The sequence below is a fragment of the Trachurus trachurus genome, assembly GCF_905171665.1.
Source record: "Trachurus trachurus genome assembly, chromosome: 3".
Taxonomy (NCBI): domain Eukaryota; kingdom Metazoa; phylum Chordata; class Actinopteri; order Carangiformes; family Carangidae; genus Trachurus; species Trachurus trachurus.
Window position 1 is genome coordinate 27,410,543 of NC_139893.1, and position 53,709 is coordinate 27,464,251.

At 40.7% G+C, this 53,709-nt stretch overlaps 4 protein-coding genes across 4 annotated transcripts; 3 read left to right on the forward strand and 1 right to left on the reverse strand.

Moving 5' to 3' along the window:
• Nucleotides 1-8,986: 8,986 nt before the first annotated feature.
• Nucleotides 8,987-26,518, forward strand: LOC311008050 (globoside alpha-1,3-N-acetylgalactosaminyltransferase 1-like; the record flags this gene model as incomplete). The annotated part of the gene is made up of 9 exons (XM_084001483.1): nucleotides 8,987-9,045; nucleotides 9,717-9,749; nucleotides 19,565-19,699; nucleotides 19,833-19,941; nucleotides 21,300-21,413; nucleotides 24,577-24,732; nucleotides 25,203-25,333; nucleotides 25,465-25,542; nucleotides 26,371-26,518. 9 exons carry the CDS (start codon nucleotides 8,987-8,989, stop codon nucleotides 26,516-26,518), a joined length of 963 nt encoding a protein of 320 aa, XP_083857609.1.
• Nucleotides 26,519-27,514: 996 nt separating this feature from the next.
• Nucleotides 27,515-36,359, forward strand: gpn1 (GPN-loop GTPase 1). Its single transcript, XM_084001767.1, has 13 exons — nucleotides 27,515-27,704; nucleotides 28,764-28,857; nucleotides 29,369-29,475; nucleotides 30,280-30,317; nucleotides 30,426-30,504; nucleotides 30,605-30,699; nucleotides 31,542-31,587; nucleotides 31,673-31,819; nucleotides 32,112-32,194; nucleotides 33,223-33,262; nucleotides 33,351-33,441; nucleotides 33,971-34,078; nucleotides 35,705-36,359. The coding sequence occupies exons 1-13, from the start codon at nucleotides 27,531-27,533 to the stop codon at nucleotides 35,809-35,811; spliced, it is 1,209 nt and encodes a 402-aa protein (XP_083857893.1). The 5' UTR covers nucleotides 27,515-27,530; the 3' UTR covers nucleotides 35,812-36,359.
• A 1,218-nt stretch (nucleotides 36,360-37,577) lies between these two features.
• On the forward strand, nucleotides 37,578-47,709 carry LOC311008051 (stathmin-4-like; the record flags this gene model as incomplete). The annotated part of the gene is made up of 7 exons (XM_084001484.1): nucleotides 37,578-37,603; nucleotides 44,666-44,736; nucleotides 44,823-44,918; nucleotides 45,573-45,781; nucleotides 46,149-46,313; nucleotides 46,428-46,445; nucleotides 47,701-47,709. 7 exons carry the CDS (start codon nucleotides 37,578-37,580, stop codon nucleotides 47,707-47,709), a joined length of 594 nt encoding a protein of 197 aa, XP_083857610.1.
• Nucleotides 47,710-50,167: 2,458 nt separating this feature from the next.
• il17a/f1 (interleukin 17a/f1) lies at nucleotides 50,168-51,611 on the reverse strand (the record flags this gene model as incomplete). Its single annotated transcript, XM_084001485.1, has 3 exons — nucleotides 51,578-51,611; nucleotides 50,522-50,739; nucleotides 50,168-50,414 (listed from the first exon to the last, which is right to left on the reverse strand). Exons 1-3 carry the CDS (start codon nucleotides 51,608-51,610, stop codon nucleotides 50,168-50,170), a joined length of 498 nt encoding a protein of 165 aa, XP_083857611.1. The 5' UTR covers nucleotide 51,611.
• Between the last annotated feature and the right edge of the window lie 2,098 nt (nucleotides 51,612-53,709).

A 53,709-nucleotide genomic window follows, 5' to 3' on the forward strand; every position in this document is an offset into this window, starting at 1 on the left:
TTTCTCAAAAACCATGCATGTCTGGCGATTTGTTTATTTATAAATTGTATTCATTATATTATATAATATTTTTTCGAATTAATTTGGGAACACTCTGATAAGTAGTAATGGTAAAACCAATAAAAAAAAAACTTTCCTTTTACATGTTTGTGTATTAAATTTTATTTATTTCATCTTTATTTTTGTGTTTTTCTCTTACCAACGGAAAAACAATAGTACAATCAACAATTATGCCTGTCTTTGATTACGAGGAAATCTTGTAGCCTATATGCATGCCTCCTCCTCCATTCTGAGGTCTCTTGATGCAGTGTTTCACAGTGCTTTACGTTTTGTTACAGGCGATGGGTTCTCCACCCACCACTGTGTCTTATATGAAAGAGTGGGTTGGTCTTCTCTCACTTCTAGTAGAGAGCAACATTGCCTCTTGTTTATTTATAAAGCATTGATTGGGGCACTCCCAACCTACTTAAAGCAGAAGTAAGCGATCCGGTCGTTTTGGCTAATGCTGCGTTCCAGGCAGGCTTTTGAAAACCGTAAATTACAGCTTCAAGTCACAACTTACTACTACGTAGCGTTCCAGGCAACCCACTCGTGTTTTTCCGACCTGTTTTACCGGTGAAAGTGCACTATAATGGCCACTCGTAACTTCTGACCCGTGAACTCGTACCAGATCGAACTGGTACGACTTCACAGGTCGGAAAAACACGAGTTACGAGTTGCCTTGAACGCACCATAACAGTCCTCGTCCCTACGTCACCACATTCACGGCATCCCTTGGCTGCACACACAGCCCTTCATGTCGTTCTCTTTCCTCATTGGATAAAAATTGTAGGATACGAGAAAAGTTTTCTCCTCGGCTCAGAGCAGAGCAGAGTGACTGACAGACCCGTGTTTCAGACCAAACACTCTATGTAAGTGATTGCTGTCGGAAGATATAACTATTTAAGACTTATATTAACACAAATATATCGCTTACTTCTGCTTTAATGTCCTTGTTGCACTTCAGTATACCAAGACCCACCTGCTCAGCATCATTTATTAGGTTAGACATTCCACGTGTAAATACAGAGGGAGGAAAGAAAGCTTTTAGTTTCTTTGCCCCGGACAAGTGGAATAAACTGCAGGATTTGCTAGAACTGAAACAGTTTATTTCAGTGGAGTCCTTAAGGAGTCTTTTATACTTTGTCTTTCAGTGTAGCCTACTTGCTTTTCCTGAAGCTAAGACCCTCAATTATATGCTGTTTTCCTTGTGTCTGCTCAATGTATTTCTAATTCTGACCCTTGATGATCATACTGTGTACTTTGTTTATAATTGTGTTTGGTTTTGCTTGTTTGCTTGTTTTGGTTGGTCGGTGTTACTGCTGTGTTGTCCTTATCTCTGTAATCAGGGAGTCATTGAAAAAGAGAGCCTGCTCTCAATTGGCTTCCCTGAATAAATAAAGGTTTGAAATGGTTTTGTATCCATGCTGTGAAGCTAATTGTTGTGAAGCCCTTTGTATTGCTATTATATTGCTATTATTTACTATTATTATTCTGTCAACAGACTTTCTAAAATATATTAATTGAACCATTTTAATACTGTGTCTTTATTTAGTCTTTTTATTTTTAATTTTTTTTAACTATGCTTAGAGATTTTCCTGGTCAAATTTGTAAATATACGTATATGTTTCAGCTATCAGAACACTGTAGTTAAAGTGTTGTTCTACCTTTGTGTCTTCACAGAATCCTCTACATTTACTTAAGAAGTCCACTCCCATACCCCAAGTAAGAGACAATGCACCAGCTCAAGTGCTGACAAAAAAACCAAAAAAACAATTCAGGTTTAGTCAACCAACCAAACTAACTGACAGAAATGGCAAACCTTAAACTGAAATGTGTTTTGCAATCCAACAATTCCACGTTTCATACTGAAGCTATTTAATCTTGCCTGTTAGTCATTCCATTGAGTCATGTTATTCATTCTCTTCTCAGCTTTTCCATGTCATGTGATGAAGTTGGCAAGGAAAAAAGCAAATGGACGATTGGAGACCTAAAGATGCAAACTGGGTGAGTCTTTTTACCAACAGCAGCTGATTACGGTGGTCCTGTGAGCCCTCAGGACCACAGTGCAAACACATGCAAAGAAAAAAATGTGCTACATATTAAGAAAACTACAGAAGCCGAAAACAGTCATGTTATTTTATTGCCTTTTTCTTGTGATAACTTATTTCGTTACCTTGATATAACAAAGTCTGTTTTCTCAGCAAACCTACTTATTATTTCATTATCTCAATATAACAAAGTTAATTTTCTCGTGATAACGAATTAATTAATTAAATTATTTTGATATATTCATTAGATTCACATGACGTCACTGTGTTTCTGCGCCGCCATATTTGTGTCCGAATCAGGGCAACCTGGGCACAGATCACAGCATGTCAGGTTACCAGAACAAGTGGAGTAGTAGGAGGAAATCAGCAAGAGACCGAAAATTGACGTTATTTGAAAGATGCCAGGATTATATTGTGCTGTTGACTGTGATAGCAGTCGCCAAAAAAAACCCCGGACTGCAGTTTTATTCCATCCCAAAAGACGTAAAGTTATAGGCGGATTGTTAATCGTTAATTGTTAATTGATGAAATGGTTGATCAGTCTATCAGTGGCAGCATGGGCTGTGACAAGTCCCACAAAAAGAGGGGATTCACTTTTTTTTTAATAACATGGATATATTGAATTCTGCATTTTGATTACTTTCTTATTAATTACTCACTGATTCTGCATTTAGGGTCTTTTATTTCTGTATAACAGACCGTTGCTAAGTAAAACGGGCCGTTGCTAGGGACGCCGCTCTGATCAGCGGAGCAGGGCAGAAGAACTATCAAGGATTTTTACCTTGTGTTTCATTTTTACCAGCTTCAGACTAATTGTGATGTTAGAAAAATGACTTGTAGCTGGTTAGAGGGAGAGTGGAGGCTCTCTGCCTCCCTCACCGCTGCTGGAACCAAATCTGCGATCAGAGCGGACAGAGCGGACGGGCCAGCGCAGTGTCACAGCTGTGACCAGCTGTGTCTGTGCCGTATCGTAATCTCTTATGACAGACAGGACGACATAAATGTGCACATCGTAACATTTACATGATAATTCATCAATCTACTGATTGATTATCAAAAGCTCGTTGAAAACAACTACACACGAGTCGACCGGGAGGAGGGGGAGGAGCAAACAGCGGAGAAGTGACCGGACTTCGGACTTTGATCAACATTACGTCTCAAATTAATTAATTCACTCGTAAACCATGTAATAAGTGGGATAATATAGAGTTTGCCTGTTGTTATAGAGATATAAACCCAGACAGGATGTATGAAACCCTGTCATTTTGTCAAGAAACTGTCATTTCCATCCTGCGGTTTGCATGCTGTAATATGAGGAGACCTGTCAAATCGGACACAAATATGGCGGCGGTCCCTTCGACGTGACATCACTGCAACCCATGAATAAGAAGACTTTGTTGGTTTAAAGACCCACTCCCGTGAAAATCGTGTTTTTCGAGCTTTTCACATGTTCCTGTGGCATTTTTCTGATGCTAGAGGACATAGTAGCAGGGAAAGAAGTGCAAAATTGCATTTCTGAGTTTTTCTGCCTTCAAACTGCTGTGAACCAATGGCAGGCGCAAACTGGCAGTTTCAGGGAGACTGGAGCTGACGTGTCACAGCTCCAGGGGAGGGCACTAGTGCTACAAGCTCCCGCCCTGCTCTGCATCTGGCTCAGAGGTGAAAGGCTTCACAGCTCGGTGTAGCTGTCAAGGTATAACAGGTAACAGGTCACCTGGTAGAGCAGCTTGCACCATGAGCAAGGACTATGTTCCAGTCTGGAATTGAATCCCAGTGTAGAGTTTTACGCTACACGCGCTGAATCTGTAATTGTACAATGTCCAGCTGTCAGCAAGCGGGGGTGGGGTGCGAGGAGGTGGCTGGGCGGGTGCAGAGCAGCGCAGTCTCTGCCCACCCTCCAGAGGTGCATTGCTAATGTGCATTGCTAATGAGCTGGTTTTAACATGACCGAAAAGGGTCGCGGGAGTGGGACTTTAAACACAGGAAGTCACATTTCACGGCTGTACCGATGTAATGTGTACTGTTCGAGCCTGAATGATCATTCATTTATAGACATGTTTTGTGATGATGTTGTACGTGCACGACATAGCGCTGCTGTTTCAAGGATTGGAACATTGATCCACCACTAATAGATGTGTGTTTTCAACAGCCACCATTAGTTGAGTTAACTTGCGACAGACTTGCTTTATAAGCCTCCTGCTACCAACATACAGCGGCTAACTGCTAACATCCTGTAGGCAGTTGGTTAACAGCTGTACCCAGGCCCATAGAAAGAGAGAGTTGCCAGTCTTCGATAGACTTCTGTTGTAATCGCAGAATGCGGAAGTGATGCACGTCATGGAGGACCAAACACTATTCCAGCGTTGAACCCCATTTATGCATTTTCTGATATTTTAATGCATTGTTATAATAAACACAGCTTCACACAGCTAAAACATAAAACAATTCCGTCTCAGGACACTGCCAGAGTCCAGCTCCACTTTGTAGAATCTATGACCCACTGCAGTCACCACCCTTGCTCTCTGCTCAAGTGGCTGAACTCGCACACAGTCCCCAGCGTTAAATGTGTTCATGTCTTTTGCTGTGCAATTGTAATATGTTGCTTGTCTTTGTTGGTTGTGTATGAGTCCTTCTTTGATGTCTATCACTTTTGGCTTCAAAAGGCATTCTTTGATGGGCAGCAGAGTCTTTGTCCGTCTACTCAAGAGCCTCTGTGCTGGTACTTGCATTCAGCCCTTGTGTTGGGGTGTTTCTATCCAGTATGGACAGGTATGGATTCTGTCCAGACATATTTGCCTTCTTCATAAGCCGCTTACCTGTCTTCACAGCTGATTCTGCTTTCCCGTTACTTTGTGGGCAGCCCGGTGAAGAAATAATGTGAGTGAATTCACAATTTTGGCTGAATTTTTTGAACTCTCTGGATGAATACTGGGGCCCATTGTCAGAAATGACAACATCTGGAATCCCCTGTCTGGCAAAGTGTGCTTTTAACTTCCTGATAACTGTGCTTGACATTGTGTCTGGGAGGTAATCAATTTCCCAAAATTTGGAAAAGTAGTCTACTGTTATCAGATAATCTCTGCCTTCAAAACTAAAGAGGTCAGTACTTTAGCCCATGGTCTGTTTGTGATCTTGTGCGGCTGAAGTGTCTCTTTCTGCTGCTTATGATCTATTGACCTGCACACATCACACTTTGTCACAAATGTTCTTATGTGTTCATTCATACCTGCCCAATAAATACATTCTCTTGCCCGCCTCAGACATCCCTTAATCCCTAGATGTGATCAAGGGGGCAGTTGTTGGTCTGAGAAGTGAAGCTCACTTCCGCGTTCAAAAACTGCAATCCCCTTGGCTGTCGCTGGGGGCTGGTACCAAAAGGGAGCAACTCTCCATAGACCCCCATGTCAATAAACATGATCAAAGCCTGGTACCATTACGTTTTTTGGTCTCAACCGATAGTTTCTACGCCCGCACACACACTGAGGGGGGTGAATCTTTAAAAAACTCTACCGTTTTACTATTATTAGGTTTAAAATTCTAGTCAATTAGGGCGCGGAAACATTGAGTGACAGGTCCGGAGCGGTCCGGAGACAGGCTGCTTCGAGGCCAGTGGGCGGGCTCTCAGCCGGCCAATCCAACATGGCGCTGTTCAGGCCGCCATATTTGAGTCACAAAAACGACTCCCCAAAACCAATGGGTGACGTCACGGATGCTACGTCCATTCTTTTTACAGTCTATGGATGTGATGAGTGAATCCGTTTAGTGATGTCACCCTGTAGTGATTCAGGGATGACAACTCTCTCTCCCCTGAAAACAAGTCCATCCTGGGTGCTCAGTTCATCCTGAAAGGAAAAGTAATGCATTATGTCAACAGGTACATATTTCTTGTTTTGTTCCCACCCTTTCTGAATGGTGTTGATCAGGGTTCGCAGCTTTTTGTCTGTCTGTGTCGCAGCACGTATCTCACTCAGCCTCTCTGCTGAGATTGGTACAAAAGCCACCATGTTGACGACCTCAACCTCCAAGTCTCTCTGGCCTCTGTAACTGTCTCTCAGATACGCTCTGCTCAATGTATCAGCCAGTAGCATGTCACGACCTGGAACATAAGTAACAGTTAGGTCATATTTTTGCAGTCTTAACAACATTCTCTGAAGTCGTTTCGGTGCATTCCACAGTGGTTTTTTGATGATATTTTCAAGTGGTTTGTGGTCTGATTGTAGATTAACAGGTCGGCCGTAAGTATACTGATGGAACTTCTCCATCCCAAATACTATGGCGAGGCACTCCTTTTCAATCTGGGCGTAGCCCATTTCTGTCGGTGTTAGTGCCCTGCTTCCATACGCCACAGGCCTGCCATTTTGTGTCAAAGCTGCTCCCACCCCGGTTTCACTGGCGTCGCATTGCAGTGTTATTTTGTCTTTTAGTCTCTTGAATGCACTTTCCTGCACCTCGGACCACTCCCACAGACTCTCCTTGTGTGTTAGCTGTCTCGGTATCTCGCAGTCGTCTGAGAGGTGTTCATAAAACTTTACCAAATAGTTCACCATCCCTACCAGTCTCTGGACACCTTTAATGTCTGTAGGTGGTGGCATGTCTGTGATGGCTCGAACCTTCTCAGGATCGACTTTCAAACCCTCAGCCGTGAGAAGGTGTCCGATGTAAGGCACCTCCTGCTTTCTGAGCTTGAGTTTTTCTGCATTCAACTTGATGTTTCTCTCTCTGCATCTCCGAAGGAACTGTCGGAGTTTGTTGTCATGGTCTAGACTCACGCTCTGCATTGTTTCACCTTCTCCTGTGATGAGAACATCATCCGCGATGATGTGGATGCCAGTGGCAAGCCCTCCAGTGCTAGCATCAGCTTGCGTTGAAAAACCTCAGGTGCTGGGCTGATACCCATTGGCATCCTGAGCCACCTAAATCTCCCAAAAGGTGTGGCAAAAGTGGTAAGGTAGCTTGATTCTGCTGCTAGCTTCACATGCCAGAATCCATGTTTTACATCGCACACAGTGACTTTGACATGCTTTTGACATGTCTGGCAAAATGTCATCTATAGTTGGCAGTGGGAAATTATTTAGTTTCAGAGCCTTGTTTAACAGTCTTGGGTCGATGCAGATTCTGGGCTTTCCATTTGGTTTCTGCACCAACACCATTCCACTTATCCAATCAGTACTGCAGTCAATAATCTCTCTGTCCACAAGACTCTGTATTTCCTCTCGTAGAGGTTTCATCATAGCCACAGGGACTCTTCGCTTTGGGAGTTTCACAGGTTCCACAGTGGAGTCAATCTCAATTTTATATTCATCTTCCAAGCACCTATCCCCTGTGAACACATCCTTGAACTCAGTCTTTATCTCATCCAAAGTCCATGTCGACTCACTGTTGTCAGTTGTGGAAACAATACTATCAGTGGCAAATATGTTCTCATGAGTTTTATGGCTTCACTAGCTTTCCGGCCAAGCAGGGTGTTTATTGTTCTGTAACAGCATGCACTTTCTTCCTCTGTTCTCTGTGACTCACTTTGCTCCTGCAAGTCACTGCGAAGTGGTTTTCTTTTCCACATTTTTTGCATCTTTTCCTAAAAGCAGGACATTTAGTTTTTTGTCTTTCATGCATTCTTCCACAAAATTTGCATGATATTTCTGTACTTTTGTCTGCCTTTGTTCTCCGCTGGAAAGCATGCACTTCCTCAACTACTTGTCCCTCAATAGTCTTGCTGTGCTCACGAGAGATTTCCATAGCTCTACACACCAGTAGACATTTATCCTGTGTCAAATCATCCTCTCTGAGCAGTCTTTCTCTCCAACTCGAGCTGTGTGTGTCACAAACAATCCTATCCATAATAAGGGAGTCTTGTAGCCCACCGAAGTTGCAGGTGCTGGCTAACATCCTCAAGTCTGTGTTCAATACAAATTTAAATTTTGGGTGAACTATCCCTTTAATGTATTTTTTTATAAGTTTTATGTTGGTGAACATGTTTACTTTGGTGAATTTGGGGATTTCCATATCTGCTAGAAGACGGGAACCAGAATGCAGACAAAATTCGCAATTAATAGAAACCAGGCTCTTCTCCTCTCTGAAGAGCCTGGTGACGCGAGGCTAGTTCAGCGTTGGGTTCAAATCAAGGTGAAGCAAGGTATCACGCCCGCGGAGTAACCCAATGTAAGTGACACGGCTTTCCGCAATACTGTCACGTGTCACTGCGCAGCATCGCTAACTGTCTGCCAGCTTTTTCTCATGGCTCATTCACGTAAAAGAAAGCACCTAACATCATAATAAACCACCCAGCATGAAGCTTAGAGCTACATTGCCACCTACTGGACTAAAGTGTGGTACACTGGATCACTGCTGGTTGTCTTTTCCGCGGTCATAACTCGTTGAAGACTCTGATCGTGCACGCGATTAGTTGTGGTAATGCGGTACAAGCAGAGGAGGGAGGGAGGGAGAGAGACGGCAGCTTGATTGACACATCACGATCCAATTGACTTTAATGTCGCGTTCAGAATGATTGGATGCTGTTTTTACACACGCACAGCTGACTGACTTTTTGTGAAAAAACATTTAATTAATTGGTTGCACTTGGAATGTGAAGAAGATTTCAAACAATTTTGTAAAAAATGCTCCAGAATAGTATCTCCAACCCTACCTTTGCAAAAAAAAAACTGATTAATGCTGTCTCTCCGCCACTATATAATATAAATAACTAAGCTTCTGCAAAAGCTTCATCCCCTCTGCCATTAAACCTATAAACAGCATTCGGTAGATGTCATGGTTTTTGTGTATTCTTTCTGGTGCTGTATTATGTGTGTTGGTGTCTTTAGAAAGTCAAAATGAATTTCAATCATGAATCTGAATCAGAATCTAATAGTGATGATAAAGTAGTAGACAGTGTAAGCTACATGAACCATGTGATCGCGTGCGGCGAGATCAAAGAGTGTCGAAACTCTCTCTTCTATGGGTCTGGCTGTACCTCTTTTATATAGGTACAGTACCTTTAAGTTGACCAGTGAACCTTGTTGCTAGGCAACCACCACCCAAATTATTTTGTTAGCCTATCAGAAGGACATGGTTTTTGGATAGATAACGAAAGAAATGAATTAATTGTAATGAGAAAATGGACTTTGTTATATTGAGATAACAAAATAATAAGTAGTTATCACCAGAAAATGGCAATGAAAAAAAAGGCTATATGTGGCTGTTCTCAGCTTCTGTAGAGACAACTTCAACACATGCACTACAAAAAACCACAAAGGATCAGAAGTACTTTTTTTCAAATTGTGCAAGTATAGTTGCAATGCATGTCTTATCAAATTGATGAAGTTGTTTTCTGAATTTGTAGCACGATCATGTTTTTATGTTGTATTTAGTTGCATTGAGTTGAGCTCTCAGGGCTGCCGTACGCTAGACAGAGCAGCTTTGTATGGAGTCACCTGCCATCGCTATTCTGATTTTCAGTGCAGTGACACTCTGAAAACAACATACGGTGTGTGGAATTATCACTTTCATCATTATCATCAGGACTATTGATGCTGCCAACCTGCCAGTGTTTACCTGTCTGTTGCTTTATGCATGTTGGCACAGACCTTAGAGGTTTCAAACAATTAAACAAATTTTTTTTTTTCTCTCCAGACTGAAATATGAGCAGCCGAGCACACAGAAAGGGTAAGATATTGAAAACGCATTTTCTTTTGTCTTGTTTAAGTCTAATAATGTTGCTAGTCCTCCAATGTGGGCAGCTCCAAATTTGGGAGCTTGACTACGCTTCTCTGCACAGTCTTAACTATCTGGGACAAATCTCTCTACTTCGGTAACACTTTACAATAAGGTACACAAAATTAGAGTAGTTAATGAGTAACTAATGAAGAACTAATGAGGAACTAATGAGTAGTTAGTGAGGAACTAAGCTACACAAAATTACAGTAGTTACTGAGGAACTAAGCTACACAAAATTACAGTAGTTACTGAGGAACTACTGATTAATTAACTATTAGTTAATGGTCAGTTCTTCAGGAACCCCTGATCAAATTTCAGAGGAGTAGTTACTGAGGAACTAATGAGTAGTTAGTTAGGGAACTGAGATACACAAAATTAGAGTAGTTACTGAGGAACTAATGATTAACTAACTATTAGTTAATGGTCAGTTCTTCAGGAACCCCTGATCAAATTTCAGAGGAGTAGTTAATGAGGAACTAATGAGGAACTATTAATGATCAGTTCTTCATTAACTCATGATCAAATTTCATAGAAAGTTAATCACAACTTGATGATTAGTGAACTAGTTACTTCATCAGTACAGAATCATTACTCAGTAACATGTCCAGTAGTTAACCTTTATGACCTAAAGTGACACATAATGAGTGGTTTTTCATTTCTTCATCTTCATCTTTACATTAGTAGTTCCTTAAAAAACCACAGACAGCAGGATTCTTTAGAAGATTTTATTCATTAATTTCAGACCACATACACATCAATATGACCATCCATGTTGCCTTTGAAATAAATATGATAGTTTGTCACATGTTTGGTAGGCTAAATGAATGTATCATGGGGCTGTGTAGTACTGTATACTGATCACACCGTGGTTCACAGTAAAGTTGTTTGAGGTGCACAAAATTTAGAGTAGTTATTTACTATGAAACAAATTTGGAATGAATGAGGAACTCACTATTAGTTAATGGTGAGTTATTCAGTAACTCCTAATCAAATTACTGAGGAACTAACTATTAATTAATCATTAGTTACCCTTTTTGTGTACCTTAAGGTAAAGTGAGACATCAAAATGAGTAGGTAATGAGTACTGAATCATTACTTAATCATTAGTTACCCTTTTTGTGTACCTTATAGTAAAGTGAGAAATCAAATTGAGTAGGTAATGAGTACTGAATCATTACTTACCCTTTTTGTGTACCTTATAGTAAAGTGAGACATCAAAATGACTAGGTAATGAGTACTGAATCATTACTGAATCATTAGTTACTCTTTTTGTGTAAGGTACACAAACATTACAGTAGTTACTGATGAACTAATGAGGAACCAAAATAATCATTTGCCTCCATGTGCACCAAAATGACATAGAATGTAAAACAACAACAAAAACCTTTGTAACTTACTTGCTTAAAAAAAAAAAGTCATTTGTCTTGTATTTTGGAAACAAGATCTTCAATTCGGGTGGCTCACCTGTGCAGCTTTACTGTGAGGAGCAGTGAATTCATTTGACGACGATGAGAGAAGTAATGGACAGAGCAAGGAAGAGCAGAAGCTCCCATCTCAACTATATCAGAGACGTTCTATCAAGGATGAGGATGTGACCGTACAGTATAAGTACATTTTAATGGTATCTCTCTCTTTTTTTTTAATACAAATTCGGTAAGATTGCTCCTCAAATTTACTGTAAGATAACTTTGTCCAAAGTGAATTTAGCCCTCTAAAACCGACCGTAGTTTGGTTAACCGAACGTTACATTGATGCTACGCTTGCCAGAGGTGTGGACTTGGACTCGAGACTTGAGACTTGACTTGGACTCGAGTCCCGATTTTGATGACTTAAGACTTGCTTGATCAAATCAAAAAAAGACTTGGACTCGCTTGGGACTTGAGAGCAAAGACTTGAGACTCTACTTGGACTTGAGAGCAAAGACTTGAGACTCTACTTGGACTTGAGAGCAAAGACTTGAATTCAAGTCAAGTCACATGCAGCTAGCACAAATATTAAAATAATTTAAAAAGTGTCACATCAATGTTAAACTGTAGCAGCCAGCCAGAGACGTTCTATATGGAACCCACTCCTGTTATCAGTCTTGGCTGTATAATTAATGCCAACACACTAATGCCTACCACACATAAAGATAATCTGGCTGATTTTGCCCCGATTTTCCCCCTTCTGACCAAAGACAAAAATCGCCCGATTATCTTAGGCTCTTGAGATTATTTTATGAGATTCTCCTGTAGTGTGTGGTGTTTTAAGATTTAATTCTCCTGACAATCGACTCATAAAACGTTTGGCGGCGACAATCGTAAATATTAAACATGTTCAATATTTACGATTGTTGGCCCCAACAATTGTGACCGTTTGGATCAAAAGTCGGCTTGTGTGTGGGGGAACACGACAATCCTGAGTCACCGTCTCCGCAGAATTTGACGTGAAATTGAATGTAACCAATAAAGAAGCAGCTGACTGCAGCACACGTAGCATAACAAACCAGTGTGGCTAACGGCTCCATGGCTCCCAAAGACAGTTTAATAGAGTATCTTTGATGGCTACCATCAACAGACTAGCTACATCAGATCATGTTTGATCAGGCAAGATTTCTGGCGTGTTACTGTACGTCAATTTTAAATAGCTTTATTGGCATGAGAAGGCAGTTTATTGGCATGAGAAGGCACTTATATTGACAAAGCATTTTACAATAGAATATGAATAAAAATAAACAGATGAATAAGTGACAGAACTTTATAATCGATTTGTTTGGGACTCAAAACAAAAATCTTAGGACTTGGTTGGGACTCGAAAAAAAATCTTAGGACTTGGTTGGGACTCGAAACAAAAATCTTAGGACTTGGTTGGGACTCGAAAAAAAATCTTAGGACTTGGTTGGGACTCGAAACAAAAATCTTAGGACTTGGTTGGGACTCGAAAAAAAATCTTAGGACTTGGTTGGGACTCGAAACAAAAATCTTAGGACTTGGACTTGACTTGGGACTTGAGAGCAAAGACTTGAGACTCTACTTGGACTTGCAACATAAGGACTTTCTCCCACCTCTGACGCTTGCACATGTTTTACAAAACATTAAATAACTTATGAACCGTTTATGATAGAGACGAGCTGTGAACAGCATCTGAATCGGGGGGTTATCCGCTTTCCGAGGGTCTTTGAATGGTGCCTCTACGACAACACGTGACACTGGAAGAGAAGCTAAACCGAGCATAGCATTGATGCTGAGGTTGCACATTTTTGTCAAAATATTTAATAACTTATGAACTGTATATGATAGAGACGAGTTGTGAACAGCATCTGAATCACTGGATTTTTTGAATGGTGCCTCTATGACAACAGGGGACGATATGCGTCATGTAACCACATGGTAAGGGAACAGAGCTAAACCGAGCTAGCATCAATGCAACACTTGAGCATAATGCAACACTTGAGCATACTTTCATAGAGGCACCATTCAAGGACCCTCGGAAAGCAAAGAATCCCGCGATTCAGATGCAGTTAACAGGTTATTTAATGTTTTGTACAACGTGTGCAAGTGTAGCATCAATGCTACATTCTGTTAACCGACCATAGCATTGATGCTATGCTAGGTCACTTTGGAGAAAGTTAGCATAGTAAAATTTGAGGAGTCATCTTACACATCTTCCAAAAAAAAAAAAAAAAGACAGATACCATTAAAATATCACTGTACGGTCACACCCTCATCCTCGAGATATCGTCGAAATGGGATTTTCCTTCTTTTGATTTTCCCTGCATGGTCCATTGCTTCTCTTGTGCCAAGTGAATTCACTGCTCCTCACAGTAAAGGTGCACAGGAAATGATGATCTCGTTTCCAAAATAAAAGACAAATGACACTTTGTAAATGACCTTTAATATGATAAGAACATTACTTCATTTGTTGTTTTTATGTTTATTTATTTAGTTTCTGAACATTAGTCAAGGTTAGGGCTTTATTTCTTATATATTAAGCCGATGTTATATTCAGTGCTTTTATTTTGAAAGCGTCTCGCCGAGACCTCATAAACTTCCGGTGCTACGGATTTTACCGGCAGTGTGTCTGCAAGGCCAGAGTGTCTTCAATGCTAAAAGTGTGCCTAACTTACATGAAACGCCCTAGCACCTGGCTAATAAGGGGCACAAGGTTTGTTTTTGTTACCTTTTCATGCTATATTTATCTCCGGCTCGAGTTTGGTCGCCGTTGATAGTCTCATGTATGGAACATGTTGTGGTTAGCGGTAGCTATTAGCATTGGCCAGCTCGGCTTAGTTAGCTTAGCTTAGCTCCATCTCACTTGAATACATTGAAGTGAGATGGAGCTAAGCTAACTCGTTGATTGTTTTATTAATGCAACAGGACTGTTTTGTCTGTTTGATGTGAGGTCTGGTAAGGTTAAAAACTGTTTATTGGATTAAAAACAAACGGTCAAAAATATTTATTTCATGGTAATACAGCACTCCATTTGGATATTGTCTTTTGATTAAATAGATAAGGAGTCAACTTACATGATTGTTTATGTGATAAAAGCAGTTAAAAATAATTTCATTTATGTAAAAGGAAAGGTAACTGTATTTTATTTTCTTCTTCTCATAGCTCTTACGGTGTGTCTGCAACTGAATACGGTCCATGGAATAAAGGAATGTGAACCATCAGTTTCATCATTTGTGACCATCATTTAGCTGGGGACGCTACACACTTGTTATTTTTTATTAGGCTATTATTAAAACAAGAAAGCTACAAAGGTTTTTCTTTTCTTTTCTTTCTCTTTTTATTTTTATTTTTTTTTACATTCTATCATATTTTCTTGTGTGTGGACATAAACAATTTTTTATTTTGGTATACCTGTGCAGGTAAAATCTTATTTTGGTGCCCGTGAAGACAAAAGTTATTTTGGTGCACATAGAGGCAAATTATTATTTTGGTTCTTCATTAGTTCATCAGTAACTATACTGTAATGTTTGTGTACCTTACACAAAAATAGTAACTAATGACTAGGTAATGATTCAGTACTTATTACCTACTCATATTGATGTCTCACTTTACTATAAGGTACACAAAAAGGGTAACTAATGATTCAGTAATGATTCAGTACTCATTACCTAGTCATTTTGATGTTTCGCTTTACTATAAGGTACACAAAAAGGGTAACTAATGATTCAGTACTCATTACCTACTCAATTTGATTTCTCACTTTACTATAAGGTACACAAAAAGGGTAACTAATGATTAAGTAATGATTCAGTACTCATTACCTACTCATTTTGATGTCTCACTTTACCTTAAGGTACACAAAAAGGGTAACTAATGATTAATTAATAGTTAGTTCCTCAGTAATTTGATTAGGAGTTACTGAATAACTCACCATTAACTAATAGTGAGTTCCTCATTCATTCCAAATTTGTTTCATAGTAAATAACTACTCTAAATTTTGTGCACCTCAAACAACTTTACTGTGAACCACGGTGTGATCAGTATACAGTACTACACAGCCCCATGATACATTCATTTAGCCTACCAAACATGTGACAAACTATCATATTTATTTCAAAGGCAACATGGATGGTCATATTGATGTGTATGTGGTCTGAAATTAATGAATAAAATCTTCTAAAGAATCATGCTGTCTGTGATTTTTTTAAGGAACTACTAATGTAAAGATGAAGATGAAGAAATGAAAAACCACTCATTATGTGTCACTTTAGGTCATAAAGGTTAACTACTGGACATGTTACTGAGTAATGATTCTGTACTGATGAAGTAACTAGTTCACTAATCATCAAGTTGTGATTAACTTTCTATGAAATTTGATCATGAGTTAATGAAGAACTGATCATTAATAGTTCCTCATTAGTTCCTCATTAACTACTCCTCTGAAATTTGATCAGGGGTTCCTGAAGAACTGACCATTAACTAATAGTTAGTTAATCATTAGTTCCTCAGTAACTACTCTAATTTTGTGTATCTCAGTTCCCTAACTAACTACTCATTAGTTCCTCAGTAACTACTCCTCTGAAATTTGATCAGGGGTTCCTGAAGAACTGACCATTAACTAATAGTTAATTAATCAGTAGTTCCTCAGTAACTACTGTAATTTTGTGTAGCTTAGTTCCTCAGTAACTACTGTAATTTTGTGTAGCTCAATTCCTCACTAACTACTCATTAGTTCCTCATTAGTTCTTCATTAGTTACTCATTAACTACTCTAATTTTGTGTACCTTATTGTAAAGTGTTACCGCAGAATTAAGCAGAATATTTGTGTTAATATACACTAAGTCTTAAATAGTTATATCTTCCGACAGCAATCATAGAGTGTTTGGTCCGAAACACAGGTCTGTCAGTCACTCTGCTCTGCTGTAAGCCGAGGAGAAAACTTTCCTTGTATCCTACAACCTTTATCCAATGAGGAGAGAGATCGGCATAAAGGGGTGGTCCTCTCTGTGTGTGCAGCCAAGGGATGCGCGTGAATGTGGTGACATAGGGACGAGGGCGGGGAATGCTAACTCCATCGGCTGACAGAAAGTTAGCCAAAACGACCGGATCGCTTACTTCTGCTTTAAAAGTGCTGACGTGCAGTGGTGGCATGTTGTCTTTCAATCTTGTCTCACAGATAGTTGAGGGTGTTGTCACAAGTAACCAACCTTGCAGAGTGATTAACTGACTCAAGTGATGTGAGAGTGGAAGCAGAAACATTTCTGTGTATACCATATAAGACCACCAATAGTTTTTGCTTCTGCATAAGAATCCAATTTTTTAGCTTTAATTTACCTGCAAGTTTATCAATGTGAAGTTTAAATGTCAGTTTTTGATCCAACCAGATGCACAATATTTCTGTTCTGTGACCTTTTCAATACTGTGTCCTGTTAGAGCAGTGATATGTGAACCACCATGTTTACATATCTGAAACATTTAGCTTCAAAGATTAGATTTTGTACCTCAGAAATCATGTCACTGTGAACTGTGTTTGTTCAAGGAGTAAAGTTTGGCCTGAGCAACAGACCATTGTGACCAGGCCTTCCCCACCAGTCATGCTGCCATTGGTGGAACAAAGGCTGGAGGGTGTGTCTGTACACACCAAATAACTGACAAGATATTAGGTTTCAGCAAAATGGGAAGTTGTCAAGAGATGGCCTTTGAATACATCAGATAAACAGAAGCACTGGGATCCATTGTCAGTCTTTGTCTGAGTTTGAGTTTATGAGTGGACAGAGTAGTAAAGGCCTGTGGTCTGATGCTTTTGTGATGGTTTGAATAATCTACTCAGAATACAGTATAAATTAATTTACATGTAGTACGTTTCCATAATGTTGTGTTGGTTGACTAAAACCAGAAAATCCACGTGAACACGTTAGTCTAACTGAGATCGTATCACATGGCACCAACACACCCAGCCGTGGCCATGCTCAATGTTCCTGCCGGCTTTGACATGGAAGTCGTACAAAACTGTGTTACACAAGAAAAAGCCTGTTAAAAAAAAGTAGTGCAGTCTAATTGTTTGTTGATTGCTTGGTCTGCAACATTGAAAACTGGAACAAGTCCAATACCAGCAAACTGAAAGGCAGCAGATCACCAGTTATTGCACCGCTGACTAGACTTCAATCAATCAATCCCTATCATACTTACGGTACGCATAGACTGGGACAGGGCCATAAAAGCCTTGGCGTTCTTTTTGATCATTCTCTCTCATTTGATCTTCATGTTAAGGAAGTGGCACGTGTTGCATTTTTCCATCTGAGAAGGATTGCAAAGATTCGCTCTATCCTGTCATTTAAAGACACTGAGGTCCTCATACATGCTTTTGTAACATCCAGGTTGGACTATTGTAATGTTCTTCTGTCAGGGTTGCCAAAGAAATGTCTTTGAAGCCTGCAGATGGTGCAGAATACAGCAGCACATATTTTGACCGGTTCATCTAGATATGACCATATTACTCCTGTGCTGGCCTCCCTTCACTGGATTTCAGTGCAGGTCAGAGCTGATTGTTGTTACTCACCTACAAAATAGTTAACGGTCTCGCACCAGCTTACTTGACCGATCTGGTTGATCTTTACGAGCCTGCATGCTCCTTACGTTCCCAGGGGACTGGGCTTCTTAGTGTCCCAAAGGTAAAAAAGAAAAGCTTTGGTGAGCGGGCTTTCTCTTTCCGTGCACCAATGTTGTGGAAAAGTCTTCCACAGGACATTTGATTGGCATGCTCAGTTGACATCATTAAATCTAAGCTGAAAACACATCTTTTATCTATTGTCTATAATTCTTAAAATTGTTTGTCTAAATTGTTTTTATACTTTATACTTTTTGTAATTGCTTGTGCTTTTTTGCTGTTTTTAATCCCTGTAAAGCACTTTGACGGAAAGTGCTCTATAAATAAATGTATTATTATGATTATGATTGCAGAGGTGTGGACTTGGACTCGAGACTTGAGACTTGACTTGGACTCGAGTCCCGATTTTGATGACTTAAGACTTGCTTGATCAAATCAAAAAAAGACTTGGACTCGCTTGGGACTTGAGAGCAAAGACTTGAGACTCTACTTGGACTTGAGAGCAAAGACTTGAGACTCTACTTGGACTTGAGAGCAAAGACTTGAATTCAAGTCAAGTCACATGCAGCTAGCACAAATATTAAAATAATTTAAAAAGTGTCACATCAATGTTAAACTGTAGCAGCCAGCCAGAGACGTTCTATATGGAACCCACTCCTGTTATCAGTCTTGGCTGTATAATTAATGCCAACACACTAATGCCTACCACACATAAAGATAATCTGGCTGATTTTGCCCCGATTTTCCCCCTTCTGACCAAAGACAAAAATCGCCCGATTATCTTAGGCTCTTGAGATTATTTTATGAGATTCTCCTGTAGTGTGTGGTGTTTTAAGATTTAATTCTCCTGACAATCGACTCATAAAACGTTTGGCGGCGACAATCGTAAATATTAAACATGTTCAATATTTACGATTGTTGGCCCCAACAATTGTGACCGTTTGGATCAAAAGTCGGCTTGTGTGTGGGGGAACACGACAATCCTGAGTCACCGTCTCCGCAGAATTTGACGTGAAATTGAATGTAACCAATAAAGAAGCAGCTGACTGCAGCACACGTAGCATAACAAACCAGTGTGGCTAACGGCTCCATGGCTCCCAAAGACAGTTTAATAGAGTATCTTTGATGGCTACCATCAACAGACTAGCTACATCAGATCATGTTTGATCAGGCAAGATTTCTGGCGTGTTACTGTACGTCAATTTTAAATAGCTTTATTGGCATGAGAAGGCAGTTTATTGGCATGAGAAGGCACTTATATTGACAAAGCATTTTACAATAGAATATGAATAAAAATAAACAGATGAATAAGTGACAGAACTTTATAATCGATTTGTTTGGGACTCAAAACAAAAATCTTAGGACTTGGTTGGGACTCGAAAAAAAATCTTAGGACTTGGTTGGGACTCGAAACAAAAATCTTAGGACTTGGTTGGGACTCGAAAAAAAATCTTAGGACTTGGTTGGGACTCGAAACAAAAATCTTAGGACTTGGTTGGGACTCGAAAAAAAATCTTAGGACTTGGTTGGGACTCGAAACAAAAATCTTAGGACTTGGACTTGACTTGGGACTTGAGAGCAAAGACTTGAGACTCTACTTGGACTTGCAACATAAGGACTTTCTCCCACCTCTGTATGATTGTGATTATGATTATTGTTATTATTATGATTGACTGCTTTTGTTACTTGAATTGAAATTGAACACATTCATTCTTTATTCTCTCCAGACGCACTGACGTGAACGCTGTGACAAACTGGAACGCTCCTCTGGTTTGGGAGGGAACCTTTGACCCTGTGGTAATTGATGCCATCTATAAGAAAATGGACCCAAGGATCGCTGTGGTGGTGCTCGCTGTGGGCAAGTAGGTGCACAGGCTGATACGACTGACTGAAGGTGAAATGAATCCTGCTCACCATCCGTGATGTAGTGCAACTGTAATTGTCTTGCCTTAGACATTATCGATGTTTCTGGTTTGCTTTACTCCATCTGTGTAGATACACCCGCTTCCTGAAAGGCTTCCTGGAGACGGGTGAAAAGTACTTTTTTGTTGACTTCAAGCTCACTTACTACATCTTCACGGACAATGAAGAAAATGTTCCCAAGGTGAGTTGTTGCCTAATAATATGCAAAGTAAAGAGGAGAGTCCTGTACACTGGTCTTGCTCACCATAACAATTTATTGATTGTTCCTGACGTTTCAGTCTCTGTCAACCATTGTTGCAACTTTGAGGTTATTTTCCTGATATACATGTACATTAATGTTTTGGTCACTGAAACTGAAACTTGACGACGATTAAAAATTAAATTGGGCTAGCATTTGACTACTTGACTGATATTAAATAATTTAATATGGAGATCTTTGTGAAATTAGTGAAAATAATGCATGAAAAATGCAGTGACCATATTTGATCATATGCCCGTTTATGATAAACACTGGAAGTGTCCGTTTTTGGACATAATGCCCTGTTGAGGTAACAAACCATATAAGTGCATTTCCCTCACAAATAAGGCAATAAATCTTAGGAAAGTATGTTTTAATGTGGCCTGAGGTTTTTATATAAATTTACAGTGATTTAGAGAGAATTTGAGACATTTTGAAGCTATAAATACCTAGTGAATATGAGTGATTTTTCTAAGTTTATGACCTTATAAACAGTTGTGTAAATTTTTTAGATTAATTCATGTTGTATAAGGTTTTTATATAACTATTCAGTAATTCAGAGATAATTTTAACTAATTTCACAGGACATTTTGAAGCTATAATGAGTGACTTTATAATAATACAATATAATATGTATATAGTATAAAATACTATATATTATATGCCTATATACATATTATTATTATTACAATAATATTATTTTAATTAGAAAGGGTTAATTATTTTTATCATTATTATTTGTATTATTATTATTCTTATTGTAATATATATTATATATGTAAGTGTTTGAGTACTGCTGTTCTGTAAAAAAATTCTGCTTACAGCTTATAAGCCATACATGTCTAAAACTAAATAATTCTTGCACTTCATGTATTTTTTAAAATATTTTCTATACATACACTTCTTGGAATTTTTCTTTACCACAAAGGGGCAAGGAACCATAAATGGTCACTTCGTTGACCTTCAATTTCTACATGAAAATGAAAAATTTCGAAAAATTGTAATTAAGTCTCATTATGTCCTAGAATAACAATCTAAGGTTGAAATTTTGAATTTCAAAGTATTTCAACGAGCGCCCTATAAAGGGTCAACTGCATTGCATTATGCATAATTCACAGAAGATTTGCTTAATTGAAAAGCTGTAACTAAACCTTTAACTAAAAAACAGGTGTGTATCCCAACATGTAAATAAGAAGGTCAGATAGGAACTGGTAGTATTATTAAAGTTGTAAGTTACACCATTACACAGCAGTAAGTGATAATGATAAAGAGTTAATATTTTGTTGTCCCTCACTGGTCAGATTGAACTGGGTAAAGACCGAAAGATCACAGTTCTGGACGTCCCCAGCGCCACCCGCTGGCAGGATGTAGTTCTTAGCAGAATGAAGTGGGCCACCTACGCCATCGAGAAACAGGTAGAGTAAGAAGAGAAATGTGCTAGACCTATATCCTCCTGAGACTCGGCAATCCATTTTTGTACACTGTAGTGCACATCATATTCAAACCCATGTCTCTCATACTAAACATGTCACCTTATTAAGTCCTGGTGTTCACTACAGAGGACAACTGGCCCTTTCCAATGATATCTTGTGTGTGGGGGGTGTGACCTTCCAAACTTCCTGTGCATCTCTTTTAAAAATGGCCGACATCGCAACAAGCAGATTTTATGGGAAAGAGTACAAGTGAGCATGCTATTTACAATTTTAAGTATTTTGAGTCCTATATGTTGATTGTTTATTATAAATAAACATCTCAGCAACACTGAAGTAAATTTTCAGAACTGAATTGTTTACTTTTCATATGAAAAAAAGCTTAATTTTACTAATGTACACTGTAGTGGACATCGGGACTCTGTACTTGTGTTTCCGTCACATTTCTTTGGGAACAGCTCATTGACAGAGGCTGAGTAAATTCTTATATTCTTAAATAGATGAGGGGGATTCAGAAATTGATTTATCAGAGGATAAGAGTCCATGGTGAGATGATGATCCTGTAGGAGAGTGTAAAAGTTCAGATGAGGAAGAGCCAGATGAGGGAGATCAAGAGACAGAGCTGACGTGGTGCACCATTGGTTTCTATGGGCCGAAACCGAAACATAGGGTTTTGAGGTTTTAAATCAGTGCAGAATGAATGCCCATGGAAATATACTCCAGAAAACAGGTACCTTGATTTTGTTCTTGACTCTAAATAATGATTAATCAATGAAAATTGTTCATGGATGGACAGCAAGCCTTTTGTTGAGGCATTAATCATAATAGCATAAGATGCAGCCTGTTTGTCTTTTGCTCTAAAACGTCTGAATGGTCAATGAAATACCATCTCTAATGATGAAATCACAAAGATAAATAGTGTAGTTGATGAAAAAGAATGAAAACCCTATAATTGACATTAGTTTTTATAATATATTACTGTATTTTACATGATAATTCTAGTCTTTCCATGTACATTATAGCATCAAAATATTACACGTTTGAGAACAATATAGTCCTGTCGTACACTACAGTGCACAGGTTATAAAATTAAAATTAAATAAAAATTTCGGATTTTTTTCTTTGCAATTTGTTCTTTACCATCCCAACACTTAATTTATGTAAAAAAAAATCTAAATCAAAAAACTTTTTAGAGCAAGTGACATTTTAATCAGTTTTATTTTGTATAGTGCTCTGGAATATTGCTTATTGGTTTTGGTGTCGGGTTTAGTAGGGAAGGACCCAAATGCAGATTCGCAGGTTCGGTGACTAGGGATGGGAATTGATAAGAATTTAGCGATTCTGATTCCATTATCGATATTGCTTATCGATTCAATTCCTTATCAATTCTCTTATCGATTCTCATTGGGTGAGGGAATAAAAGAGAAATGGGTTTGTTTGCATTAGTTAACGTAACTTCATTAATCTCTTGTTCAGTCCGGTAATAACAGGCCTTTGTGGGCACTGTGTAGGCTACATCGGCTCCAGGTAAAACACCTGGAGCTGATAAACTAAAGCCAGGAACACACCGGCCCGACCGTCGGGCGTCAGGTCACGGCGGGGAGAGGCTCGCAAAAATAACAATCCAGTAAACAGCGACATCAACTCTTGACGCAGGAGCAGCCACACTACACAGTGTCGGCCGGGTTACACTCACAGGTGTGTGTGTGTGTGCCATAGGTGAGACAGGCGATGCTGTCACATCACTCAACCCCCACACTTTATATTAGCTTCTGCCTCGACGCCGTGTTTGCTTCGTTCTGACCCGAGCACAGCGTGTGTTGTTTGGTTCAGAAACTCGCGCATTTGCAAAGAAAAAAACCCCGGAATCGATAAACGGAATTGTTAAGCAGACATGCACACGATTCCAAGAACACTGACGACAAACTAACAAGGACAAAGGGAGACGCTGAGGTTAAAGCTATAGGCTAGAGCGTAACTTCTACGTGTCTGGATCCGTTTCAACCAAGACACTACAAGAGGAAATTATACAACGCTGATTAAGCCGTTCGGCTCCTCTAACACCTCGTGGTATTTTTCTGTATCTGTTCTTTTTGTATTTGGTGTAGTTGGCGACATTCCCGCGCTGGCGCACAGGAAATAATGGTGCGTTCCAGGTGTAATGGATGTGCACTCACTCCACCCATAAAGGACGTGCTAACCAACTTGCAAAGCGGTTGTCAACCTCTTGGTGAAGCGGTTAGCATCGTCGCCTGCCATGCAGGACACCAGGGTTCAGACCCCACCTAGGGCAGGCCGTGAGAGAAACACAACGCAGAGTGCCAGATATGAACATCGGCTACGCAGGCAACTCGGATGGATGTTCTTCCGACCTGTGAACTCGTACCAGTTCGATCTGGTACGAGTTCACGGGTGGGAAGTTACGAGTTTGACAGCCGTTATAGTGCACTTTCACGGGTAACAGGTCAGAAAAACACGAGTTAGCCTGGAACACTCGTCGTGACTTGAAGTCGTAACTTACGGTTTCAAAAGCCTGCCTGGAACGTAGCTAGCATAACGTTCTACTTGGTTTTACCTGACAACGAGAAGGGAGGGGGGGAGGACAGCACTGCTAGAAGCAACATGGCGGAGAACCCGAAGAAGTGACCGAGAGGTTCAGAAGTGAATCCTACTAAAAAGAAAAAGCCTTCCTGTTCGGCACAAGGTCTGTTGGCCAAGAAAGAGAGTGACAAGCGGTGGGGAGGGGAGGGGCGGGTTACACCAGGCCATACGCCATATTGAGGTGCCGGCCGTATCGTGGTAATAATGCAGAAATCCTTTAGGGGGCGATAGAAGTTACGCACTGCTTTAAATACACAAGGGTAGACACAGGCGGTGCAATCAAGACAGGTGAAACGAACATGGAGCACACAGGAAGACAGGACACGGAACTTCAAAATAAAACAGGAACTTAACTAGGACAAAGACACAGACCACGACACACAGGAAAACAAGACAAGAATTCCAAAGTAAAACAGGAAACTCAACCACGAAGAAAATGACACCAAGACAAGACACAGGGCATGACACATGACATTTGTTATGTCTAATTTCACAATATCACTATAGTGAAATGTCGGGTCCCATGTCTCATCTGTCATGATTTCAGATTCGTGAAGAAGCAGATTATCTTTTTATGATGGACGTGGACAGCCTCTTCCACAACCGCTTTGGAGCAGAGTCCCTCAGCCCGCTATCTGCTGTGCTTCACCGTGGCTACTACAAGGTCTTGATCTTTCTCATACACTGTTCATTTGAAGTGAATGTAAATATTCACTTATTTTGTGTTCTACTCATTTATTTTGACCTATGTGTTTTGGGGTTATTGTTGAATTATACTTCCAGCAGGTGCACAACCATCTTAGATGACAAAATGACTTTTGATGATCTGTAAAAAAAGCCAATCAAATTTTCTGAGGAAAGCTGAGGGGTTATCGGGTCGACAGATCATGTTTTATTCTTCCTTTCTTGAGTCAGTTTTAACTTTTGGAATAATTTCTTGGTTTGGAACCTCACTGTGTCTAATAAAAACGGCCAAAAAAATCATGGTTTTAACTTGAGTAATCTAAACCATGTCTAACAATTTGGAGTCACTCAAAGGCCATTGCAGTGAATTCTTACCACCGTCCTCACGCAGAACTTTCACTCAAGCCGTCAGGAAGGTGGTCCACCACCCCTAATAAAGCCTATCTAATCTAATCTTTTTAAATCAATAAGTTCATATCTTTTCCTCAGACATCCAGAGATAGTTTTCCATATGAGCGTCGGCCCCAGTCCACGGCATACATCCCTGCTGAGGAAGGAGACTACTATTACACTGCTGCTGTGTGGGGTGGATACCTGGAGGAAATGTACAAGCTGGTCAAGTAGGCAAAACCAAATTATGCCTCAAGTTATTTTCATGCTGTTTCAAATCAAAAGCCAATATAACGTCTTAGATACTGAAAGGGTAAAAACATTTGCCTTGTCTCAGAGCTCTGCCTCTTTCATTCACCAGGTACTGTTATGAAGAGTCAGAGAAGGACACCAAAAATAAGATTGAGGCTGTGTGGCAGGAAGAGAGTCACCTCAACAGGTACAGGGTCACAGTTGGTTCATTAGTTCCTGTCTAAAGTTTTCAATACGAGTATCTTCATGTCCCTGTCTTTATGCATGAAACTTGCAGTAGACTGAACTTGCTACTGTAACTAGTCTGTAACCAATTAGTTTTCAGTAACTTGCCCAACACTGCAAGGTAAGGTTAGAGCATGCACACACACACACACACACACACACACACACACACACACACACACACACACACACACACACACACACACACACACACACACACACACACACACACACACACACACATTTATAATTTATAACATTTTTGTGCCATTTTACCTCAGTTGTTCAATTTAGGCAATAAAAACATTTTAGAGATAGTGATTAAAGAAACATCTGGCGTCACTGAGGACTCGGTCTGTTATTAAGCAGCAGAACAAGATCTTTCTCTAACCTTGACCATTGTGGTCTACACAGAACCATGAAACAGTTTCCTGTAAACGAACAACATTACTGAGTTGAATGTGTTGGAACAAAAGACAGTTCAAACAGTTGATGTATTTTTTTGTGTATTGTATTTTCTAAACTTATAATATTGTCTGTGCTTTTGCTATTTTGAATTTTAAATTGTTAATCAATTACAATGAAATTTGACCTGTTATGAAATTTCATTTACTTTTTATCTTCAACCTCTATTAGACATAGACTGATTCATTGGTTTAGCCAACAGGACATTTTAGAAACTATCGTTATTAGTTTTTATTAGTTATTTAGAGTTTTTAATTTAGATCTGTAAGGAACTTTGAATGTCATACAAGTCAAGCTGCTTTGCTTTGCAAAACCTTCCACATAGGTACCTGTTGTACAACAAACCAACCAAGGTGCTGTCTCCAGAATACCTGTGGTCGGACTACGATAAGATGCCAGCGGACATCAAAGTGGTCAGGATCTCCCAGATGGTTAAGAACTATGCAGAAGTGCGGCCCAATGGTGGACACTGAAATTGTGTCAACACTGTATGAAGACCCTGAATGTTCTGAATAATCATAAAAAATAGCCTACTTAAAAAAAAAAAAAGACAAAATTGGAAGAGGTGGTATTGGGGAGGGTACATGATACAGTATGTGGTGCATGACGCAGTGAAGGGTTTTTGGATTCTCGGGGATTTACAGCACATTTAAGCTTTTTATGGTGGCATTTCCTATTATTATTATTGTTCAAGTATTTTGTAATCAATGGGAATGCATATGATGATGATCAAAATCAAGGGCTTTCTTCCTGTTTTACAAACTTGATTTCATTGTTTTTTATTTAGTTTAGTTAGGCTACGTTTATTTTAATTCACTGAAAAAAAATAAATAAAAACTGTTTACAAGAAAATAATGCAACTCCACAGCTTTTTGATTGTTTCAGTCAGTAAATGCTCAACTTAAAACTTAAATGCCAAAACTGAAAAATAGTAGGCCTACTAGAAATCCTGTTTTCCTCCGAACAGTAGGCTAAGTCACATCGACATTGCAGTACGCCTATTGCGTTTTATTCAAGAAACATTGCAAGAATCAGACCCTAACGTAGCCTACCCATTTTCACACACTTAGACTATTGTATTATTTGTATTGCAAAAAATAAAACAAAACAACACACATAGATTGACTCTACGAAAATTCAATTTTGTCTTTACAATGGCTTCTACAATGAGGAGAGATAACCTGTTTTTTAGAGCATGAAATGGTTCCCACTGATCATTTTAGCTGTTGTTATTATTATTATTATTATTATTAGTAGTAGTCGTAGTAAATCCTGACAGGAGAACCCAAGTACTTCTTCTCATCTCTGTGGTCCCCGCTGACATACCTCTTTTGTATCTTTGCCATAATACATCCATGATCTTTGCTCGCTGACGCCTCCTCGTGGCGGAGTTGTCGTGGCGTTCACTGACGTGTGGAGTGTGTCCAGTAATTTACGACGGTCCCGGGCTCTTTACGGCAGCCGGTTGTCATAACACCAAACAACATGGCAGCGTCGGAGCAGCACACCGGTCCAGGTCCCGAGGAGGTTTTGATGGGAAGCCAGGAGGGTCCGGCGGCGGGGACAGACAGCGGGACAGCGGGGGCTGCTGCCCGGGACAAACCCGTGTGTCTCATCGTGCTGGGGATGGCGGGGTCCGGGAAGACCACCTTTGTTCAGGTCAGTCAGCGTGTGTGGCTCCCTGCGGCTAGCTTCGTTAGTTAGCTTCCTAACAGGTGACAGAGAGAGGGAGACAGGGATGGGCGCTTTAGGTGGGGTTAAAACCTGACAGGTCTTCTTCTTGGTCATCAACTGACGACAGAAAACGGCGGTTTTTAAACCCTAACCCGCTCCTGTGGTCGTCAGGGCTAAGCGTTAGCTGTGTGCTAACATTAGCTGTGGTAAACAGGCTGAGGGCATTAGGTTTCTGTGTTAACCGGAGCATTAGGGGCTTCACATGCGAGCTGCACCTTCACACGACCCGAAGAGTTCACCTCATGACCCGCAGAGTTCACCTCATGTCCCGCGGCTATCGATTCACCGGAGCCCAGAGAGAAGTTCAGGATGGGCCAGGCCAGTAAAATAATAGCATCACCTATAACGTTAAGTAATAAGAACTTTTAGGCCTAATTGTTTTCGTTCTTTTAGCGCAAAGAAGTACAAGTAGCCTACAATTATTAAGAAGTTTAAAGTTAATGAACTAGGCTATCCTTTTACAAAACCTTATGAACAACCTGGAACTTCAACAATATTATGCATCTTCTGTACCAATACAACTACAGGTTTAACTCTGGATGCAGAACTCCTCACCCGCTCCTAGCAGGTTAACTTTCGAGGATTAGAAGTACTGATTTATCAAATCACTGGAAACACTGGGGCACCGTTTCTACAGGATCCTGAAAGGGACAAAATACTTAATAATAACACATTGTGAAGTCATCAATAGTAAGAAATTAGCAGATTAGACATTTGTATTGATCAGAGGAGATGTTTTGCCGCACGTGTCCACTTGTTTGAAAGCAGAGCGACATGGAGAGTTTATCACAGTAAATACTAAATAGACATACAGTATGTAATGAAATATATATAAGTCATGAAATATAGATGTTTCCAGGTGCCGAACATGATCATTAAACTATCACACATGGCCTGTGAGGATTGTTTTGTGCCGTTATTCTTTCTGCGGCATTGCTCTGTTTTGTGTTGTTGAGTAGGCCTATGTGTGTGTGTTTTGTGCAGAGGCTGACGGCTCACCTTCACACTCTCAAAGCTCCTCCATATGTCATCAACCTCGACCCTGCCGTCCACGAAGTGCCCTTCCCTGCAAACATTGGTGAGGACAAGGAGAAGCCTTTCTCCTGCACACACAGAATATACTGTACTCACCCTTGCCACTTTATGTACACCTTGTTCATTTGGCCTTTTGGAGCAGCTTTAAGTCTTGGCGTCACAGATACAACGGTTAAATCTCTCCTGGTCTGAGATGTGGGGACTGTGGAGGACGTTTGAGTTTGGTGAACTCATCGTCATGTTCAAGAAACCAGTTTGAGATGATCTGAGCTTTGAGACCTGGAGCGTCATCCTTCTGGAGGTAGCCGTCAGAAGATGGTTCACTGTGGTCATAAAGAGACAGACATGGTGGAGCTTCAGCAGATCATCTTGATCACGTCTCCAAGTTGAAAGGCATGGTGTTGCTGCCATGTGATTGGCCTGTTAGATAATTGTGTTAATGAGTAGTTTAACAGGTGTAACTAATAAAGTGGCCGGTGAGGGTATCCCTAACGTTGCTGTTAAAGAGAAGGTTGTTTTCTTGTCTTCAGTCTGTCCTGTCCTCTTGTCTCCAGACATCAGGGACACTGTAAACTACAAGGAGGTGATGAAGCAGTACGGCCTCGGACCCAACGGTGGCATCGTCACGTCGCTCAACCTGTTTGCCACGCGCTTCGATCAGGTAACTCGAACACCGTTGTCGAATTAAACTCTAAAACATGCAAATCGAAACACTGGAATTTTGCCTGAGTAATCATGACTACACAGCAGAGCAGACCTGCTAATAGCTAATTCTGCATGGGGATGGTCCGACAGCACTGACCCATGCATATAGGTATTTTTGTACAGTTGCCCTGAGGGATCGACTCACTGCAGCTTCAGAAAACACATAAACTTGTTTCAAACACAAAACAACTTTATCGGTTGCAAAAGCTCACACCACAAGAGAAGAGTTCCTGGGGACTCACAAAAACAGTTTGTCTTTGCATAATGTTTTATTATGTTTCAGTGAGTTTAGCTCTTAGGGCCACCGTATATTTGGGAACCAGTTTGGGTCAGAGATCCAGTCTGGATAGGATATGAGACTACCATCTCATCTCTGATAAATGACTATCATTTATTTATTCATTTAAAAGGGACAATACACATTAATGAACATCAGTATGGGTGGATGTAATGTGTCAGAGTTAGCAGCCTGCTAATTTGCATCCGCAGTCCCTTGGCAGGTAATAAACAAACAGACAGAGAAATACACAGAGTTATACAGTGATTCACATCATATAAACATTCATACATATACATAAAGTGCATGTCAGCATGAGTTCTATAAAGTGCCGGGTGTAAAGTGCCAGTTTTTACTGGATGAAGTACAGAGCAAGGCGGACGGACGAGTACGGCACGTGTGTTGCGCTTTGCGAAAGTGGTCGCTCGCACAAACAAGAAAATGAGATTGTAAAACATGCGTGTGTGTTTGTGTGTTCTCCAGGTGATGCAGTTCATAGAGAAGAAGCAGCAAAATCATCGGTCAGTATCAGTATCATCTGTGTGTGTCCTTGTACAACTGAGTGTGTTTGTGGTAGTTAATGTGTAGCTTGATTCTGTATTGTGTCTGATGCGCTCTGACCTCTCCAGGTACGTGTTGATCGACACCCCAGGTCAGATTGAGGTCTTCACCTGGTCGGCGTCTGGAACCATCATCACAGAGGCTCTGGTCGGTCCTAACACCAGAAATCTGTTTGTGTTTAATTACTGATACTGTTACAGTTAGTTTATTTACTCTATGTGTGTGTGTGTGTGTGTGTTTGTTTCAGGCGTCATCCTTCCCCTGTGTGGTGATCTACGTGATGGACACTTCCCGCAGTGTCAACCCCGTCACGTTCATGTCCAACATGCTCTATGCGTGCAGGTACGTGTGGCCCTTCAGTAATAACAACACAGTGCTCATCACGTTTATGTCTGAAATCGATGAACAAAGTGACATCATGAAAAACATCTGTATTTCAGAATCAAGACCCAAATAAATTAGATTCAGTGTGTCAGACACATAGGCTGTTAGAGTGATTTATTTGTCTGTTTGTTTGTTTTTTCCATTATTTATTCATCCGCCCCCGCCTGTAAAGCCGGGTTTCCACTGAATCAACTATTTTTTTTTTTCATACTCGTGGAAGGGAAAGGGATGGAGAATGACCTGTTATTTAATGCCAATTCAGGTGTTTTAACTCTTTTCTCCGGAGCGGAAAAAGATGCAACCTAGCTCACCCCTAGCTGTTATTGTTAGCATTGGTTTTGTTTGTTTTTTTATTATGGATCCCCATTAGTCCTCACCTTGGTACGGACTATTCTTCCTGGGGTCCAGGAAGCACCTGAAAGCAACACACTGTGATAGTTTGTGCGTGAGAGCAACAATATAATATGTATGGCAACATAACAGTATTTCTACAGGTACAAGCTGCACAATACTGTCGCTACGACTAGTTTAATGACACAAAAACAAGTGAAGTGGCTGATAAACTGTGTTAAGTGCAGTTTTTCTTCACTGCACAGTGTAGCATCTTGGATTGAGGGCTCTGGAATTTCCCAGTAGGAATTCCAACTCCAACTGTTGTTTCTGACGACATAGCGGTGCGGGAACTTGGAAAATCCAGTTTCGAATGAAACGCACCATAAGTTTATTTGAAGGAAAAACAGCCCTGACAAAGACAAGTTCCCTCTGATGTGTAGTAACTGTAGGTCCTTTCTCTCCTGCAGTATTCTCTATAAGACCAAGCTGCCCTTCATCGTCGTCATGAACAAGGTAAGGTCAATTCCTGTCTGACTTCTGTTCTGATGTTCAGTCACGATGTCCCGTTGTTTATATTATTGTTGTTGTTGTCTTTTAGACTGACATCATTGACCACAGCTTTGCAGTGGAGTGGATGCAGGACTTTGAGGTTTTCCAGGATGCTCTGAACCAGGAAACGTCGTATGTGAGCAACCTGACCCGCTCCATGAGTCTGGTCCTGGACGAGTTCTACACCAGCCTGAGGGTAAGAGGAGCAGCCCAAAAATAACTTTATTTATGTAGCACTGACTCAAGAGATACAAAGTAGATGACGCACACAGTGACACAAAGTAAAGTGTAAATAGACGAGGAGCTGCTGTGTGATGTGTTGAAGTGGACACGTTGCCTTGCTGGTATAACACAGTCGGCTCATAATCGGGGCAGATTGTAACCATGGTAACCTGGCCTGCTGACCTGCTCTGGGATCAGGATGCCATCATGGGCTCAAGAGAAATGTATTAAGAGGAATCCTGACTCAGTTGTCTGTGTGTGTGCAGGTGGTGGGCGTGTCTGCAGTCACAGGAAGCGGATTGGATGAGCTGTTTGTTCAGGTTGAGGATGCTGCCAAGGAGTATGAGACGTAAGTGGGCAGTTAAAGTTAGTTAAAGATCCTACTCGTGCACTTTTTGTTTGTTGTTTATTTACCATCTGCTCCATTTCACCACATTTCCACTCTTTTCCAACTTTCACTTTGTAATTCTTCCCTTTAGCTTTAGCTACAGCTGCTGCAGACTTGACTTGATACAGTTTTTAAGTTTACTTTTAGTTTTGTTACCATTAATATTATTTTTGCACTTTAAGAAACAATGCCCTAATGCAATTTGCAGTGATGTAATGTTGCAGTTCAAGTACACTTTCACTTTTGAGACTTGACACAGTTTTGTTTACAGTTCAAGTTAAAACAGTCCAGTTTACAAGTTTGCACTTAAAACCTGTTGTTTAAGGGGGAAAGAAGAAATAAAGTACCTTTGTATTTTGTAACACAGAGTTGAGCCATTTTCATTATTTAAGAGCAGATTGAATTAAGGCAAGGCATGGCAAGGCATCTTTATATATATATATAGCGCATTTCATACCAAGGCAACTCGGTGTGCTTTAAAAATCGAATCAGATTGTAGTTAATAGATTTAGAACTTTATGAATCGAAATCAAATCGATTTAGGAAATTGGCCATGATACGCAGCCCTAGTTCTTATGCTATAATAAATGTTGAAAATAGAATATGAAAATATAGATGGAAATATGAGTTTTAAAATTCCACTGTTATCTTATTTATATGAGTAAATATTGAATAGATAAGTCATAGAGGTGATGACAGAGTGAGTTTTATGGTCACTCTGTTGGTTCAGAGTGTCTGAAGTTGTAGTTTGTATCGGCCTGATGCAGAGTGGCTTCCTGTGAGGCTCTGTGCTGCATCGTGGTTGGATCAGTCTTGTCGCTGAAAGAAATATAATATAATGTCACTTATTTACAGCAAAACAGGCAAAGGACGAGGAGTGGAGGTTGCTGCAGGTCGATGCAATCGACTGGATGTGTCAGAGTTTCTCATCTGTCACGTGCTTCATGTCTATTGTTTTATAAACTGAACTCTTTGTCCTGCTTCCTCAGGGACTATCGACCCGAGTATGAACGACTTCGCAAACAGCTGGTGAGTGTCTTGCTGTGTGTGTGTGTGTGTGTGTGTGTGTATGGTGTGTGTTCTGTCTGCATGCTTTAACCTCCTTCCTGTCTGTCAGGCCGAGGCTCAGAGCAAAAAGCAGCAGGAGCAGATGGAGCGACTCAGGAAAGACCTGGGAGCTGTCGACATGACAAACACTCCTGCGACAGGTAGAACACATGGATCCTCATAAAATAAAATGCACAACAACATGATGGTTTACCAACAACAGGTTATTGGAAAGAACAACATGATTTAATAGTGATGGGACTAGTAATATCATATTAGTAAAACATATTTTACTTTTTAAGGAACAGTATTCAGTCACATTTACAAACATACACATGTTACAAGTCTGTTGTTGGCGTATATTCTGTCTAGAAAGACCTTTTTATTTCAGTGTCACTTTTATAACATGAAACACTGAGTGAAATCTTTGAGGGAGATGAAGGTGATTGTGGTGGTTTGTGAGGATTTGATATCATGTGTTGTTTATCTGAGATTCTGGACAGTGTGGGACAAAAATACTCTATTTAGAAATGTCATATTATACTGTTGGAAATGAAAATAAAATGATTAATTACATGATGATCGGAAAATAGGAAACAGAAATGAGGACCTAATTGTCCACTGGGAGCTCACCTCATTGGTGTAATTGGTGTAATTGGGGTAACTGGCTGATTGACGTCCTGTCCACAGAGGGTGTTGATATCGCTGGACCTAGTGACCTCATCATGACACGTGGTAACCCTGATGACGTGGAGGAAGAGGAGGAGGACAGCGACACAGACGACATAGACCACAATGGTGAGACAAAATAATACAAAAAAAAATCACCTGTAACTGATTTTCAGATTTATCTTGTGTCATTTTAAAGAGGAACTATGCAGGATTTGTAGCTTAACTATGCTACATTTTTACCTTAATTAAACAGCTTTGGAGTAATTGTGATGGTTTAATAAATAGCTTAACTTGTTACGAGGGAGAACAGAGGCTCTCTGCCTTCCACTTGCGTGTCACTTATTGCGTCTCTTGCCTGAAAAACAACTTTGCAAGATCGGGGCCGTCGCCCCGGTGTCCCAGCTCTCCTGTAAACTGGGACACCTGTAATCTCTTGTTTATGACAGATTAAACGACACAAATATACATGTCCTAACATCGTATATGATATATCAATCAATCAATCAAATTTGATTCATATAGCACCTTTCAAAGCAAATAAATGCCGTTCAAAGTGCTTTACATTTTGATTGAAAAAGTATATATAAGAAGTGAAACAAGAAGAATGACTTGGAGACTAATGCACGATTAAAAACAACAATAAAATATAGCAATAGTAAAAATATATATAAATATAAAATAAAATAAAATAAAAACACATAATAAAATATGATAAAATATATATTAAAAATAAATAAAATGCAGGATAGAAATATAGGACAAAATGTAAGAACAAAAATTGAGAAGGAGGAGATTGCCTTGCACAGCACAGATGAAACGCGTTGCTGCTTGACTTTTAAAAAATAAATCGGTGTTTATACAACCCCTTTGTGTGCGGTGGAGGGGGGGGGGGGGGGGCATATAAAAACACTCAAAAGAAAGATAACAATAAGAGTAATAAAATAGAAGAATGTAAAACTGTGAAATAGTATAAAATAACTATAACATAAAAGCCAGATTAAAAGATTAATATAACATTATCTACCGCTGAAGCCCACATGGGTGAAACGCGTTGCTGCTTGACTTTTTAAATAAATAAATCAGTCTTTATACGACCCCTTTGTGTGCGGTGGAACTCCTTCCTTTTTTTTGGACTTTATTCCTGACACCACCGGCACCATTGTGAGGCTCTGATCTGTGCTGTGCAAGGCAATCTCCTCCTTCTCAATTATCTACCGCTCTATTGATTGACTTCTGGCCTGCTTCATGGTAAACAAATGCACATGGCCAGGAAGAGGGTTAGCAAAACAGCGGAAAAGCGACTTATCTGATAGAAATGTGGAATTTAAGATCTTTATTTAGCTCTATATTTGTATACCTTTTGTTAGCAGAAGGTCCATCAAATGGCAAAAAAACTGTTGATATTTGATGTCTAAACTGCCTTAAATCACAAACACAAATGTGTTGAAGTGGAATTGATTTCATTAGACGTTTTTGACAGTTTATAATCATGAAACCAAACTTAATCTGTTACTGATAGCTCCACATTGGGAGATATGATCAGAAAAAATGTTTCTAATGTTTCATCTTCTTCTCAGCCGCTGTAGTTCTGCTCTCTTCCTCAAGGGGGCACTGCTCTTCATTAAAACAACATAGTGTGTTCAAACAAAGAGATAAAAGACCAGCATTCATAATATGTTATTGTTAGATTGGTGTGTGGTGAACTTCGGGTGACAGTGTGTGAGCTCTGAACAGTTGTTGTGGACATTTCAGTGACAGAGGAGAGCAAAGAGCACGACGCCTTTGGAAACTTCCTGAAGGAGAGGAAGGAAGTGGTTCAGGTCCGAAACAAGAAGTGTGCCATGCCTGAGGGACCCTGACCTCTGACCTCTACAGCCCAAAGTCTGAGCGGGAAACTGGGACAGGGATGAAAGGCGGATTAGGGAATGGTTTCCTCTCTAGGGTGCGGACTTCTATCTGGAGCAGATGCTTCTGGATGTGCAGCAGAGGAAGCAGCTCTGACCTGGACTTCCTGTGTTATCAGGTGACGTCTGACCCTGTGCTTGGCTGCTCCCCAGTGTCGCTTCTTCCTTTAAAAGCTCTATTTTTGTATCAGAACAGACTCTATTCTATTCTTCTGGACTTTTGTTTGTAAAAGAAAGGATTAAATAAAAGTTAAATGTTTGGTTCAAAGCTGTTCTTTAGTTTGACAACCATGAGACTCCAGATGAGCTCTGGATTGTGCAGGACTGGACTGGACTGGAGGGACGAACAGCTTCCATTTGAAACACAGAGCTGATCACAATGATCAGCACTGGACTGAAGAGTAAAATAAACCTGAAAAAATCTGAGCCGTCCTTTGTCCTCTTCTTCTTCTTCTTCTTCTTCTTCTTCTTCTTCTTCTTCTTCTTCTTCTTCTTCTTCTTCTTCTTCTTCTTCTTCTTCTTCTTCTTCTTCTTCTTCTTCTACTTCCTTAATCTCATCCTTCCTTTTGTTTTTCTCCTCATCCTCCTACTTGTCCTCTTCTTCATCCTTCTTTGACTTTGACTCATATATTTTCTTCCTCTTCTTCTACTCATTCTTCTCCTCCTCTTCCCCTTTTTGCCGTCCTCCTTCTTCTTCTCCTTGTTCTTCTTCCTTGTTATTATATCCCCTCGTCTCTGATCTCTGTAGACCTGATTCTCCTGCAGAAGTATAAAATGTTTTTCGCTCTTGATTTCAACAAAAACTGGCTGAAAATCCTCAACACCTGTTTTGGCTGCTCATCCACCTCCGGGTCATGTGTAATGATTAATATCAGCAGGAACAATTGTTATTTACAGCTGGGCAGTGCTGACAGGAATTAGACATAAACGTCTCATGGACTGTCCGGGTTAAAGCTGCAGACACTTCATTGTCAAAGATGAGGACCAGAACCTTCAGGCAGCAGCTTCTGGTTCCAGCTGCTGAGTGGTCACCTACTCTTGTTAAAATGGCAACAGCTCGAATGAGGTCACTGATCTGAATTCTGTGAGAAATGTGAAAATGAAACGGAATAAATGTATCTGTTTGCTCTGCAGCTGTAATCTTTCCCCAGCCCATGATGTTTTGTGAAGAAGCTCCACACTGTAACATCTAGTGAGATGTCTTCTTTCTAGTAGGACATGACATATCAAGGCCTCAGACTGATCAGCTTTGTTGTTTTGAAAGAGGACCTTCAGGCTTCAGATCCAACAGCTTGTGAAAAATTTAGAATTTTTTTTATTTTTTATTTTTTTTTTACAAAAATAAATATAAATAGCAGATGGGATCTAGCATCTGTGGATCCTCATTACTAAAAGAATCAGGTCATTTTAACCAGTCACTGTATAAATATTGACAACGCCACAACTCCCAAGATGAAACCTCTCCATCCCCCTTCGGTGGCTGGGTCCAATATGTGTGCTAAGCCCGGCCCCCCCAGTTTTAACGAATGTGAAGAAACAAAAAAAAATCAAATATTGATTTCTCAATGATGGTCATCTCTGGTTGTTACATTATTGTAGTAAAACAGGAGTGACAGCTGCAAATAACATGTGATTCGATGGAGCGGGTGTATGGGTGGGGCATCAACACTGTGGCCCCACCCCCCTGATCACTACTGCACAGACTAGGCCTATGACTCCAAATGGCGTCCCCGAATTTCGACATGCTGTACGACAGTGGCGTGCACAAAGTGCCCCCTGGGAGCCAAAATGTGCGTTAAAATGCCCTTGTGGAAGCCAAAACACGTGCTAAAGTGCCCTCATGGGGGACAAAACGCATGCTTAAGTGCTGTCATGGCAGCCAAAACGTGTGCTAAAGTGGCCTCTAGGAGCCAAAACGAGTGCTTAAGGGCCCTCTAGGAGCCAAAACGTGTGCTGAAGTGTCCTGTAGGAGCCAAAATGTGTGCTTAAAGTGCCCTCTTCAGTGGTGAGGATGTGCTATATGTGCCCTTTTTTTTCCTTTTCGCCCCTGCCCTTCAAAAAGTCTGTGCACGCCACTGCTGTACGATCTTTCAGGAGCTTCATAAAGTTCCCAAAGTTGACATTATCAGATTTGATGCTTCACCTTGGAAACATCACCGCCATCATACCTGAGGAGGTGGACAAAGTTTACCAATGTTCACCAAACAAAGATGGAGGAGATATGGTTCCCACTCACTGAGCCGCCTGTCTTCTTCCCTGGTGGTTTTCTGATCACTGCGCTTCTGCTCTGTGTTTAAGCAGCTCTGTATTGTCTTCATTCATGTCTGAGCTCTGTGAATGAATTCACATCCCCCGCCTGTCGACCATCTGCCAGCACCGAGCCAACGCTGGGCTCTATGTTCTTCGCCTACGCGCTCGCTGAAATCCGGCAGCGTGGTCGGACCGATGAGCAGATGAGTCACTTTCTCCTCGTTTCATTAAAGAAGAAAGAAAAACTTTGATTAGATAATTGAAGGCCTGAAGATGATTGACATGAATGACCCTGTAAACAGTTCAGTATCTGTGCTTCGACATGACAACACCTCCGTGCACACAAAAGAGTTTCAAACATTCAAAATTCTTCAGAGTGAGTTGGCCACTTCTGCCAAACCTGGTTTATGTTCTACTGTGTATCCTCACGCATTAAATAAAACTTGGAAACATGAAGCTTACACACCAGTGAGTGTTTAAACATCAACACAGGATTAAATGCGAAAGTCTTGACTTCACACTGCATTGAATCAAACATCTACACGTTTGCATTTTGTTCAAATGTGTGAAGGATCATGTGCGTTCTGTCATCAGAAGAACAGCATCAGGCAAGTGCACACGTGGTGTTACATGTATGAAGTGTGCACTGCATGGACACAATCACTCCTCTTGTTTTTTTTTTTATCTTTATTTAACCAAAAATCAGTTTACTGATGTGCTGCTGCAGCTGGACCTGTCGTCACCTGCACCTGAGCTCAGCAGTAAAACTGAGGCTGAACACCAGGAACAGTTTGAATGATTCATGTTTGTGTCTCGTGTGTCAAACTGTTTTCAGCCTAGTTTTAGGCTGAAACTTCCACAAAGTTAGAACAGCTGGTCTGAGAGGAGACGTCTCCACCACAGGAATGACTTTATTCTCCCTCCGTCCTCCTCTCCCGCTGTCCTCCCGTCTCTGGCCTCCGTCTGTCTCTCTGTCCATCAGGTGAGCTTCTGGAAGCCTCCACCTGCAGCAGCACTGACTCACCTCCACTGACATTCAGCCCACTGTGCTGTCTGTGCTCTCTCCTCCTCTGCCTGCATCTTGCCCCCCACATCCCCCCACCCCACACATACTCTTTCTCTCTCTCTCTCGCTCTCTCCTCCTCCGCAGTGGGCTACAGACTGAACCAGAAACAGAAACGCTGAGAGTCACGACGCCTCGCCGACACAAATAAAGCACACACGATTGCTGGCAGACAGTCAGGCTGCTCATTCATACTGAAAACGACACATGTACACTCTCTTACACATACACACACACACACACACTCCCTGGTAAACTGGTTTGAACTGGTTTAAACTGCCAGTCAGTTACATCCATCCTCCAGCTCAGATTCATCTGATCAGAGATGTTTGACTTGAGCAGAGATACTTTCTGAGCTCAAAGTCCTGCTCAAAGGCTCCTTGGCAGTGCTGCTGATTCCCCTCCAGGTTGAGACGTCAAAGTGAAGGAAAAAATATACACACACATAAAGACACCTTTCATTGTCTTGTACTAGACAAACATGTCTCTTTATGTCTTGACATTATAACTTCCTGGGTATCTCACATTTAACCTTTATCAAGACAAGACTTTAGCTCCTGTGGTTTGGATATTCACTGTGGCCACACTGTGATTACAATCACATTGTAATTAATTGTGCAGCTGTAATTTAAAATCCAAAATATACTTAAAGTAAAATGGTTTCATAATATACTGTAGCATATATTCCTGTGTTCATCACTATATCATGTGCATTTATGTATAATCTGTGTGAAAATATATATTTAAAAAAAAAGGATAATCTGATTAACTGGTGTCCAGCAAACACACAACAGATTAACAGATGTTTGTCTCATTATGCACTGCAAACATTTTGTTAATCCCCCAGTAGTCAATAAAGTTTTATCTCAGCCTGGGCAGCACAGCTCCCTCCAGCAGCTGGAACTGAGCACCATAACATCTGTCTGCCTAGCACCTGTCCGTGCTCTTTCAGTCATGTGATTGGTTGTTGTTGGTTCAGGGTAAATGCTCAAAAATAATGGTTTGTTGTGAGGCCAGGCTGTGATTGGCCCGTTGCATCGCTGCACTGCAACAAAGAAGACAACAAACAGGGCAGAATGAACCTATTAGCTCCTCAGATTCCTCAGGCTGTCGATGAGCCTGGACCTGACCACCCTGAGAGACAGTCAAACAAAAAGTTTTTGTAACGATGAAGTTTGATTCTTTTCTAAATATTTTGTTTTAACCTGCTATATATATATTTTTTTTTACATTTTGTCTTGTTGTGGTGACATCAACAAGCAACAAAGCAGCTTAACAAATCAAAAGTGACTCATATTGTTGGTGTGAACTGCAGCTGCCTGACAGTCTGAACTCAGGGCACACAAAATGTCACCTTACTAATGACAACAGGTGGAGGACGCAGATCAATCAATACCTTCAATGACTGCTGATCAGAGAACAGATGAAACCATTGTAGCACAGATGCATCTCTCTCTCTCTCTCTCTCTCTCTCTCTCTCTCTCTCTCTCTCTCTCTCTCTCACACACACACACACACTGTAACCGCCATGTTACAACACGCACGCATCTTAGATGTTCTTTGCAGTGTCTGACTTCAGTCTATCATCAGCACTGTGATGACATCACTGTTTCAGGCTCAGGGTGGTGATCTCATTGTCAGTGACATCATCGTTTGCACTCAAAGGTGATGTCATTACTTCCCATCAGTGCTGCTGTTTGTCCTCGAGAGCACAGAGCAGCCCGCAGAGCCACATCAAGCCCCGCCTCCCTCTGTTTAATTCACACCTCTATCCTATTCTATTCTATCCTATTCTATTCTATTCTATCCTATTCTATTCTATTCTATTCTATTCTACGTTGCACTGCTGTAAACAGCTCTGTGCTGCAGACACAAGGCTCTTTAATAAAACATCGTGCTGCAGATGTGTTGTTGCCACTGCTGAATCCTGATTTGACTTTAGATGCACACACACACACACACACACACACACACACACACTGGCAGTGTGGCTCTGAGCGCGCATCTGATTGGCTGGAGGTGACATCATCAGCTGGGATGTGGAGGTTTTGCTCCTCACTGCTGCAGCTTCTTACTCACCTTGCCACCTCCACACAGAAACAGACACACGCTCACACTCATGCTCACATACACGCTCACGCTCACATACACGCACCCCTTGAGCATTGCAGTTACATATATGACCTACAATCACCTCCACATGTTGGATGCTGCTGCTCAGCATCCAACATGGTCCTCACAAAGAGAAAGGAACACACACTCCCACCCCCCACCCCCTCACGTCCTCCTCACACTGAACTAGATGATGTAATGCAGCTGCAGTGTGTGAGTGTGTGTGTGTGTGAGAGAACACTGTGTTCCTCTCGGTGCATGATGGGAGCTGTAGTCCTGCGCCAGCCATGTGGAGGGCAGGTTTAATGAAGTTAAAGTTATTATTGCCCATGTCATACCAAACTGATAAAATTGCCTCAGTTGGAGGATGACAGAAATTCATCACAAAACCAAAATCTGACCTCTGACCTGTCACCAGACAAAACATTTCATTTCTAATTATCACAGATGATGTTATGTTCTCATACTCACATCTTTAACCAGCCTGTTTTTCTAGAGAACCTGATTTGTCTGCTGACGAGAGGACCCTATGGTGGCCCTGAGCACCCAACTCACTGTACATATTAGCAATAATATTTGAATGGAGTGATACTGGCATTATCATAAACCAAACTAACACACCTTATTTTCAAACATCGCTAACAGATAGCTGTCTTCAGAACTACTCAGCCAGGTCCATGTCCAGTTTTTGCAGCTCATGTATGTATTACCAAACTGATGACAATAAGCCTGTGCATATTCTCATTTGTCCAGGTCATAGTATCTCAAAGGAGGTTAAATCGAAAGCAACTGGACTTAGTTATTTGTCTGGGAAGACGTTTCACCTCTCATCCAAGAGGCTTCATCAGTTCATGTACGCATCTGACCAGGCTGGGACTGGTCCAACTATCTGGTGTGGAGACCCAAACTGATGACGTTTCAGGTGTAGATTCGTCCAACATGATACAGGACAATGACACAGATTTGCACTTACAGATATATGGCAGGATAAAAGTTTTATAGATCTCTGATCTTATAAACAAGATTAAAACTTCTCATCAGTAGCGTTTTCTCCTGTTTGATGTTTGAATGAAGATGAGCTGCTGCCACCACAGCAACAGATGGAGGCGGTCGCTCACACACATACACACAAACACAGATCTGTGAGCGTTAGTGTGTTGGATGAGTGTTCAGTGAGGATGAGTAACACAGCTCATTGTCAGTCAGTATATTTAGCGCTGACATTTCCTCGGCAGAACATCGACCCAGAAAACCAGATCAAACCAGATTAGACAGAACCACATACATGAAGTCCTGTGAATGTGAATAACGTTTTAAGTTTAAACTTTAATGTGTGTGTCTGTGTTGTCCTGCAACCGCTGCCACTGACGACCTGCTGATATTTGTTAATACTGTTCTAATGAATTCAGTCTTGCATGGCAGTTCATGTGCAGAGTGAAATGCAACACAAAGTCCACACACAGTCACACAGGTTCACATAGCAAACAACAAGGGAAATCACAGGTTCATGCTTTTAATGAGACTACAACTCAAACACCTCTGATTCCATTCACCACACCTGTGCACTTGGACACGTGGTCTGTGCACCTGCTGCAACCAACCAGTCACTGCAGTGGAGACCATCTTTCACCTACCACTTGTCCTAAATCTCAGATTACTCATTAGTGTATGTGATCTTTGCACAGTCTGATGTGTTTGCATTAGAAAACTTGGTGAATTTATCATAAATGTATTTTCTCTATGGCTCTATGTGATGTTTCCATTTGGTCATTTGGTTTAGCTACTGCAGTGAGTCACGTTTGTTTTTAATGGTCAGATGTTGATGCTGCTGTGTCTCTCTGCTCATGCACTGGAAAGACGATGTCATCAGTCAAATGGTGCTGATCGATTAGTGTGTGTGTGTGTGTGTGTGTGTGTGTGATATTTAAAAGCACCATTGTGCAGTAAAGTGACTGTGGTTCTGTTGAAGAGTTTTCACTCAGGGATCAGGAGGATTCCTCAGAAAAAAAAAAAAAAAAGCTGCTGTGAACCCCCACCCCCATCCCCTCCGCCTCTCTCCTCCTCCCTCTGCCCTGCTGGACCAATCACAGCACGGCATCCCTGCTGGCCAATCAGAGCGCTGCTGGGTGATGTCATGTAGCAGACTGCTGTGTGGTGCTGATGCTGCTGAGCTGCAGAGCTTGAGTCTGAACAGAGAGAACAGAGACGAGCATCACTGCAGGGTGAGTCCTCACACACACACAAACACACACACTTAGACTTGTTTTTATATTTACTGATCTTTTTCTATGTTGTTATGTGTATGTTGTTGTTTGATTTGCTGCTGCATCCCTGTTTTCACAGCACAGAGCGGGTTTCATTGTTTCCACAGATTCTCTTCACTCACTGCACTGCAGCTTTCTCTTCATCTCTTTATTTCTTCATCTTTTTCTTCTTTTTGCTCTTTGCTGCATCTTTTTTCTTTTCTCTTCTTCTTCATGATAAGTTCTGTGTTGGAGCTTCTGCGAGCTCAGCTCTGCAGAAGCTGATGCGCTTATTGGCAACAATGACATCATCGCTTAGTCCCTGCACAAACACACACACCTACTACTACTACACACACATACACACACACAGAGTTTGTGCATTGTGTTTGCATGTGCCCTTAAAGGATCATCAGTTAGAGACGTTAATGTCAGATTCATATTTTTCTTTTTATCTCTGCAGAAAAACTTTAGTCTTTTTCTCTCTGCCTCTGTTGTGGGTTTTAGGGGGTTCATCATAGATCTTTGTTGATCCAGTCTGAACTAGTCCTGATGTGAGCAATTCATGTTTAGTTTATTTCAAACTCTGCAGTTGGAGCAGTTGAAATAGCAGATGAGCTGATGGTAGAAAGTTAAATTGCAGCTGGTGTTTTACAGAAAAGAAGCTGCTGCTGCTTTACACATTAAGATGTTGTTGTATTTTACCGAGTCTCACTCAGTTTGAGTGTTTTGTGCAGCAGCTGGATGTTCAGTCACAGCTGCTGCTGATTCATGAAGCCCAAACTCCTGCAGCGTTGTCGTGTCTTTGTGTTTGCTGCTGATTCACTTTTTCACACTCAGGATTTATTTTAATCTCCTGAAGTCGTGGCTCTTGAATCTACGGCTCCTCACATGAGTCATCAAGAGGAACAAACAAGCTGAGAGATAATCTGAGCTTGAATCACAGTTAGTCTCTAGAGGGGCAAAGGAAAACATTGACGTGCATAAAGATTATTACTGCATTTTTAAAATCTGAAACCAACTGAAGAAGAAACTTCAGATGAAACTCGACCAGTGACGAATTTTATGTCTTAAACACCAAAATAAGTTATACGCAGAACTGTGAGGTGACTGTGTATCTGTGTCTGTGTTTGTGTCTCAGGAACAGACCCTACCTCACCACAGTGTCTTTGAGGAGAAACTACAACAGCAGCAGCACAATGACTCTAGCAGGTAAAACTGATTTTTACTTATCGATTATAGGATTGATTAGTTAATATTCTGTGTGGATTTACACCCGTCTCCTCTGAATCCTCCAGCTTACAAAGAGAAGATCCGACAGCTCCCCCTGGTGTCTGTCTTCTGCTCCTGCTTCCTCCCTGAACCCAGAGAGACCTCGGTCAACAAGAAGGAAGGTCAGTGGCTATTCTATTCTATTCTATTCTATTCTGACCTCAAATGTGAAAGTTTATTCTTGACATTGGAAACTCAGTCACAATCTCCATCAGTTGCTCAGTTGTCGTGGCGACAGCCCACATCTCTGTACAGGTTTATTATGTTTCTCTTTTAAATGTTCATGGGCCTCCTCATATAGAAATAAGTTGTTTGTTTTTCCAATTCATTTTGGAACATCTGCTATTGATATTGACTTAATCATTAGCTCTGAAATGGCAATGAAAACCTCACAGGGGTTGCACTTTATTTGAAGAATATTAATTAATTATCCACTTAAAAACCAAAGAAACCCTGCATTTTTAATGTCACAGTGTTGAAAAGTAGCACAAAGCTCTTAGAAATATCCAGTAAGGGATCTTGATTTGACTTGACTTTGGGATTTTTTGTCAAACATTTCTACTCTGCACCAAACCGTTAAATATCCAACTGCTGTGGATATACAAGTGACACAGGTTTTTATGTAAATGTACGAAATTCAATGCATGTCCATACTACATTTGTGTGTGGAGTAGAGAAGCAAGAAAAGACTGAACCCTCAACAGGTCACCAAATGATTACATCACCTGCTGACTCAACCTTCACTCCTCACCTCATGTCTCTTGCTCTTCTTGCAGCAGGTGTGGTTGACTTGAACCTGTGCAACATCCGGGACATGGAGGTGATCGAGCTTAGCAAGCGGACGAGTGGCCAGGCCTTTGAGGTCATTCTGAAGCCACCCACCTTTGACGGCGGCCCTGAGCTCAGGGCCACCACGCCACCTCGCCAAAAACCATCACTGGAAGAGATCCAGAAGAAACTGGATGCTGCTCAGGAGAGGAGGAAGGTGCGTGGACTAATGAGTGTGAATTATGGATGTTGTGGGTGGATAGTGTGTGTGGTCTCTCTGATGTGATGATGAAACAACAGCTGGTCCACGGGGTTCAATCTTTGTAGTTAATGAGCTTTTGAAATGTTTCTGTCTGAACCAATACTGTGGATCCACCAATAAAACACAAAATCATAGTGGCCTCAAAAACAATCCCTGAGGATTTTAGAGCTCTGAGCTTTCAGAATTTGATAGTATTGACTTCATCAATCAATCAAACATAGTGACACAGTGAAGTAAAAACAACAACTAACAAATAATACAAAGTGACTGTTTTTGGTGAAGGGGAAAACAGTTTGTGAACTGTGACTCTGTCTCCCCCTAGTGTCATGAGGCGGAGCTGCTGAAGCACCTGGCCGAGAGGAGAGAGCATGAGCGGGAAGTCGCTCAGAAAGCTCTGACCAAAGAGTGTCAGGAGCACCGTGCCGATGCTGACAAGGAGCTGAGGCGGATGCACCTGAACACATCACAGGAGCAGCTGCAGGATGAGGTGAGGGTTGTTTCCTGTCTGATATCACCCCTCTATCAATGATGATGATGATGATTCTGCTTCACAGACACGAATCACTCTGATTCTGATGAGTTTTTATTGTTTGTGTTTCAGGACAAGCACAGTGTGGAGGTGAGGACGAGGAGGAGCTGCAGGAGGAGAAGGAGACACTCTAGATATCAAACATATAGGGTCAACAGAATGATATTTAACATCTAACTGCTCTTAAAGTACAGTTTAACATTTTGGGAAATAACATTCACTTTCCTCAGTCAGGTGTGGTTAGCCAAGCTTAGCATAAAGACTGGAAACAGAGAGAAACAGCAAACAAGTTCAAAAACCCATCCACCAACATGTGTGAGGCTCTGTAACTGTTACTGACTCTAATGCAGGATGAGTGGGAGTGAACAAGACTGTGATGAAAAACTGGGCTTTTGTGGAGGAAAGTAGACATTTTTTAAATTACCTGCTACGATGCAGTAATGAAAAGAGCCTTGGTACTGGGGCCCTATATAGCTTAAGAAAACACCACACCACAAAGACACCACCATGTTACAAATTCAGAAAATAAACTCATCAATTTGGCAATGCACTGCAAGGTGTTTCCAGGACACAAGAAAGTGATGGATCCAGCTAAAGACTAATGCTAAGCTAACAGGTGGCTGTCTTAACAACTTCTGTCATGATAAAGCATTGATCAAAAGCTCCCCAGTGAGGTCCATCACTTTTTTGAGTCCCCAGAAACACCTCTGTTGTGTTTGTGTGGTTAAATTGTTGAAGTTGTTTTCTGAATTTGTAGCAAAGTGGTGTATTCTCAAGATGCAGTATGTTGAACTCTTAGCGCCAAGGTTGTGGATTCTTATTGAAGAAGTTGAAATCTCATTTATAGATCACAGTGATGTACATTTAACAGTTTATTGTGTTAGGAGACTATATCTACTCCTATCTACTACAGTAACTATCTGTAATCTATGTGTGATACAAACAAATGGTTAAGCCTGCTTCCGCAGCAGTTATTAGGTAAAGTGTGATTTTGACTAAATGTGATGATCTGACAAAAACTGCCCGCTCCTTCTTCCCTTGTGTCTCACAATCTTGTCCACTCAATCTGTATTGGGATTCCAGCAGGAACCACTCAGTATTTTCTCGAAAAACATATTCAAAAATGACATAGTGAATTATAGAATGACGTTTTTACCTTTGCTGGAAATGAGCCAGGAGATACACAGACAAAAGTAGCCGAGATGTTAACTACTGATCTGGATAAAGTTTACATTTTGCAATCAGCACAGCCTTTTAGTGAAAGAAACAATTGTTAGTCTTCATAAACAAATTGTCTGTGTGATCATGTTGAACTAAGTTTATCCATCCCTTTTGTCTCCTCCAGGTGTCTTGATGGCCTGATCACAACACAAGCTGAACTTTATTTGGAAGCCATTTTTGGAGGATGGACGAGCTGAGTGTTGATGTACCGGGAGCCCGGTGCTGCTCCGGCTGGGAGACAGACAAAATGAGACTCTGAAAAGAGTGAGAAGAAGAAGAAAAATGAGAAGAGGTGGAGGAGGAGGAGGACTGAGGGCGAGTTTGAACGCTTCACCTCCCCTCTCAACAACCAGGACTCTTTTTAACGAGCTTAACTGATGGACGCTGCAGATTACGTCATCATTAGATGGTTCACAGGGATTTTACTGTGCTTTGTTGCCATGCCAACAGTGCCAACGTCTTCATGTGTGTGTGAGACTGTGCGTCAAGGACTTCGCATCTTCACAAGTCTGAGAAGTCACACCCAACCCAACCTGACAGAAATGGGACTGAAAACCAAACAACCCAAAGGAACTTTTACCTGAGAGGAGCAGTAAACAGATCTACCTAACCCTGGTAGAGCTCCAGATGAGGAGGGTCTGCAACCAAGATAGGCCTACACTATGATCTGAGCTAAACAGCTCCACCTGCTGGACAGTTTCAGTCATTACACTTGCTGTAAAACAACAGGAGGTTCATACAGTGACGTCAGGCTGTGTAGTGACACCTGATGGCAGCTGTGAGAAAGTACAACAGATGGGACACTTTCTCACAAGATTGAAGTCATGATAGTGAGCAGTTTTTTAAACCAAGGCCAATAAGGATGAAAAAAAAAATACCCATGGACTTGGTTGAAAACAAAAACCTGAGAAAGGTGAGATAAGTGGCTAAGACTGAGACAAGTCTCAGTTAAACCACCAACAGGGATGAGACAAGTCTGAGTATGGATGCTAACAGGAGGTCAAAAACCTCACAATGAGAAGTTTATGTTCGCGTCTGAGTCCACGTCCAAGCCACATGAGAGGGAGGAAAGTCCAGTCGAGAACACCTAAGAAAACCGAGACAGACCAGGTCCAGAGAACCCACAGAACCAGGTCAATCTGAGTCGGATTAGAGCCTGATCCAGATGAGTCAAAACACAAGAAGAGAACAACCGTAAAAAAAAAAAAAAAAAAATCCCTTTTACATCATTATTGACATTTCACCCCTGCGGTTTATTTTTCAGATTCTATATTTGGATTTCTCTCATATTGTCTCTTATTAAGACAATGTACAATAATGTGCATGCTAGCATTTATGCTATCACATAAAGCCACATTAGTTTCTGTATGAACTGGGTGCAAGGGCACAGCGAGACATCATCAACAGCAGACGGCTCATGTGGCTAATGGCGAACGTTAGCGACATCATGTGCTACTAATCTGTCCAATAATCATTATAACCTCTTCCCCACATCTCCCTTCTGATATGAATGAGATACTTTTATTGATGAACTGGTAATCGATTGTGTACAGTGTTTACAGCTGCAGTGGTGTGTTTCTGTGTGTGTGAGAGTTTCCTTGACAATGTCACTGTAAAGGAGTAAGGATGTGACATGGATGATGATAATGATGATGATGTACAGAAATCACATTATATTTTAAACTCAACAATAAAACAATGACACTTTACTTATTTGCTCATTTGTGTTTATTCAGTCAACACCACATTCAGACTATAAATACATTAACATCAATACAACATCACCAATAAATACCAACTGAAGATGGATATCAGAAAACTTAAATAAGATGCAATTTAAATTAAGTTAGACAGCATAAGAAACAGCAGCATGTAGGTGGAATAGGTAAATATAGTTAGTTATTTATGAGTTAATAGCTGACTATTTTTAAATAAGGAGATACATGTAGTTAATTAATCTATGACATACAGGTTCATAACTTTGGTTTGACATTTTAATTATGAAACTCTAGACTCTAAGGTCATGATTATTATCAAATAATATAATGACTATGAATTATGACTATTCAGTTTAGTATTTTAAAGCCTGATATCAGTCTCTTTTCTATGCAGATGACTCACGGATCTACCTCTTACCTAATTCCAATGTTATCTTAGAACAATAGAAAAACGGTATAATATTATAGTATTGTTACAAAATGTGGATGTGATTCTATTGGTCAATCCTATTTCTTTCTCCTTAATATTTAGTACATCAGAAAATCACTTGAAGACTGTCATCGATTGCTTGTGTTGTCCTACATAAATATCAATACATCATAATGTCTAATTATAATTCATAAAAATATCAAAATAATTTACTTAAAAAAAGATAGTTTGCTATCAATTCACAAAAACTATGAGAATGTCTTACTTTTGTATACATTAATGGTATGACACCAGAAAGTTACAATGTATTTGTTTAGTTTAGTTTTTGCATTGTTTTTTTTTTCCAATATTTTCAGAATTTCATATTTTCATGGCATGACTGGTCTTCTGTACTGAAGCCTTTGTCTGTGTGAGACTAACCCAGGTCTGGTTCCTGGTAGTCTTTACAGTTGAGGATTAACTATGGGTCGCACACAGGTGCAGCCCACTGCAATGAGGCGGTTCTCCAGCCTGTAGTAGTAGCTTTGACCTGCCTCTGCGGGCCGGACCCGCCTCAGCACCAGCACCTGACGCATGATGGGGCTGGACTTCAGGTTCTGGTCTTCCTCGCCATTTGAGTCCAAGCAGCCCTGCAGCAGACAGCGAGCCTCTGACAGCACAGGGGGGAACAGAGAGTCATCGTGGGAGGTGCTGTGGGCAGAGAGAGAGAAAAAACATGTAAATATCTTATTAGCTCTGCTTGAATTATTTGAGCTTCATCAAAACCCCTGACGAGAGATTGGTGCACATGTTCATACTTGTAAGTCCATGGGGAGATGGAATCATTCTCCAAAGGTCTGATGCTTCTGGGAGGAACCACGGGGCTGGGGTCCAGGTGCAGGGGGACTGTTTCTACCTCTACATCAGACTTCTTGTGTGTCTTCGGTCCATGTTTCGAATGGCTGCCTGGTTTCAGCATGGCTGCAGCCTCCGTCATGGTCATCATCATCATCATCACTGCCACAATACAGGCAGCCTGAGGAAAAAGAGGAGACAGTTTTATCATCTTAAAAGATAAAGATGCCAAATAAAGAAAATAAATTGTAATTTACTAAAAACTAACATAAAAAATGTAAATAAATGATAAACGACAAAATGTTTTTCTGCAACAGATACAGTCAAAGTAAAGTAAACATCTTAGATTTTAATTGTGCAACAAAATATGAAGTCCCTGAGTGGTCCAAATGAAATATGAAATACTCTGAAAAAGCATAAATGTAAATTATGAATAAATAATGAGCAGGTGCAGTTAACTCCTTGTGTAATTGTGAAGTTACTTTAGACATACACATCTACCAAGCAAACACAATGTAACATACAATGGGACAAACACAGATTATGGGGTTTAGTTGAGCTCACTTATATTTGTATAACTTAAATTCAGTTTGTTCTCTGTATATTTTTTTTATTCATCGTTTATGTATTGAAGGTTTTCTTCATATACATAATAAAAGAGAAGGCAATTGAGGGAGCTGTTCAGATGTTATAACTAAACAATTCACTGTTCTTTATATATTTATCAGCCTGTTTCGTCTTCAAACTCATAAGCTCTCACCAGTTTTTTGTCTTTAAATCTTCAAGTCTTCTCTGGCTAACTGTAGCGACACTAGTGTTTAATCATATTCATTTTCATGCTATTGTATTTACTCTATTTTATATTTTATGCCTAGACAAGCTTTTAGCTTTTACCATGTTATAAGATGTCCTACAATACCTTGAAAGGCACCTATAAATAATTGTGTGTGTATTGTTGTTTTTGCACTGCACTGCGCTGACCTAAATAGCAACAACAGTTAGAAATGAACTGCTCTTACCATCACTTTGCAGGAGGTGGGTGTTGAAAACATGCTGTTGTCCTTGTCCTCTGGCCTCTTCAGGTCCTGTCTCTTTGCAGCTCTTTCAGCGTTTGCTGTTCTTCGCTTTACTTCGTAGGCTCCTCAGGTTCTCCTGGAGGTTCAGGTCTGATATATCGGCCTTGGTTGCGTCTCTTGAAGGTTTGGATAGACAAGTTCAAACTGTTGTAGTTAGTGAAGACAAGTCACAGGTGGTCGTTGTCTTGCCCTTGTTCTCTGGTGTTCTGGTGGACATCGGGCAAAGCTGTGATTTTTAACCTGATGCACATCAAAGTCAGAAATGTTGTGGGACTTCCTCTGATGATGTCAACATCTTTTTGTGTTTCTTAACCACACACACAATATTGCATGCCTTGGTCTGATGGTATGACCCACTTTCAATACCGAAGATAAATTACTCTGCACTGAAATTTTGCAGATTTTCCAGGTCACCCTCTCTTCTGCAGCTTCAGGGGACATGTTGTAGTGTGTACGTGTGTATTTTCTTCTGACGTGGGGTGTAGAGGAGATCATGGCCTCATCATTGCAGGTCAAACAAAGATAGAACTTATAGCTCAGTGATATTTCATTAACCCTGTGCTTCAGCTGGACTGAGTCCTGGGCTCAACCCTCAGCGTGTGATCTTGATCTTATCACCTGATGCACAAAGGATCAGTATCTGCAAAGTGCCAAACCATGAATTGCACTGATGTTTCTTTCATTTAAAACTTTCACTGGGTGTTAGTGACCATGGTGATGAAGGTCTTGTATACTGAACCTGAATTTACACTGCTTCAAAATCTAGCTGGCCAGAGTTAAAACGTCAGTGTTAGTGCCATAATAAGGCAGTAACACAATGTATGTTTAATGCTACTACTTTTATGTGAAATTAACACATGGCTTTTGTTGTTTTTGGGTCAAGAAGAATAAAGTTAAAAAAAAAACAAAAAACTAAGTAACTAAGTGAGTGTGTCTGTATGTACGTATGTAGGTGTGGTGTCAGGGTGTGTGTATGCATGTGTGCCTTTGGGTGTGCTGTGAAGTGTGTGTGTGTGTGTGTGTGTGCATTGGTGAGAGGTATGGTTGAATATGTACATTGCAGTGCCATGCAGCAGACTTGCCATCCTTTTTGCCTTGTTTTATTATGATGTTGAAAATTAATAAAAAATATTTAAAAAAAAATTAAAAAAAAGAAGAATAAAGTTATATTTGCATAACAATGTGTCCATTATTTGGATAGGTGATAACAGCATATTTGCAGCATTATTAAGCACTTGCAAAATATCCTTTTATGATACACTTTGGAGAAAATATAAAATTAATCACGACTAAATATCACAATCAAACAGCATTCACAGAGAGTGTTTGTTTTCCTTTTTTGTTAGTTTACATTCCTTCATTCCTTCCTCCGTTGCCCCCTGGCCATTAGACACTGGTGTGTTAATGCAGTTCAATCAACTTTTTAATGTTTTGTTCAGTTTCTCTTTGAACTTGCTGTTGCATGTGGAATCTATCTATCTATCTGTGCCAGTCTGCCTGAATGAATATTGATATAAATGATAAAATACCATGTGGAGACTCGGTGACTCATGACGAAGGTCATCGACCTGAACAAAGATGAAAAGTGTCTGAGTCAAATCATCGTGTCGTCATGTTACGTCACTCTCTGCATCATGGCTACTTTGATGTCATGTGTGATGCAATACGAAAAATGTCTCAACAGTCCAACATTACAGGACCTTGCCGCCCCCCCACCCCCCGCCCAGTCCCCTGAACCTGCCCAGGTTGTCTCCTCTTTCTCCATCAGTGTCGGAGCTTGCAGATCTGCTGAGTCGTCTTTGTTGTATATGTAATGTGCTGCAGGATGTGAAGCTGTGGCGTCTGACCTGGTTTATAGTTGTGTTGTGACTCAAGTTGCAGCATCATCACTATCAGGTAGTTGTGTGTTTCTCTTCGCCCACGCTGCCAGCTCATCTTTACCTTGTTCAACTGATGCTTATCTTTGATCTAAGGCGCTTCCTGTGTTTGTCTCTTTGTTGTCCCCTTGTCTTCATGATGCGGGGCCACAAACGGAAAGTGATGTTTCGCGAGACATCAGGTTTAAACTTGACCAG

Excerpts from the sequence above, each read along its gene's own strand:
- gpn1 (XM_084001767.1), top strand. The coding sequence starts at position 27,531 with ATGGCAGCGTCGGAGCAGCACACCGGTCCAGGTCCCGAGGAGGTTTTG. Across the intron at positions 33,263-33,350 it reads AACGACTTCGCAAACAGCTG|GCCGAGGCTCAGAGCAAAAA; the intron begins GTGAGTGTCTTG and ends CCTGTCTGTCAG. Across the intron at positions 34,079-35,704 it reads AGACGACATAGACCACAATG|TGACAGAGGAGAGCAAAGAG; the intron begins GTGAGACAAAAT and ends TGGACATTTCAG.